At 38.5% G+C, this 71,822-nt stretch overlaps 4 protein-coding genes and 2 pseudogenes across 5 annotated transcripts; 2 read left to right on the top strand and 4 right to left on the bottom strand.

Moving 5' to 3' along the window:
* The first annotated feature begins 16,468 nt into the window (after window positions 1-16,468).
* On the top strand, window positions 16,469-22,666 carry LOC143574235 (TSL-kinase interacting protein 1-like). The gene is made up of 13 exons (XM_077058904.1): window positions 16,469-16,552; window positions 18,103-18,315; window positions 18,403-18,485; window positions 19,354-19,401; window positions 19,522-19,631; window positions 19,732-19,816; window positions 19,907-20,021; window positions 20,094-20,216; window positions 20,714-20,835; window positions 20,910-21,148; window positions 21,226-21,583; window positions 22,152-22,283; window positions 22,388-22,666. The coding sequence occupies exons 2-13, from the start codon at window positions 18,207-18,209 to the stop codon at window positions 22,619-22,621; spliced, it is 1,758 nt and encodes a 585-aa protein (XP_076915019.1). The 5' UTR covers window positions 16,469-16,552; window positions 18,103-18,206; the 3' UTR covers window positions 22,622-22,666.
* Window positions 22,667-26,388: 3,722 nt separating this feature from the next.
* LOC143574218 (cell division control protein 48 homolog D-like) lies at window positions 26,389-30,291 on the top strand (annotated as a pseudogene). The gene is made up of 7 exons (XR_013142552.1): window positions 26,389-26,445; window positions 26,526-26,691; window positions 27,558-27,786; window positions 27,890-28,950; window positions 29,033-29,313; window positions 29,397-29,756; window positions 29,838-30,291. The product of XR_013142552.1 is annotated as a cell division control protein 48 homolog D-like (transcript).
* A 1,841-nt stretch (window positions 30,292-32,132) lies between these two features.
* On the bottom strand, window positions 32,133-34,263 carry LOC143574234 (OVARIAN TUMOR DOMAIN-containing deubiquitinating enzyme 12-like). The gene is made up of 10 exons (XM_077058903.1): window positions 33,926-34,263; window positions 33,677-33,849; window positions 33,512-33,585; window positions 33,354-33,408; window positions 33,194-33,268; window positions 33,031-33,104; window positions 32,906-32,954; window positions 32,734-32,818; window positions 32,572-32,628; window positions 32,133-32,441 (listed from the first exon to the last, which is right to left on the bottom strand). Exons 1-10 carry the CDS (start codon window positions 34,260-34,262, stop codon window positions 32,365-32,367), a joined length of 1,056 nt encoding a protein of 351 aa, XP_076915018.1. The 5' UTR covers window position 34,263; the 3' UTR covers window positions 32,133-32,364.
* Window positions 34,264-54,879: 20,616 nt separating this feature from the next.
* Window positions 54,880-56,987, bottom strand: LOC143574227 (serine/threonine-protein kinase PCRK1-like). The gene is made up of 4 exons (XM_077058897.1): window positions 56,640-56,987; window positions 56,191-56,454; window positions 55,988-56,110; window positions 54,880-55,389 (listed from the first exon to the last, which is right to left on the bottom strand). The coding sequence occupies exons 1-4, from the start codon at window positions 56,985-56,987 to the stop codon at window positions 54,880-54,882; spliced, it is 1,245 nt and encodes a 414-aa protein (XP_076915012.1).
* Window positions 56,988-58,496: 1,509 nt separating this feature from the next.
* Window positions 58,497-60,966, bottom strand: LOC143574217 (serine/threonine-protein kinase PCRK1-like). Its single transcript, XM_077058890.1, has 4 exons — window positions 60,593-60,966; window positions 60,118-60,378; window positions 59,903-60,025; window positions 58,497-59,225 (listed from the first exon to the last, which is right to left on the bottom strand). The coding sequence occupies exons 1-4, from the start codon at window positions 60,959-60,961 to the stop codon at window positions 58,677-58,679; spliced, it is 1,302 nt and encodes a 433-aa protein (XP_076915005.1). The 5' UTR covers window positions 60,962-60,966; the 3' UTR covers window positions 58,497-58,676.
* Window positions 60,967-64,778: 3,812 nt separating this feature from the next.
* The window catches only part of LOC143574226 (serine/threonine-protein kinase PCRK2-like), an 8,468-nt pseudogene continuing 1,424 nt past the window's right edge, over window positions 64,779-71,822 (bottom strand).

The following is a 71,822-nucleotide window of genomic DNA, read 5'->3' as shown; positions in this document are numbered from 1 at the left end:
TTTATTTATGTTCGTTTATGTAATTAAATATTATCTAGACATGTCATATACTTAAAGGTTTTATATTTGCTAATTTATATTTATTTAAGTGTTTTCATTTAAGTTTGTGTATGCTTGTTTGTGTTCATTTACATTTGTTCATGTATGTTCGTTTATTTTTGTTCAGTTATGTTCGTTTAGATTTTAAACAAGCAAACATAAATGTCCCTTTTTAAATAAACTAACATAAATGTCCCTTTTTAAATAAACGAACATGAACATAAATAATTGTTCGATTAAGTGTCCGTGTTCTTTTAAAGTTAAATGAACGAACACGAACATGCCCTTGTTTGTGTTCATTCGATTCGTTTACAGGCTTTCATTATTCACATTGATGAATACATCGGTCTCAATCTCTAGGCTCGGCCTATTTTATTTGTGTTCGTGAACCGTTCATGAACACATTAATCTTCTTAATTAACGAACACGAACATAAAATCATGTTCACTAAGTGTTCATGAACCGTTCGTGAACACATTATTTTCTTAATGAACGAACATGAACAAGGCCTTGTTCGTGTTCGTTCGATTCGTTTACAGCCCTACCACCAAGTTTCATTATTATAAAAGAGAATCTGAAAAATGGTTAGTTATGAAAATCTTAATGAGCCCGTGTAGACATTAGATATTCATCACGTTAGAGGGTGTGTACGGATGTACGGTTCGTTTTAAAATGGTTTTGGGCTAAACCTGAGGCAAAAATCAAAACGCTGGTTTTTGAATTTTTTAAAACCGTTTGGCTCAATTTTTAATTTTGTTTGTTACACCACTCATTCTACATCTCTATCGGTATATTTTAACTAAAAACGTTATTTTTATCTAAACTTGGTTTATATTATAAAAGCATCTCACATCTCATACTCACAAACATTTATTTTATGTTTTTCTCTTTCCTATACACTCACAAAATTATATTAAATGGTAAATAATAATCCTTTATAAATTGAGAGTTACTCTATATTTTAGAGTATGCTGAATGGAATGTGGAAGCTAAATAAATGAAAATATATGTTTTTCTTTATATTTTGGAGATAAAGATTAATATAAAGTATGACATATGAATGCTTGTAGACATTTGGTATTTAGATCTTTATCATGCGTAAGTCAAACTCACTGAGAGGTCCGCTACACTGGTATATGGTGACTTGGTGAGGTCAGTCCCATGACCCATCTAGACCCGAACAAACTATTCATTTCATCATGAAAGATTCTAACTAGCCGAAAAACACTCGTTTTCGCGTTGTTTAACGCACCCGATAAGTTTTTCGCGCCAAAAACCGAACCCGAACTAAATTTGGACCGGGATTTTCGTATTTGGGCTTGAGAAATCAGAAACTTGGGCCAAAATGGGCCCAAGGTGGGCCCATGATGGTCCGATCGCAATCAGCAGCCCCCATGTTTTTCTTTCACATTTAAACTAGATTCAAGCCATTTTTAACATCATTTCTTGGAAAAATCTGGACACCACTTCTGTTTCAGCCAGAAAACTTCCAAAACCCTAAGGTAAGAGCTTAAATAAGTAGCTTTTACACTTGTTTAAACTTGTTTAATACCATAAAAACATGTCTTGGTTACTAAAAATCATTCCTAACCGTGTAAAAATCCTAAAAATGGTCCATAAACATTTTTTGATCACACACATGGTAAGGAACCTGTTTTGATAATTTTTTTGGCCATAAACACGGATTAAAGGGTTGAAATGATGTTTTTACGGTTCAAAAGTTTGTTTTTGTACACTAGCCGAAACCCTAACTTAAGGGCTGTTATGTTGATGAAATATTGCCTGGTTTGTGATATAGGACTTGTACCTAGATTTCTTAGAAGCACAAGAACCTGAAAACTTGATTAAAAGGTCGGAAACGAGCCAAACCCGCTAAGGTAATGCCGAAACACTCGCTTACGGGCTATTTAGGTTAAGGTTGTGATGTGCATATTTTTAGGACTTGAAATTTTGCAGGGACATCAGGGATCATGTCAGTGAGTCCCTATTCAAATTTGGTAATTTTTCGACCGTCCGAAAATATTTGGCGAATTTATTACCGAATTGGGACGTTTATTTGGGAAAAATAGCTAAAATACTTCAAAAATTATGAAATTTTTCTGGGAACTCAGATTTGATGTATTTTGATCACATATGAATTTTTGGATCATTTGGAGAAGTTTAAAGATGTTTTGTTTATTTACGTTCGTGTGAATTTTTACAGCCGAATTTGGGCCGAAAAGAATATTGCATGAGCTTTTTACATTCTGGAATTGATGCAGGTTGTTTTGGGACATGAATTGAGTATTCAGGAATTTTTTTGGATTTTTGGAAATTGTTTGGGGTAAATGGACGATTTTCTGGCGAAATATAGTTGATAAAATGAATTTTTATAAATTAATAAATCAGTAAATAAATTCCAGAAATATTTTTATAAAAATATACATATTATAATTGATAAGTGGTTAAATTTTCATAATTTAATGATTAACGGTTAATTAATTATGCTAATCTGAATATTAAACAAATTCAGTTTTTATAAAAACCGGCAAGTTCGCGACTAGTGAACCTGCGGGAAAATCAGAACACCAAGAGTGATCAAAAATCATATTTTTGGACTAATTAAGTAAAAACGAACTTTTCTATGAGAAACCTGGATAATCCGGGTGGATTGTGCACGTTTCTTCTCAAATCAGACTGAATAAACGAAAACGGGCCCCGTGACTAATCCGGGACCCCAGTATGTAATCCTTCTTTATAATTTAATCATTTTATTAACCAATACATTTACTCAAGCTTATTTTCCCATAACTGTTTTCTGAACGCGTAAACGAACAACTTGGCCCAGCTGAGAAATCGGGAGTCTGAGCCAAGTTCGATTTTAAGTATTAGGCATTGAACAACGTCACAACCTAAGCCTACTGCCACTTTCTGGGCATTCCAACTACACCCAGATTAGTTATACAGCCCAGATTAGTATTGAGATTATAATAATATTAATAATATTATAATATTGATTATAGGGATTACTGATAGCAGACCAAACGAACCACGAGCTGATACAGTACTGATTATCGACTAAACCGTGAGTTTCATGACCCCACTTTTAAACTGTTTTACGAACTTTTGGGGTGAAAAACATGTTTGCTTATATCTATATACTTATCTGAAACATGTGATGATGTGAATTATCTAAGTGCTAACACACGAAAGTCCCCACGATCACAGTGATTAACTTCGAGCCGGTGGCTTGTGAATAGTACTATTGGTTTGACAAACCCAAATGGAGCCGGCACGGTTTGCCGAGACACCAAAACCGTTTGCACCTAACCATAATTTTTACGAACCAGCTATGTAGTGTTAGACATAGCTACCGGGGCATGTTGTGGGCGGAAAGGGGCCACAGTGGTTGATTGAGCGTGGGAAATGGAGGCACGCAGCACGAACAGTCCAGACTTCACTGTAGCTTAGCATAATTACATCACATACATCAATTACATACATACATACTTATTTCATGATTACAAGTGCTGAATTGTGAATACTCATTACTGTTTTCTTGAAACTCGTGAAACTCACAAACTCTATTAGTTGACCCATTTTAAACTGCTTTTCAGGTGTACCTAAATCGGAATGATTGGGTGATATGTCACTTGCCTGAAGTGTGTGGTTGATGCTATGTGAATAGAAGCAAAGACGTTAGTAGTAAGAACGTTTAGTTAACGAACTAGTTTTGTTTGTATCACCTAGACTGGAAAACAACGATAGAACAAAGAAATATAATATATTGTAAATTAGTTTGTAATGTTTCTTTATAAACAATGTGTTGATATCAGAGGTGTCTGTTACATTCCCGTTTTACGCTCCCGCATTGTGCTAGTCGGGGTGTGACATAACCCTTTAAAAATGTAAGTTTGCTCGAAACCGGGTTAAAGTATCTAACCTTAATATTTACTCAACCTATGTTAAGTAATAAGGTGGGTAAAATGCAAGAATGCAAATCCCTTTGGAATAAAGATACTAAAACGGTTTTTTTTATCGAGTGTTCGGGTTGTCGGTTCGGGTCTTGATAATTGGTCAAACCCAAAGTCAACTTTCCAAAATATTGAATGTTATGAGATAACTCAATAAAATTTAATAAGACTTAACCAAGTATGTAGTTCCATTGTTTTAGAACTAAAAACACACGTTAAGCGAGTGTTCGGTTTTGTCGGTCCAAACTTTGTTATGAGATCAAGTTGGATCCAACATTTCCAAGTACTTAAGAAAATATTTAAAAATCAATTTGTAACTATTTTTAAAGAAATATACAAGTCTTGATGGCTAAAAAAAAACACACTTGTGTGTCTTAAGCGAGTAAGAATCGGTTTGGTTTCCACATGTCCAAACACTAAAGAACTTGTATAATAATGTACAAATAAAAAAATACTATAAGTTTTACAACCAAAAGTTAACAATAAAGTCTTTAAACAAAAGTTCGGTTTTCGGTTCGGATCGTGTTTCGGGTTAAGACCGAGGTGAGATTCTACAAACCCATAACCATAGAATTTGTAAAAATGATTTTAGAAACTTAGATCTAACAATAAGTATGTTTAAACAATTATTTAACAAAACTAGTAACAAAGTTCGGTTTACGGTTTAGAGCTATTTACGGTTAAACCGAAGCATAGACTCTTAAAAACCCATAACTATGGAACTTGTAAACATGACCAACAAACTAAAATAAGCAAGATTAATATGCATGAACAAGTTATATAGATGTATATATATCAAGGACACGAAGTCCTCCATGAAGCCTTGCCTTATGAGGTTCGAAACTCACCGACCGGAATCGGAGAAGTAACTATCAAAGGTAAACAAGGGGTGTATATTATATATATGTTGCACAACTATAAACAAGTATTAATAAGGCTACATAAACTAATTAAGATGAAAGACTAAAAACCTTCAAGAACACTTAAGAAGATAACCTTGAATCTTTGATGTTTGAGAGAGTTTTTTTTTGGAGTTGTAGCAAGGGAAAATGAAGAGGAAAGGTGGTGTATATAGGGTAATGTTGGTGGTCAAATATGGGTGTGAGACACAAGAGTTTTCATGCAAAATGGATCAAGACAAAAACACAAAACAACAAAAAAAAATAATAAAAGATAAATAAAAATAAAAATATAGGTAGGATGTTTTCAAGACCCAACAAGTGTGAAACAATATTGTAACATAAATCCATCATTTTGATTATAACATAAGCTTCGGTTTACAAATCGGGTCGGTTTACATAATAACCAAATATAAACAAGACCCAAAATTGACGAATGTCACACCAGCATATTCAATTCAACTTATAGATATATAATGAACCACTTTATTATCCAATTGTTTATTTATTGGCATGTTGTTTTGTCATAATTAATTAATTCCATAAGTTTCAACCACCTAACATGTACGAGATTCCATTTTTGTTTCCAACTAGTATTAACACCCACCGCGTTGCGGTGATGAAGAGGTAAGTCCCAGCAGAGCCCAGTTGGACCCGCAAGACTCACCTTGAAGAGGGACGTCTGCGCAGAAACCAACTGGATCCGCAGGACCCACCATGCTCAGAGACGTAACGTCCTTACGCGCAGTACGCAAGCTGTTCCCGCAGGAAATGCCTCCCAATGAAGTACTCTGCCTGTTCCCGCAGCTGCGGATACAAGCCATCAGGGAAGGCCACCCGCGCAGCAAGGCTACACGCACAAGGCACTTAGCTCTCAATCACTCAGTGTCACCTGAAGGAATGAGCAAAGCCGGGAACAATCCCGCACAAAGGCGGGAGGGGGAATACTCCCGCCCAAAAGCCAGTCCGTACGACATGGGAAGATCTTTTGTACTGTACCTGACGAGGTATGGGCAAAAGATCTGACTAAAGATACGACAGCTTATTGATAACAGTATGGCGAGCAGCATGCTCCTGTACTGTATGTCACTATTAGCCGCTGCCTACACACCAACCCCTGTCATACCACGTGCATAGCCGGCAGCTGGTGGAAAAGGAATAGTACACAGCAGGCCTGGTCACTGTCAGCCGCTGCCTACCCACCAACTACCAGCAGGGCACGTGCGTAGGCCACAGTTGGTAGAACAGGAATACTATTCAGCCGGCCACACCTCCTTGGAAACCTACATTCGGCTATAAATACCCCAAATGGTATGATCATCTCATCTAATCACATTATCATCATATTATACCTGATATCTGCTCTAGCAATCTCTTAATATACATTTATATTTAAAGAGCAATCTAGTCTGATTCTCACGCCAGAGGGTGGTCACAAGGAGGAACCCCCCCCCCCTTCTCAGTGACAAGCTCACGGTGTCTGTTTTGCAGGTTATCAAAAGAACCATCTTTGCCGGGTCTAACCCCTCGTGGGAAACATCTATCTAACCCCCAGGTTACCCGTAATCTCCCGGGGTCCGGTTAGTGTTTCTTCATTGGCGCCATCCGTGGGACCCAGCAGAGCACAAACCTCTACACCCAGAAAACAAGAGAAGACAACGTCCTTACCGCCCGATTAAACAAAAAGCGGAAGCTAGGCATTTGGCAGTCAAGGGTAAACTTTGACACCTCATCCGGCTTGCAACATCGGTTAGGCGGAAGGGATAACGTGCGGTCAAACCAGAACTCCAGATGGACGCCATTCACCAAAAGCGTCACCGAGATATTCGCCACTGAGGAGCTCCCATGGCCAAAGCCTCCAATAATCCGACACCGTCACAATGCTAATCGGAGCAAATACTGTGACTTTCACAGGACAAAAGGCCACAACACTGAAGAATGCATAGACGTAAAGGACATGGTCGAAGCGTTTGTCAGAGATGGGACGCTCGCGCACCTCGTGGCGCAATAAACGCTGAGCAGGCTGATGCGTGTAGAACCCCACTTGGGGAAAACACGAATAAAATTGCAGCTTCAATGTTGGAGACTACATACTGCGCAAACAACGAGATCCCGAACCAGGTGCATATCGGCTCGATGGCACTCCCATCCCAACAACATGGAAGGGAGCTCAATTACACAGTTTGCATGTGGATCAATTCCAAATTTGTAAAGAAAAGGCCCAGAGCCACTTCTAATGGAAATGATTCTCCTTAGAACATCGACGCTGATGATTTTACATTTATACTTTATGAACTATCAACACTGATGCTGGTCTTCACCGCATACATAAGTGTGAAAGTCGTTGCGTGGGGAAGGCGGCAAAACCCGCATAAACCCAAAAAACGGCAAACCTTCACGCAGGTTAGTTGAAGGGTAAAGTTCAGTCATCCCATTAAATGAAAGTGCCGGTCTATCCGCATGAATCATGATAGAGGAAACTGAACACTAACCAATTAACAACCGCGCGTCGAACGGTTAATTTATTCAACACAAATATGCCGGTTTTCACCGCATAATTACGTGGAAAGTCGTTGCGTGGGGAAGGCGGCAAAACCCGCATAAACCCAAAAAACGACAAACCTTCACGCAGGTCAGTTGAAGGGTAAAGTTCAGTCATCCCATTAAATGAAAGTGCCGGTCTATCCGCATGAATCATGATAGAGGAAACTGAACACTAACCTATTAACAACCGCGCGTCGAATGGTTAATTTATTCAACACTAATATGCCGGTTTTCACCGCATAATTACGTGGAAAGTCGTTGCGTGGGGAAGGCGGCAAAACCCGCATAAACCCAAAAAACGGCAAACCTTCACGCGGGTCAGTCATAGGTAAACTTTGGTCAACTAAATGAAAGTGCCGGTCCTAACCGCACAAATCATGAGAGGAAACCGAACCTATTGACAACCGCGCGTCGAACGGAAAACTTATTCAAAACAAAATTTCTAACAAAAGGATGAGGAAAACCTACACGCAGGTCAGATGTAGGTAAAGTTAAGCCATCCTACTAAGTGCAAGTGACGGTCCTACCCGCACAATCACGAAAGAGGAAGCAAAACTTCAACCTATTATCTACCACGTTCAAAGGTTAACTTATCCTAAACACTTAGAAATTTCAAAAAAGATGAGGAAAACCTCCACGCATGTCAGATGTAGGTAAAGTTTAGCCATCCTACTAAGTGCAAGTGACGGTCCTACCCGCACAATCACGAAAGAGGAAGCAAAACTTCAACCTATTATCTACCACGTTCAAAGGTTAACTTATTCTACACTTGGAAAATTGCTAATTTAAACTAAAGTATGCAAGTCATATAACTTTTATAAAGCAAGGAATCCAGAGAAAGTAGCGGTCTTACCCGCACAAAGATTTATATTTCATAATATTCATTACAAGAATGGCCGGGTAACTACCCGCCTACAAGAATATAAATCTATACAATCTAAATCTATCCTAGCAGTGGGAAGGGATATTCAGGATCAAGCTTCAGGGCCACTTCCACTTGGACCAGCACCATCAGTAGAGCGTGGCAGTTCAAGGAAAGCTTTAAGGATAGCTAGCCCATCATTAGCAGCAGCAACTTCGTTTACCTTCTTCACCACCGGATGCGGGAAGGCGGCATACTGATTCACTGCTTGGTCATAAACAGCTTCAGTATCAACATTACACAAAGGGAAGTTGGAAGGCGGGATGCCTTTCTCAACGAACCCTAGACCAAGCAGGAAGCCGGCCTTTTCCCCATCCTCGTGAGAAGCGTTGAGGGCTGCGCTCATAGCATCATCATAAGACGTCTCCGTGAAGACTCGATGCACAACCTACAAAAAAGAAAATATACAAGTATCAGAACCTTTTCTATTTACAAAGAAAAGCGTAAAGACATGAAAAGCATACCTGAGACAACGCTTCTCGAAGAAGCCATTCCTTGGCAACCAGAGCCTTCTGGAGGGCAGCTTGAGCTTCGTTACGGGCGCGTTCGGCTTCACTCTTGTTGAGGTTGGCAAGCAACACTTCTTTAGCCGCAGCCTCTTCGACGCCCTTTAGCTTCCGCTCAGTGTGGTCAAGCACCCCCCTCTGGTCCAAGATTTCTTGGAGCTTTTTGGCATCTTCCATCGCCAAGGCATCATGAGCCTGCTGGAGAGCCTCTAATTTGGCTTTAAGCTCTTCATTCTCCACGCGTAGAGGCTCAGCAACAGCTTCAGCCTTGGTGGCCCTTTCAGTTGCGTTCCTAACAGTTTCCTTAGCCAGCCGAAGCTGTTCATTAACAGCTTGGGCAGCCTTGGAACGGGCCTCGAGACGGGCCTGAACCTCAACTTCAAGGGCCTTGAAAGCCTTCTCCTTCTCCGCAGCAGCCGCGGAGAGCCTCCTATTCTCCTCCCGGACAGCCCGCGCCTGAGCTACTTCTTGAATGCGAGCTGCTTTTAACTTGTCGTTTTCACGACAAAGCAGCTCGACGCGCGGCTGCATCCGGGCCAGGAGAACCCGAAGCTCATTGCTTAGCCTACCCTCCTGGTAGCTAGCCATGGCTTCCCCCAACGCACCACTGGGAGCTGCGTGACGAGCCCACTCCACGCACTCCACAGGTGTGCGAAGGGTTGTTCCTCGGCGAATGTTCCATCGTGGAACATACACTTCATTGGAATCCGACACTGCAAAAAACAAAAAGCAGTTAGGAAAAGATGATAAAAAAATATATAAAATAGGCCAAAAGAACCCTACGCACCTGTAGGGTCAATAACAGGCCGATAGCCGCCAAACCCATCACCTGAACCCAAGGGAAATCCATCCAAGAGGTCAGGCAGATGGGAAGGAGGCAGAGGTTGGAGATAAGCCCCATGCATACCTGAAGGATCGGCCGTCGTTGCCGATGACGGAGGAGGCATGGTAAAGGCCGCCGCGGCCGCCGCGGTCGCCGCTGCGGAATCCGCAGCAAAAGTAACCGCCGGCTCGGTGAAAGATGCGGTAAAAATGGCACTCACAGCCAGCGGTGACGTCATCACAGCTGGAACAGTCGGCTCAAAGGAGTGAGCAACTGAACCAGCGGAAGCAGGCGCAGGCGCAGCCGCCTGGGTCGTCGCCTCAGGTAGGCTGACCAAGCCTACCGTCATGGGCGGAGGGGTACTCCTCTGCGCTCCACCCTGGAATGCGTCAACATCCACGCCTGCACAAAGAAGATAAAGTGTTAATGACGAAAAGCTATGAAGTTAAAAAGATAAAGTTTGTACTTACGGGTTTTCTTGAGCCTGAAAGTGCGGACAGGCGGGGACGAACCCGATGGAGCCGGCCTCTTTGCGCCGCTCACCATTGTCATCCTGGGCTCTGCGGAGGTGACAGTTGTCGCAGCCTCCGGAGCGGTGGTCTTATCACCACCGGGATTCCCCGCCACCTCTTCGCTCTCGGTCTCCGAATCAGACCGAGGCACCGGATCGGCAGTGGAGGCCACCTTCTCCTTCCCCTTCCCGCCGGCAGCCTTCTTCTTCCGCACCAACGGAGGACCATCTGCGGATTCCTCATCAGAACATAAGATTAGAGGAATTCCAGCAGAGGTTTCAACATTGAGGGGTCGAGGGTTGAATAGCGCCTTACCTGGCCGCCTGGCGCTAAGGATCTCGTGGCCTATCGGGTAGACCTCCACGAACCGATCCGCCGTTTGTTCTAGGATGGGCAACTCGTTCTCGTCTAGAGCGCGAGTACCCATCCGAGCGGGACCGTCAGCCTCCCGCGGGTACATGAGCGACTGCAAGTCGTTTCCCTCTGAAATAAACAGGAAAGAAGTTAGAAGAGATTCTAAATCAACAAAAAGAAACAAAGCATACCGTAAGGAACAGAGTTCGAACCGTATTCGAGGACGATTGGGATCTTTCGCGCATCCACATCCTTCCACACCCGGCTCATCCCGAGCATCACCATCCCGGACTCCGCAAACCGGTAAACCGGAGATTGGACTCGGGATATCTTCGAGAACCATTCCGCCTCCTGGTAGTTGGAGGCGTGAAGGCTGGGAAGTGCTTGCCCGTTCTTGAATTTCATGGCAAGGGGGATGGCGCGAGCGGAGATGTAGAAGAACTCCCGCTTCCACGACCGAAAACTGCGCTCGGTTGCGCAAATCTTCAAACCCTTGATCCGGGTTATCAGGGTATACCACCCCTGGATGCACCTCAAAGAGTAGAAGGTCATCAGGCGGTCGACATAGGGCTCAACGCCCAGAATCCGGCACACCCACTCGAAGTGACGAATCTTCGCAATCGCCATCGGGTGCACCTCGGTCAGGTGCACACCGTGCCTCTCCAGGACACGGTACACAAACTTTGTCAACAGGAACCTAAGCTTCCCATAGACAAAGAATGCAGCATAAACCCCGATCTTGCCTCTGGGGGCATCATACACCGTCTGATGTGGTTCAGGAAACTCAGGCTCGAGAGACTCGAGCATGAACTTCCTGACGACGTACTGATACAGATCGACAGGCAGAGCACACTGGCACTCGCCAGCAGTACTCTTGTCATCGGCAAACACCCCAGCCTCCTGGGCTGTAGATTCGAGATCACGAGAAGACATCTTGCAGATGAAAGAAGAAAACGATTTCAAGGGAATGACTCGACTGAAAAGATGAGTATTCGCCGGAAATCGTTTTAAAGATGAAGAGAAGTGAAAGTGTGAATTACAAAGGACCCTCTCCCCCTTTATATACTAATCGCAATTAATGCGATCAATTTAATGCGGAGGAGAGAGAAATCGAAGGTGCAATGAAACTATGACGCGTGGCAAAAAGCAAGCTGGCAACAGCTGTTGAAAGGACGTGTACCATTAATTTCGCGGCCACGCGCCCGAAAAATCGGGCCCACGCGCCTGAAAAAGCGTCTGGAATGACCATGTACTGTCACGTCACCATAACTTCCTGCACGTCCTGACACAGTCAGAAGAAACCGTCGCACGACGTTTCAGAAGTTTGGACTGTTCTTATCCTTTCACCAACTCTTCGAATTTCAAAATTCAAAAAGATTCAAAAGTAAGCGGGAAAATACCCCTTACCTTGGCAACCAAGTAACCATAAGACGGGTGCGGGTACAGTGTAAAGGCAAAACCCTTCACATACTTAGCACCTGCAGGGAATTGAAGCCAAGAATACCTCGGCAACCAAGTAACTATAAGACGGGTGCGGGTACAGTGTTAAGGCAAAACCCTTCACATACCTAGCACCCGCAGGGAATTGACGCCAGGAATACCTTGGAAGTAAAGTAACCGTAAGACGAGCGCGGGTACAGTGTCAAGGCAAAACCCTTCACATACCTAGCGCTCCGCAGGGAATTGAAACCAAGAAGGATCTTCTGGGCAATGCTTGCGGAAACGGAAATAACATCCCCGCATAGCGGGAACGTCGAGAACTACATTGTTTGAAGCTCCAGGATGGAATTGGTGGTTTTAACATAATTGATCACTATGTTCAAAACTACCAAAACCTCATGGAGAATCCACACAAGTGGGACTCAACGCTCCTGACTTGCGAGGAGGTTACAGACCTACCCGCATCATACCCAAAGATCAAGCAGGAAAGTCGGGAATTTCTGCAAGTGACAAGGACTTCCGCGGGAAGAATCCCCATAGAAAACCTTAAAACTAAACCCTTTTCAAAACCCTTTGCTTAAGTCCAAAAGTTCACCTCACTTTATTAAACATTCATGAGAAGAACATTGGACTGGGGGGACTTGAAGAGGTAAGTCCCAGCAGAGCCCAGTTGGACCCGCAAGACTCACCTTGAAGAGGGACGTCTGCGCAGAAACCAACTGGATCCGCAGGACCCACCATGCTCAGAGACGTAACGTCCTTACGCGCAGTACGCAAGCTGTTCCCGCAGGAAATGCCTCCCAATGAAGTACTCTGCCTGTTCCCGCAGCTGCGGATACAAGCCATCAGGGAAGGCCACCCGCGCAGCAAGGCTACACGCACAAGGCACTTAGCTCTCAATCACTCAGTGTCACCTGAAGGAATGAGCAAAGCCGGGAACAATCCCGCACAAAGGCGGGAGGGGGAATACTCCCGCCCAAAAGCCAGTCCGTACGATACGGGAAGATCTTTTGTACTGTACCTGACGAGGTATGGGCAAAAGATCTGACTAAAGATACGACAGCTTATTGACAACAGTATGGCGAGCAGCATGCTCCTGTACTGTATGTCACTATTAGCCGCTGCCTACACACCAACCCCTGTCATACCACGTGCATAGCCGGCAGCTGGTGGAAAAGGAATAGTACACAGCAGGCCTGGTCACTGTCAGCCGCTGCCTACCCACCAACTACCAGCAGGGCACGTGCGTAGGCCACAGTTGGTAGAACAGGAATACTATTCAGCCGGCCACACCTCCTTGGAAACCTACCTTCGGCTATAAATACCCCAAATGGTATGATCATCTCATCTAATCACATTATCATCATATTATACCTGATATCTGCTCTAGCAATCTCTTAATATACATTTATATTTAAAGAGCAATCTAGTCTGATTCTCACGCCGGAGGGTGGTCACAAGGAGGAACCCCCCCCCCCATTCTCAGTGACAAGCTCACGGTATCTGTTCTGCAGGTTATCAGAAGAACCATCTTTGCCGGGTCTAACCCCTCGTGGGAAACATATATCTAACCCCCAGGTTACCCGTAATCTCCCGGGGTCCGGTTAGTGTTTCTTCAGGTGAGAAGGTGTAAAACTGTGTATTTACACATTATTTCCACTCGAAAGCATGAACTTACCACCGCTGCCTCCTTTGGTCACCATACCATCTCTCGTGGCCAGTAACTATCGTTAATCATTAAGAAAACTGAACAAAAAGCATACGTAAAAACGTTGAACCACCCACGCTCGTTGCGTCGTGTTAACACACAAAAGTTAGACCGAAACGAAAATATAGAAAATAATAACTAAGTCAACTTAACATCTAAACGGTACAAAAGAGCCTATAAACGGGAAAAAATAGACATAAAAACGTTGAACCACACACACGCGTTGCAGCATGTTAACTCGCTAAATTTAGACCGAAACGTTAAATAAAATTGTAAAAGATGAAAAATATACGGGGCCAAAGTTGAAGTGGAAAAATATTGGGGGTTAAAACTAAAAAATATTTTGTGACATATTTGTAAACTATGAAAAGTACAAGGGCCAAAAGAAAAAAATAAGTCGATAAAAAAAATTACAAAAGCATAAAATACAAGTATATATGCACACAATCTTCCACAAATGTATATATATAAATTAATCAATTAAGGGTTTTGATGGATTACAGACTAATTAAGTTTTAGCTTAGTCAAACCAACCCTTTACTTGGCCAAAATTATTTTTTGGTTCAACATTTTAAAATTTACAATGGCAACAATATCTTAACTCTATAAATTTTCATATCAATACAATATTCATTGTATTTGAATACTTCAAATAGTGTTATAACAAATAATTTGTTGTGTTACACACCAACTCATCTAAATTCAATTTTTTTTTTCTGTTCTTGACCCTTTACCACATCAATTTCAAGAACATGCATATCAAAACCTTGTAAAATGTTTATATTGAACATATGCAACCCACTTTAAACATTATTTGTAGCACTTTTAAGCTATTATAAGTTATTAATAGGTCTAGCATTAGCATCATCAAATTAGAACCATAACTCCACTTCCATGACAAGAACTCCAAAGAATACTTGTGGATTGATGGGGACCCCGCAAGCCCTAGACACAACACAGAAGATCTAAGTCCTAACTGTGACTCGAAGGAAGACAAGAATTAGTTGCGAAACAGAGAGAAACAATCCATCCATGGAATGAAAGATGTGAGGGACATAAGTCCCAAATGGGCACGAAGGAATCCAAAGACTAAGTTGCAGCGCAAGTAGTAATTGATTCTAGATGCTCCTATACCTAGAAATAAACAAACTACCCAAGATAAAGCAAGAGCAGGCCATCACTGACTGTTGTCAAACCATAAGACGACAAGTATAAAGAAAAATCCTTAATACACAACAATGACTTAATAATAGTACATGCCAGGAAGCTATAATGTCAACTGATGGCGATGAATGGCATTAATACCACCCAGAAACTCATTGCACTTACATCAAAAGGGTAGGACTTTCTACACAAGTAATACCGCCCAGGCTCATATGTCTGACCACATGCTTCCTTAAATAAGTAATCACCTCTAGTATGAATAAAGCTCTCCACATTAAGTTACGTGACATCTTCAACCATAAACCTCTCATACTCGTCATCACGTTATTAGCTTATTATGATTAGTTTACAACTATACATTTATGCTTAATACATCTTATATACATATTGACTTGAGTGTTTGAATGTTCTTGGAGCCCAAGCTCCAGGGCCCTGCTAACGAGACTCTTGTGGTTGCAGCTTATGTGCTTAAGGAAAGGAGAAATGAGGTTACATCGCCAATTAGACGAATCTGAACCAAGTGAATCACTCTCTAGATGTGACTTTTGAAGCAACATGGATCATTGATAAATCCAAGACTTGTATCAACTTATAAAAGTGTTGGAAACACTTCATAATCTTCATTTTCCAATAATAAAATATTCTATAGCACCCAAGTCCCAATATTGGGAGAAAAAAGTAAGAAAAAATAGAACACTAAAAGAAAAACGAAAGGTTGATTAAGTCAACATTCCTTTCTTCTTTTAATTATCAAGAATATTAAGCTTATCAAGTTTAATTTAATCATCTCTTAAAACATATTGAATATCACATACCTATGTAGAAAGATTTCACATGCTTCAAAAAAGTGCTTATTTTGAATTCACATGACATATCACGACTATATATACATTAAACTAGATCTATAGGTTTATCTAACAACAAAATCACATATCTCTATCTTACATCATCTCTGTTTCCTCCTAAATTTGAACAATAAATATATTTACATATTGTCATACATATACATCTTTATATACATTCATTAAAATAACCTCTAAGTTACACACAACTTACTCATTCTTGTGACTTGGTTAAGAATGCCGTTAATCTTCTATCCATGCTGAAGTTTCTTCAATTCCTGATCATCATCGACTTCTCTCTCAAAACAGAATTCCGTACTTTTTTTCCTTGTCTTGATCTTGTGGAATCATATTAAATATTTGACGATACAATCGGATTTAGAGTTCTGATAGCGGTGATGAAACAGGAGTATTAATTAGGTTAAAACATGAAAGAATTGTACTATAATGCTTTGGGGTTGTACACTTGTAAAGTTTGATGTGTCCAGATAAATAACCCGAAATCTAGTTTTAAAAGAATTTTAAAGTAACACATCCATTTATTCTTGGCATGCTACATATAGTACAATACAAATCAATCATAATATCTAAAAAAATATACACAGTAAATATCCAATCCACATAAATGAAAAAAAAAACAATAAAATTAGAATATTAAAAAGCAAAAATAACCCAATAATATGTTACCCCCAAAATCAAATTTGAACTCTGAAAAATATTAAAAGGCATGCATCAAGTAAAAATTAAAAAATTAAAAAATTAAAAAAAAACTAATCTTTACAAAGCGGTTTAACCTTTTGTTTGCAGGATCTGGGTTTGGGTCATCGGTTCGAACATCTTTCGCTCGTAAGTTTAATCTCAATCTAATCAATTGATTACATATGTTCATTTATCTATTCAATTTCTATGCATTTGTGTTATCAATTTCTGCAATTAATTGATTTTTAAGTTGAATTTTGCAAATCAGTTTAGGGTTTAATTTGATCTGAATTGTGTTTATTACATTATGTTGAATTTGGGGGTTTTTTGTTAATGATTGTTATTTATAAATGTTAGCTTACATTTGAGTAATTTAAGTTCATATCTGTAATGGGCATCCAAAATCTTGCAAAATTTTAACCAATTTAAAAAAAAAATTATATAAATATTTTATCAAGTTAAAATTTGTATATCGAAATAGAAGGCAAACGGGCAGCAAGTTGCGCTGCTAGCCTTTTTTGGATTCAAGAATGATGTGTTTAACTGTTTATGTTTTAATGTTGTGTGCTGCATTGTCGGTTTTCGATAATCTTTTCGTGAGTACTCAACTTGCATCGTACTCCAGGAATATGATTTTGGGCTGATGACATTTTGGGCATATTTGCATTTCCGATCGTATGTTAAGGAGTTGATTACATATGTTCGTGTATATATCCAATTTTTATGCATTTGTGTTATCAGTTTATGAATTAGTTAGTTGAGTTTGTTGAATCAATTTAGGGTTTAATTTGATCTGAATTGTGTTTATTGTGTTGTTATTTATAGATGGTAGCTAATATTCGAACAATTTAAGTTCATATCTGAAACGAGTATCCAAAATCTTGCAAATTTTTTCTACCAAAATTTGATTCAAGAATGATGTGTTTAACTGTTTGTGGTTTTAATGTTGTACGCTGCATTGTCGGTTCTCGAAAAGAAATTTTCATGAATACTTAGGAATATGTTTTTGTGACTGATGACATTTAGGGCATATATGCATTTAGTGTAGCTGTGTAGGTGCCAGATATTATGATTATTTGGATTAAAGAGGTGTTTAGGATGGATTTATGAAATAACTTATCTACTTACTGCGTTTGTTTACAAGCATTCACACATTTTTGAGTGTTTGAATCTTGGTTATAAAATGCACGCATAATGTGTGATGCGCATGATGCGGTAATGAGATTGCATCAGGTGTAGTGATGAGCTGCGATTCCCGGATGTGAGGATGATGCCATCTAAATCGCATAATACGCGATGCGGTCTGATGTGCGCATTTGTGAGTTGAAGTTAATTCCTGCATAGAATACATGTATCATATGCTGTTATGCATAGACTCCTTGTACACATAGGGTTAAAGACTTGTTTTGGTTATGCATAAAACTTCTTTGGTGGTACTATAGCTTTTTTTTATAATTTATTTATTTTAATCTTTTATTTTTTAGTGTTTAAAAGTTACCAAATTAAAATATTATCTACAAATATTTTTTTTAGTATTTTTAAATAGCAAACGCCTCACATACGTCATACGTTATGTGCGCACATTGCACATTGCACATTGCACATCAGCTTGTTGGATCAAAACGCATTGCGCAGTTTAAAACCAAGGTTTGGATGAAGCTATTGTTTTATGGTGGCTTATTTTTTATTTGTATTAGTTGTTAAAACAAGATTGAAGCTGAATCTGAGACTGCAAGAAGTATTACACAACAACTTTAAAGGTCATGAAAATGTAAAATTATGCTGACGACAATACACGGAAATGGAGTCAGAAGTTTCCTTTGATCATGAAGCGTCCAGTCAACCTGATGATGTTTTTATTAAAGATGTAATTACATCTGAAACAAATCTTGTTACATCTAATCAGCCAGGTAATGATTAGTTTGTTTTATCAAGGTTCTTTCATTTTGCTACATTTGTTCATAATATTGGTTGTTTATGTAATATATCTAATTCAGCAAAGAAAAAAACACGGCAATGGGCAGCATGGACATGTCAAGAAGAAGAAAGCTTCTTTACCGCATTACGCCAAGTTGGCAAGGCAAGTTATACTGTGATATTATATCCTACATATATGGATGAAGTTCATTACAAAACACTAATTTATCTCGAAAACAAAAGGAACAAACCTAAATCGTTTAATTTATTTTATCAAGCGTTTATATTTTTAATTTTATTTTTACTTGTTAAATGGAAATGCATTTGTTATGTACATAACTAACCATTAAGATAGCATGTGTTTTTTTTTCTAAACGTTTAATGGCACATGTTTAGGTAATGTGTAGGTAATATAAACTACAGCTGACATGCAAATGTTTAGGGTCAATGAATAAACGAATTTGGTTCAATTCTTTTTATGAATTTTAAGAGAGATGAATATACATTGCATTTCAACCATTTGCTTATATATCAAATTTTTTTTAGACTAAAATGAATAATTATATTGTTCTTCCTGTTCTCCCAAAAAACTGGCTCCTCCTAGAACCCTCTCATTTCACACACACATATACATACATACACACGGAGATGATTATTTCAGAACACCAAATTTTTACGAGTATACACAGAACAAATCTAAACCATTTAACTTTTGGATCAATTGTTCATATTTTTAAAATTTTGTACTTTTTACATGCACTTGTGTATGTTATGTACATAAAAACCATCAAACTAAATGATCATACATTTTTTAGTTTTGTACCGTTTATCTACGCATGTGTAGGTCATGTCTAAACCAACAATCAAACTAAATTGTTCACACACACACACAAGACTGCAAAAATGTATACTTTTTTTTTCTCCTTGTTCTTGCAATATAGCGTTCTGGATTGATCCTTCCCCTATACACGTGTGCATATTTAAATGGGAAAATAAATACATGGTGCTAATATCTTATGTGCCGGTTGCAGAATTTTGAGAAGATTACTTCTCGTGTGCCAAGTAAAAATAAGGATCAGGTTATTCTTTGTTTATACGAATTTATGTTTAATTCTTGTGTAATATAATGTTTTCTCTGTTTTTTTTTTGTTTTTACTTTTAGTTTCTCAATCTGAAGCTCAAGTTACCGCTCTTTTCAGGTTAGGCATTATTACTATCGTCTTGTAAGACGTATGAACAAATTGCTGGGCCCTGAACTTTCTCTTGATGCCAAAAACTCTAAAGACACAAATGCTGCTATGCTTCGATGGTATATTATTCATCTCTATTTTTACTATAATAACCTTTTAACATATGGTCATATTTTATATCAGATATATGATATAAAACATATTTGTTTTCTTTTTCAGGTGGTCATTACTTGAAAAACATAGCTGTAAAGCCTCTAAACTTCACTTGAAGCCTCGCAGATTCAAGATTTTCATGGAGTCTTTGGTTAGTTAATTCTCAAAAAAATATGGTTTTTATTATCTTATAAAGGCATTTTATGAATTATTATTGTTATTTTTTATTTTTGTCATGAAGGAGCACCAGCTATTGAAAGATCGAAAGAAGAATATAAGAAAAAGACCGAATCCGGGAGGAAATTGTTCTACCGCACCAACTAATAATAAACCAGCAAGACAACCTCGCAAATCAGGTAATTATATTTCATAAATTTCTTATTAATTGTAATTGTTTATATATCTATAAAGTTTAGTTTTTTCTAAAGGTAATGCATATAAAAAATGGGAGAAAGCTGCAATTGCTGGTGTTTCTTTGGTTGCTGATGCTGCTGAACATTTGGAACGAACATCATTGGATAATGTGACTAATAGTGTAAAAAATGTAAATGGTGAGTTGCATGTTTAACAGAACAAACGATCGAACACGATCAATTAAACAAACGTGGCTTTCTTGTTCGCGTTCGGCCATTAAGAAAAACTAGTGTGTTTGTGTTTGTTTATGTTCGTTCATTAACAGTATAAACGAACGTAAACAAACATCACTGAATATAGATGAAAGAACGTAACTGAGTTAAAACCAACTAGAAGTAAATCTGAACAGCAATGCCTTGGGCCAAAAAAAAAATATAGACTAAGTTGTAACTGGCCTAAAAGTTTTAAATGAATAAATTAGTGAATGTAAACGAACAATCTTAAACAAACAAGCACAAGCGAATTTAATTGAACTAACGTAAACAAACTTTCATGAGCATAAATGAATACAAAACTTTGTTTGCTCTTTCGTTTAATGGTTCACTGAACGTTTGGTTCGTTGACGGACCATCATAAACATAGCCTCTTTTTTTTCTTTTTTTTTTTCTAATGTGAATGTATGATTTGCTATCAGGAGTCACGGGTTTGGACCTGATTTCAGAAAGCATCCCCCGAGTGCCAAATTTTCATCAAAATATGAAACTTAAACTTCAACTCTTCCCCATTGATGAAAGTACACGCAGAGCATTGGAAATGGTAGGAACTAATAAATTAAATGAACATTGATTATTAAGTATTTATGTTGATTAAATTTTGTAATTTTTTTTCAGGATAATCACAACCCGCATCTGGAGCTAACGTTAAGTACACGAAAAAAAATATCATCTGTTTTGGAACATATGAATCGAAAATGGGGTGGCTGTAGCATAGCTTCTGGAGAATTAACACTTGTGCCTTATTATGTTCAGACATTAAATATATCAAATTGTCAAAAATGGACTCAGGATTCGGTTTTAAGTGCTGGAGATGTATATGCAGCGACTGGAAGTCCTTCAATTTTCCGCTTAAGGTTTTTATATTTTCGTTAAAGAATTTATTTCTACATGTTACGTCTAATAAATGTTTTTTTTTTTTTATTATTTTAAGGTATGGTTGGTTTGCTAAGACGTGGTCAACACTGGAATGGGCTGACAGTTTGACTAACATAAGTGTTGGTGATTTACTCTCTGAGTTATCTCACAATCAAGATGCCAACTGTGTTGATTCACCACTGCCACCTGGCTTGCCATGTCAGCGACAGATTTCATTCAGTTGTGACTCATTTGATGCTGCAATTGCTGCACATATAAATGGCAAAAACACCTTCCAGCCTACTGTTGTATCTTCAATTTGGGATGCAGATGAAGCGTGTGATGCCTTTTCGTTCCCAAAAAAAGTACAAGTTTTAGAAAGTAATTGTGGAGATGCTGCTACGAGCCAAATTCCATCTGCTGCTCTTGTTGAGGTTTAAATTTTAAAATAGTTTCAAATTTTTTTCTTTTAGGGACAATTTCACACACACAATATATAGCTGAGAATGCATTATGCGGTATTCGCAGTTGTCAGCATATTTCAAGTACTGAAACAAACACCTCTCTATATACATATGCATGTATATATTCAAAATCCCATATGCCCAAAGTTTCTTAATAGCATATATACTTTTTAAAATCACTAAAAATATCATATGTATCCGTTTTAAAGTAAATAAAATAAATCAGTTAGTTATAATAGTCTGTTTCACTAAATATAAACTAATGGGAAAATAACATTATTGCTGTGAATCGTCAAACTGAGTAACACTCTTCGTTTATGCAGTGAAACACAACATTATAAGTAATTGGTTTTCATTTTATTTACCATGAATGTGTAAATATGATATTTTCAGTTTGTTGAAGAGTAAATATAATGCTATCAAATTTAGAAGGATACATAAATATTTATATGATTTTGTTATTAATTCCTGAAATGACAGTGTGAATAACATATCTTGAATCATACTAATATGATTCCGTTTTATCTTTTGTTCATAGAATTCACCTGAACAAAAGGAGCAAAATGATGATTATCCTGCAAAAGTGCATTCAATGGACTCGTGTCACTTTAATGAAAATCCTGAGGATGTTTCAGCAAAGGTTGTCAACTCGTTAACTGATGTATACTGGGTATGTCCTTAAACATGATTAATTTCATATATATCTTCTAAACTTCATAATATCATATTTGAAATGATTTTGTAAACTAATATTTTGTGTTTCTTGTATTGCAGCCTGATTCGTTAGGACCGTTAGATTTGGATGCAGCATCATGTAGATATACTGGCGATGTTATTTTAAGCGACAGCATTGGTGGATTGAATTGCCTTTTAAACAACAGCCTTGATGCTTTTCATAATTGTTCATTGTTTGGATTGGAGAAAAGAGAAACACCATTAACAAAACTTGGAGCTCAAGAAACCGTTTCTTCTTTCGATCAAAAACCAAAGAGTGAAACTTCAGGTTGATTTGACACAATTAAAACCGCTTGCATTTGCTGAGATGATAACCTTTTCTTTTCATGTTAATATGATATCAAATATCGCGATCTGACTTTAGCATCTTCTGAAGGGCTCATTTTTTTTTATTATAGGAGACTTTTTTGCTAATGTTGTACAAAAGTTTAACTGTTGATTTGAGGTTTGTGAGACATTTGCTTATCATATTAATCATCTTTGATGATTCCTTAGATTGTATTTACATATAAAATTGTTTTGGGATCATAGAATGTGTTCTCTCTTGACAAATGATGTTTATTAGTCTCTAGATATGAAGTAAGCACTGTTATGTGTAGTAACTTGGAAGTGTTTGTGATTGCTTCTTAAAAATATCCATCGGTTTGTTGCGTCGTTTCGAATGTATTATACATAGGTGACAATTCCTAACCTGACCTGAAATACGACAAATATATAATCAGTTTATTTTAAGTAAAAGTGAACTAGTGTTGCTATAACTTGATGTATGAAACAAAAATATAAGCAATTTTTGTAAGTAAAAGCAAAACTGTTGTTACTGCAAGTAACATGATATATAAAACACAAAGTGAGGAGTTTATGTGCATTACTTTAAAAAATATTTGTATTTCAGAGCCTCGACTAATTTAAAAAAGAATAGGAATTCAAATATAAAAGAGTCAGGTTGTACGCACTTCTCTGATATACTATTCATACACCACTAACATATTACACAGATCGTGCAACATTTTTCACATATCATACGGGTCGTGTAAGGTTATACGACCTGTATGATATGATGAAACAGTTTATACGGGCTCATAATATGATAGTGATGTGTTGTGTCATAAGTTATACAACAAATATAACCATATACGGCGCATATGACAAGTGTTTGTGATTGCTTCTTGAAAGTGCTCTTCTGTTTACTACCTTTTGACTGACAATAAGTTGTTTTGAAGTGTATTATTTAGAGGTGGCAATTCCTGATCAAACCCGAAATATGTCAAAAACATAATCATTTTTTTTCCTAATAGAAGTAAAATTATGTGTAACATGATATACAAAGCTAACAAACGAGTGAGGAGTTAACATGCAAGAATCATTAACATGCAAGAATCATTTAATAAAAAGGAAAGAAACATTGATTCTGAGCTTCAACTAATTTAAAAGAATATATAAATAATTAACATTAGTGCTATAGGATTTGTACAACGAGAGAAAAATTTGAGGACTATAGGATTTGTACAATTGTACCAAAATTGTTTCAATGGAAGGACAACGTGGCTACAAATCCAACCATATGTCTTTCTATGTTCGTGCAAATGACTTAATGTGTTTACGAGGAATCTACCGATCATCTTTTCACTTCATTTCTGTTTTACACGTTATTTTTGCAATTTATCATTAATTAGTGTCACCTATAGTCTATTTTCACTTTCTCGGTTCAGGACCTACTATTAATTTAAGATTCTAACAACTCAAGTTGTAAGAAAAGCAAGGTGTTACACGGGATAATTCTTTCGTCGTGTTTGTGTATTTAGAAGTCAAGGAACGAAGTCATCTTTCAAGATAGATCGGCTAGCATTACGAAAACGGTGGAGAACATAAAAGCATTAGGGTGTTTTTTTGGATAAAAAATCAGTTTACTTAAAAATTTGTCTATGAAATGATTGGGGTAACTTTTCTTTGTAATTCTTTCATGTTGTTAGTTGCTAGCTCCTTGCTTATTGTTTTAATGAAATTCGTTGTTGAAAAAAAAAAACAAACTTAGTGTGTTCATAGGCCAAAAATTTACATGGCCACCAGCTTGACTTCCGATATTATAATTAAAAGGTAGGGAGGTTACTTGAGCTTAGTGCCACGGGCCTGGTTTTGTCTTTATTCACGTCTAACCTGCTTAATAAACATATCATGTTTTGGTTGATATATTTAGTTTGTTTAATTAAATATGTCGTGTTTCATTTTGTGTAAATGAGTTAAGTCAAACTTGAAATTGACTCATTTGTGACTTATTAATTACATTATATATTAATTACAATGTGCACATGTATATTTAGTAATTATATTTTTATATGTAATTTTATAATTATAAATTTATATGTAACATAATAGATTATGTAGTTGTAGATGTATGTATATATTATTATTATCTTAATAATTATATATAAACGAAATATTTAAAAGCTCTCGGTCTGCTTTATACATCATCTCAAGCTACCATATTGTTTTATTCTTAAATGGAGGTTTCTCATGCATTTGACTCCAATTCACGGATATGGGTCTTACCAAACCCAGATAACCCTTAAGCGGGTTATAACTTATAAACATATCATTATATTAAAAATTAATCTCACCGAATATTTAATATGAAAATCCCATAAAATATGGATATACTAAAAATTAATATCCAATTTTTTTAAAAAAAATATTATTTATAATTAAGAAACAATTTTATAATAAAAAAATATGTGGGTCATGAGTTTCACAAACCCATATAGCTTTTAAACGAGTTATAACATATTATTTATGAAACCCTTTAATTATCAAACCCTCAGTATAGTATTAACTTTCTTACAATAAATAAAATCAAAATTCAGAAAAATATATAAATATTATAAACAATAAATAAATAAAATCAAAATCTTAAAAAATATATAATTATTATAAACGAAAAATGAAAACTGCTCCCGTAATCCTGGTGATAAAACATAGTTTTCTTAATGTATTCTATTTATGTAAATATAATATGTTTATTTAAAATCGTGAAATCCGTGGATAATTTTGTGAAGATTCAACTTTAAAGGACCACATAATAATATGTTAAAAGGCAAGTGGTTGAAAGATTTTTAATCAGAGGAACATTCGAGATTAACTAACATTCTAGAAACTACTTATAGTACTTTGACATCTTGCTACCGTCAAAATATCTAGATTACCATATCAAATTACGGTAACTTCAAATACTACTTTCATTTTTTAATATTCATTTAACTTTAACTAATTTTATAATAATAAAATTGAGAGAACCAAAACCAATCCATCAAATATTAACGTGAATCGTCTTATACGGGTCGTGTTCACTACCTCACGGGTTAAATCCGATACAAATCTGAAAACTTATCATGAACAATATTAAGTTGAAACTATGTTTTACATCATCAAAAACATATAAATACAAATACATATATCATAATTAACATTAAATTATATAGATTTACACTTATTTGTGTAACCTTTTAAATATTATCTTAAAATACTTACTCAAATTAGCCTATAACATAAAAATACATTTGAAAAAATAAACAAAAATCACACCAATTAAATGCGTCACCTCACAAACACATCTCTCTCTACCTAATACACAGTCACCCTCATATTAGATTTATTATGCCATCAAAATTTAAAAGTGTGATTAAGTTAATTTATTATTATTATTATTATTATGTGTAAGCGTAATTAATCATTTTATTTCACAATTTATTTAAAGAATAAGCAATTAAATATAATGATATTGGAATTCAAATTCTAAAGTGTGATTGATTTTTGTTATTATTATTAACAACTAATTATTTTATTTTAAAACCAAATTAAGTTCAAATAAATAAACATTCTAAGATAAATGTAAATAAATAATAATAATAATAATAATGTTAAAATTAAAATTAAAAAAAGAAATAGATTTCTTTCCTAACAAGAAAGGATTCTAATCTCTATATATCACTCATCCTCTTTACCCAAACCCTCACATTCTCATCTAACGAAACAAATCCACAAATTCGTCGATCTGCAATCAAGAACAATTCAATCATGAGTAATCAAGCCGAATCATCCGACTCGTAAGCAACCCTAATTCCATCTCTTTCGATTTCGATTTAAAGATTTGATTTTTGACATAAAGTTTTGATTTTGAATGCAGTAAGGGCACAAAGCGAGACTACAGTACGGCGATATTGGAACGGAAGAAGGCGGCGAACAGGCTGGTGGTGGATGAAGCCATCAATGATGATAACTCTGTCGTGGCCTTGCATCCTGACACCATGGAGAAGCTCCAGTTGTTTAGAGGAGACACTATTCTCATTAAGGTAGTCTTTTTGATTTGGTATTCTTGATTAATTTGATATTTGGTGGTTTAGATTGTGTGTTGATTTGGTGTTATAGGGTAATTAGGGTTATGGATCTGATAACTTGTTTGTGCTATGATCTGGTTATAGCCTAGGTAGGGGATGCTTGGGTCGGGTTCAGGGTCGGCTCGTTTATTTATTTATCAAGTAGTTAGTTGTTTTGTTTATATGGTTTTATAATTAGTTACATAGCTATTTAGGATTATGGTTTTTATATGGTTTATGAATTTTTTTTGTATGTAATACTAATTGTTATATAAATATGTTCCTTACTAAAAGCGCAAGCTTTTGTTTCATAGATTCATAGGTTCATTGTTTAAACTTACATTGTTATTCTGAAGTTAGATGTAGTCTTTGGATTGGTATTTTTGGTAAATTTGGATTGTGTTATTAGTTTAAAGATCAATTGTTTTTTGCTGATAGTATATTGAAAATAGAATGTTGTTATGATGTCAAATGGGTAGAATAACTATGAGCTGCTATAATATGATGAGGTTTTTTTTAGTCGAGGTGGCAAAAGAAATCATATTTTTATGTAGTTTTATATTGAAGGGCTATCTTGAAACCTGTACTTGGTAGTTTTGAGTTTTGTATATATAAACATAAGTATATTGTTAATCAGGACTCACTGCTAATTTTTGAAAACAACTAGAGTTTCTGAATGTGGTAAAGATGGGGATAAATTGCAATTTTTTTTAATTCAAATATGTGTAACCTGTGGTTTGATTTTTTATTCACCTAAAGGTGTAAGTCATAGGATCCTCTATTTTGCTCACAAAACTTTATTTACAGAGATTTTTAATGTATATTTTGCTTTCTATCTATAGGGAAAGAAGCGAAAAGATACTGTTTGTATAGCTCTTGCTGATGATACCTGTGAGGAGCCCAAAATTAGAATGAACAAGGTTGTCAGGGCTAACCTACGAGTCAGGCTCGGTGATGTGATCTCTGTTCATCAATGCCCTGATGTCAAGTATGGCAAGCGGGTGCATATCCTTCCGGTTGATGATACCATTGAAGGCGTTACTGGCAATCTGTTTGATGCTTATTTGAAACGTAAGTTCTGTTTTAAAAAAAATGTTATTTTGCAGATTAGCTTATCATGCTTATGTCATTATGTGCTAATATAATAATAACGATCGATATTTTTGGTTTTCAGCATACTTTTTGGAAGCATACAGACCTGTGAGAAAGGGTGACTTTTTCCTTGTGAGGGGAGGAATGCGGTCTGTTGAATTTAAGGTTATTGAAACCGATCCTGCTGAGTATTGTGTTGTTGCACCTGATACCGAGATCTTCTGTGAAGGTGAGCCGATTAGAAGGGAGGACGAAGATCGTTTAGATGAAATCGGTTATGATGATGTGGGTGGGGTCCGCAAACAGATGGCACAAATCCGTGAGTTGGTGGAGTTGCCTTTAAGACATCCACTGCTTTTCAAGTCAATTGGTGTCAAACCACCAAAGGGAATTCTTCTTTATGGACCTCCCGGGTCAGGTAAGACTTTAATAGCCCGGGCTGTTGCAAATGAAACTGGTGCGTTCTTTTTCTGTATAAATGGGCCGGAAATCATGTCCAAGATGGCTGGTGAAAGTGAAAGTAATCTTAGGAAAGCTTTTGAGGAAGCCGAGAAAAACGCACCCGCGATTATTTTCATTGATGAAATTGATTCGATTGCTCCCAAACGTGATAAAACAAACGGAGAAGTTGAAAGAAGAATTGTTTCACAGCTTTTGACTTTAATGGACGGGCTGAAATCACGGGCCCATGTTATTGTGATGGGTGCAACCAACAGGCCCAACAGCATTGACCCGGCTTTGAGGAGGTTCGGTCGGTTTGACAGGGAAATCGACATTGGTGTTCCTGATGAAGTGGGCCGGCTCGAGGTGCTCCGTATTCATACCAAGAACATGAAGCTGGCTGAGGACGTGGACCTGGAAAAGATTTCTAAGGAGACACATGGGTATGTGGGTGCTGATTTGGCCGCTTTGTGTACTGAGTCAGCACTTCAGTGTATTCGTGAGAAGATGGACGTGATCGATTTGGAAGACGAATCGATCGATGCTGAGATTCTTAACTCGATGGCGGTTACAAATGAGCATTTTAGAACCGCCCTCGGTACTAGTAACCCATCTGCTCTTCGTGAAACGGTTGTTGAAGTTCCTAATGTTAGTTGGGAAGATATTGGTGGGCTTGAAAATGTTAAAAGAGAGCTTCAGGAGGTATTATCACATCTTAATCTTAATTTGTCTTTTATGATATTATTTACGAGTTCATTTCATTATGGTGTCCTCTGTTATGCAGACTGTACAATATCCAGTTGAGCACCCTGAGAAGTTCGAGAAATTTGGGATGTCACCATCCAAGGGAGTTTTGTTTTACGGGCCACCCGGGTGTGGTAAAACACTTCTAGCCAAGGCTATAGCCAACGAATGCCAAGCTAACTTCATCAGCATCAAGGGTCCAGAATTGCTAACCATGTGGTTTGGTGAAAGTGAAGCCAACGTTCGTGAAATCTTTGACAAGGCCCGTGGTTCCGCCCTTGTGTCTTGTTTTTTGATGAGCTGGACTCTATTGCTACCCAGGTTTGTTATGTTCTGTTATATAATATGTATTATAATAATATAAATGTAAAGATTATATATTAATTTAATTGCTTTTGTCGCAGAGGGGAAGTAGCCAAGGAGATGCAGGAGGTGCTGCTGACAGGGTTTTGAACCAGCTTTTGACAGAAATGGACGGGATGTCGGCTAAAAAGACGGTTTTCATCATTGGTGCAACTAACCGACCCGATATCATTGACCCAGCTCTTTTGAGGCCTGGTCGTCTCGACCAGTTAATTTACATTCCTCTTCCGGATGAAGAGTCTCGTTACTCGATTTTCAAGTCAGCTTTAAGGAAATCACCTGTTGCAAAAGACGTTGACCTTCACGCGCTTGCTAAATACACTCAAGGATTCAGTGGTGCTGATATCACCGAAATCTGCCAGCGCGCGTGTAAACACGCCATTCGTGAGAATATTGAGAAGGTAAGTTTAGATATTAGAGGGTATTTTAGTAATTTGATCGTAACATAGTAACTTAATCTACTGTTTTTAAATTTTTTACAGGATATTGAGAGGGAGAAGAGGAGGAGCGAGGACCCGGAGGCTATGGAGGAGGATGTGGCGGATGAGGTGGCGGAGATTAAGGCGGCACATTTTGAGGAATCTATGAAGTTTGCGCGAAGGAGTGTTAGTGATGCTGACATACGCAAGTATCAGGCGTTTGCTCAGACACTGCAGCAGTCTAGAGGGTTCGGGTCTGAGTTTAGGTTTGAGACGAGCGGTGCCGCTGCTGGTGGTGGTGCTTCGGACCCGTTTGCTGCATCTGCTGCTGCAGCTGATGATGATGATTTGTATAACTGAAGTTGAAGTGCACTCTTTTATCTTGAACTTTTGTTATCTATGTAAACTTTATGCTTTTGTTTTACATGACTTATTCCTCTTCCTTGAATTTATGTTTATGAAATGTTTCTTGAATTTGTGGATGATCTTTGTAAGTTTGTTTTTTACCTTCAGTTCTCTTTGATTGCGACTAGGCGTAGTAGAGGTGCAAATCCTAACCGGTTAACCTAACATAACCAAAACTGGTTATTAACTGGTACAGTACAAGCTGGTTAGTAACCGATGGCTAGGTACTGATTTGTAACCAGTTAACTGAAAGTGCTAATTATGTTTCTTTGATAAGGTTAGTGTTAATTAATAGGATTATTGGTTAACCGGATACAAATTTATTTTACAAATTAGATGCAATAATTTCAACTTGTTTACTTTATAAAGTAATTTTGTTTTATTTATTTAGGTAGATACTTATTTGGATTTGTTTAATCTCCAAGAGAAAAGTCATTGACTCATTCCAAGTTGAGATCATTTATTTTGACCTTGGACAACTATTGCAAATATTAATAATTAACCTTTTGTTTTATTATCATTTGGTAATGAAAATACCGATTAAATTAATTTTCCACTTTAGAAACCAGTTGAGTACCGTAACCAGTTATCGGCAATAATTGGGTTTGACTAATAACTGGCTACGGTTTTTAACCACTATTTCAAAAACCGATTAACCAATATTTATCGGCAGTTATTGGGTGACTATTTGACCAATAACCGGTTACCTAATTTCAATAACCGATTAACCAATATTTGTACCTCTAGTTGTTAGCATGAAAAGACGGTCAGGTCAACCAATGGGTCAAAACAGGTTTGGATTAGGCCATGTTGGGTCAGGTCAACCAGAGGTTAAACTGATTTGTGCCAAAACATGATAGGCAAATGGATTTTGGTTAAACTTACTATTGGTGTGAAAACATGATAGGTGGTAAATTGAGAGAGTTTGTGAGGTAAGAGAATTATTGAAATCATTAGCTGTTTTATTATTGATTCAAGTTGCTGTTATCTGTATTGACACTTCAATAGCAAACCAGGTATACACCCTTCAGCAGCATTACGACTGTAGTAGTGGTGTGGCGGTGACGGTTGTGATAGTGGTGGAATGACCGATAAGTTAGTTGTATACTTTTATAGGAGTGACCCCTTTAACCAATTGTATAGTTCTATAGGTCTTTGATAGAGGTTAGTGCTTGTGCATATCTATTTGCTCTTCTATGTGTAGATAGATACTTCTTATCATCGTATGTTAGTACTGTTTGATTACTATCAGCTCTGATTCTCTTTAGCTATTTGTAGTTGTATCTGTTATTTACCATTTTGCTATTCTAGAATAGGGTTATACATATTATATTTTAGAGTAAAATAGAAAAAGAAAAAAGAAAAAGAAAGAGAAAAGAAAGAAATTGGGGTTGAGGGTCTCTACGGTGACGGTATCTCTATTACTTTGCTGGGATAGGTGTAAAGTTCGTCACTATCACACGCTTCCCAGATCCTACGAATAGCTTTGCTCACATCAATCCATTTACGCATTTAGCTATAGGATAGCCCTAAGTAAGAGGAAGTCATGATTTACACACTTTTGAATAAGAAAAGGTAAAAAGTATAAAACCCTTTTAACCAGTAATACAATTTGGGAGACATATCTATCCATTTAGCTAAAAAGATTGCCTAAAGAATTATGAGTCATGATTTACAGGTGTATCATGTATGATTTGAAAAGAAAGGGCCAAAAAAATTAGGCGAAACCACAAAAACTTTCGCTCCGAGTTGGTACCGGTACCCAAAAAGGTACGGTGTACCGGTACCGGTATTGAAGTTAAAAATTCGGGAAATACCGGTACCGATCCCGAACTCAAAATGTTGGTACCGATTCAAACCGACAGTACCAAATCGGTACCGAATTTGCGCATCCCTTAGTCCGACCATTCCACCCACTTGGTTTATCGTTTCCCAAAACTGTAGTTAGCAGTTAAATCCAGAATATCCATCGAAACAAAGCAAGGAATATCCATTCTACTTTCATAATTCCATACCCATGCTGATTTAAACAAAACATTATAAAACCCATCATAATGATAAATAAATAAATAAATAAATAAACCTTTAAAGAACCAAGAAACAGTTCTGTACATGATAATTTCTTTGCTATAAATTCAAGAATAGAAAGTAAATAATTTATTCAAAGACCTGCTAATTTTATTGATCAGTCGAGATACGCCTGATGCCTATGTTTAAAATTCCACCATCGTTTCTTTTTTCTGTATTCGGGTGGCGGCAACTCTGTTGAAATAAACACAAAACATATCAGTCAAATCTGGTTCATAATAATAGCATTATTAAACACATTAAATACGTAATATATATACATAAAACCCAAATCTGGTCCATAATAAAAGAGTGTAAAACATACCTCCTTCAGGATAAATCGAGTTGTAGTGCACCTCGGCCCAAAAGCTCAAGAAAATAACTGCTAAAGATGCAAATTATCAGCACATATAATAAAAATGCTAGTTATACTAGTAATAAAATATAAATTGATGAGTAATAATATAGATAAAGATCTGAACATTACTTCGCTTTGATTTCTGCACTTTTGGAAGAATCTCGATCGAACACGTATCTTTAAACGAGGTTAGAACAAAAATTTTAACCCCATACTGCAAGAAAAAATCGAACAAATAATGTAGATAAAGTTTTGACCTTTCTAATTTAATTAATAATAAAGTCAAAGATGGACAATTTACAGAATCTGCAGCTGCCTGCAAGGTGACATGATCTCCCCACTCTCCACTCCTATAATAAAATATATATCTCAAAACCAAAAAAGAATTGATATGTAAAATGCAGAAAAAGAAGTTAAACGACATACTTGGAAATACTTTTTAAGTAGTCACCATAAGCCATCGGGACATATCCTTCATACATTTCTGGATGTGATTTAAGCTGACATGTTGCAAATAAATAATATTATTACATACTACAACACACATATAATATAAGAAATATAAGATACAACGCAGAGTAAATATTACCTGATTAACAACTTGTCGTCTCACAAATTTATGATGCTCTGGTGATCGGTAAAACTGGTCCGATAGAGCACGAAACTGAAGAAAGAAAAACAGCTCATTAACTATAATCTAAAAAGCGGTTATATTATTATAACAAGCTTTTTTTGATATTATAACTGACCTGACAGTTACCATCTCCTTGAACTTTTGATTCAATCAAGTTATACATCTGCAACCTGAAAGTAAACAAATCTTACATAATAAATACACAATTATGCATGAATATGATGATATAATAAATAATAATAAACAATCATACGAGCTTAAAAAATGTAAAACCTGTCCAACAGCCTTTGATGATCGGAAGTAGCCTCGTCGACTGAAGGGATATCTCCATTAACTTTGGGGATATGCTACATAAAGATAATATAAGCCATTATTAAAGTAAACTGCAAATATTAAATAAAAATATTTCATTTTTATTTTATTTTATTTTGCACTTACAGGAACAGGGACAATTTCAAGTAATCTCTTGCCTACTTCTCCATCAAGCTCAGATTCATCAGTTATTTCAAGATTATAAGAATATTCATCACCATCAAAAGATCGGTTTTCGGGGCTCGAACACGAACTTGACGGGCCCATTTCATCTGTTTCCTGTAACCTAGAATCATCACCTGCTAATCAACTAATACTATAAGTAAAGTTGTAAATGATACGTGTTTTGATGTTTAGAGAATGAAAGAAACCTACCATAATAATAATTATTATTATTTGATGATGGGCCGCCATACCACTCATGAGTCTCATTAGATGTTTGCAAATGACCCACTTGATTGGATACAACAGATTCCTCATTATCATCAGAAATCGAGAGATCCAATAGTTCTTGTTGGAGAGAGTGAGCTAGCATTTCATCATTTTTCACATTGTTAAATTCCACTTCTTGATAACTATTTCCATAATACTGGTCATGATGTATGTTCATGTTATGTTGATTGCTATCACCATAATATTCAGAACTAAAGATTTGATCCACGTTTAGGATATCAAGACCCCATTTAAGAACATCTGCATCCGGTTCACACATATTCTCACACTTGGTGAGGTAAAATCACAATTTCTACTCCAGATAAAGCACTCTCCCTGTATTTCAAAACTGGTTTTAGAATTTAAAAAAAAAAGAAAAAAAAGATACTTAAAATATAAAATGGCGATTTTAATACATAAATCTGAGTTTTCCCCAACTTTCAAACAGAATTCAAAAGGACATGAATGATGATACAAATGAGCATATCCTTACTTCAAACTTATTTAACAAATACTAAAAATGATCAACTGCATATCATCAACTTCATGAATCAAGTTTGCAAATTTAACACCTCATAACACTAACCCAACACTTAAAACCATAGTTGTCAAAGGCGCGAGATGCACTCATAAATAGCACATTAATTTATCATATCACATATTCACTAAAATTCTAGAATCGGTGAATCGCAAAACATACACAAACAGATAAACGCACCAATCAATTGGATACGCATACCTAAAAGGCTAAAACCGATTACCTGCAAATCCTTAACTTCAAAAATCAATCGTGCAAGTTTAACACCTAATCCAACACGCAAAACAAATTATCAGCTAAAAGGATCATCCTGATCTATATCAATACATTCATCTCCTTTTCACTAATTTCACCGTTAATTAATGATATCACATCTTCAACAAATATCCTACTTCAAACTTATTGAAGAAACACTAACCGGACCCCGGGCAGATTACTGGTAACCTGGGGGTTAGATAGATGTTTCCCACGAGGGGTTAGACCCTGAGAAGATGGTTCTTCTGATAACCTGCAAAACAGACACCGTGAGCTTGTCACTGAGAAGGGGGGGGGGTTCCTCCTTGTGACCACCCTCCGGCGTGAGAATCAGACTAGATTGCTCTTTAAATATAAGCGTATATTAAGAGATTGCTAGTGCAGATATCAGGTATAATATGATGATATAAGACAAGATGAGATGATCATACCATTTGTGGTATTTATAGCCGAAGGTAGGTTTCCAAGGAGGTGTGGCCGGCTGCAACAGTGTTCCTGTTCCACCAACAGTGGCCTACGCACGTGCCCTGCTGGTAGTTGGTGGGTAGGCAGCGGCTGATAGTGACCAGGCCTGCTGTGTACTATTCCTTTTCCACCAACTGCCGGCTACGCACGTGGTATGGCAGTAGTTGGTGAGTAGGCAGCGGCTAATAGTGACATACAGTACAGGAGCATGCTGCTCGCCATACTGTTGTCAATAAGCTGTCGTATCTTTAGTCAGATCTTTTTCCCATACCTCGTCAGGTACAGTACAGAAGATCTTCCCGTATCGTACGGACTGGCTTATTTGGGCGGGAGTATTCCCCCTCCCGCCCTTGTGCGGGATTGTTCCCGGCTTTGCTCATTCCTTCAGGTGACACTGAGTGATTGAGAGCTAAGTGCCTTGTGCGTGTAGCCTTGCTGCGCGGGTGGCCTTCCCTGCTGGCTTGTATCCGAGGCTGCGGGGACAGGCGGAGTCCTTCACCATTGGGAGGCATTTCCTGCGGGAACAGCTTGCGTACTGCGCGTAAGGACGTCACGTCTCTGAGCATGGTTGGTCCTGCGGATCCAGTTGGTTTCTGCGCAGACGTTCATCTTCAAGGTGAGTCTTGCGGGTCCAATTGGGCTCTGCTGGGACCTACCTCTTCAAGTCCCCCCAGTCCAATGTTCTTCTCATGAGTGTTTAATAAAGTGAGGTGAACTTTTGGACTTAAGCAAAGGGTTTTGAAAAGGGTTTTTTTTAAGGTTTTCCATGGGGATTTCTCCCGCGGAAGTCCTTGTCACTTGCAGAAATTCCCGAGTTTCCTGCTTGGTCTTTGGGTATGATGCGGGTAGGCTGTAACCTCCTCGCAAGTCAGGAGCGTTGAGTCCCACTTGTGTGGATTCTCCATGAGGTTTTGGTAGTTTTGAACATAGTGATCAATTATGTTAAAACCACCAATTCCATCCTGGAGCTTCAAACAACGTAGTTCTCGACGTTCCCGCTATGCGGGGATGTTATTTCCGTTTCCGCAAGCATTACCCAGAAGATCCTTCTTGGTTTCAATTCCCAGCGGAGCGCTGGGTATGTGAAGGGTTTTGCCTTAACACTGTACCCGCGCTCGTCTTACGGTTACTTTACTTCCAAGGTATTCCTGGCGTCAATTCCCTGCGGGTGCTAGGTATGTGAAGGGTTTTGCCTTTACACTGTACCCGCACCCGTCTTATAGTTACTTGGTTGCCGAGGTATACTTGGCTTCAATTCCCTGCGGGTGCTAGGTATGTGAAGGGTTTTGCCTTAACACTGTACCCGCATCCGTCTTACGGTTACTTGTTTGCCAAGGTTTACTTGGCTTCAATTCCCTGCGGGTGCTAGGTATGTGAAGGGTTTTGCCTTAACACTGTACCCGCATCCGTCTTACGGTTACTTGTTTGCCAAGGTAAGGGGTATTTTCCCGCTTACTTTTTGATATTTTTGAATTTTGAATTTTGAAATTCGAAGAGTTGGTGGAAAGATAAGAACAGTCCAAACCTCTGAAACGTCGTGCGTCGGTTTCTTCTGACTGTGTCAGGACGTGCAGGAAGTTATGGTGACGTGACAGTACATGGTCATTCCAGACGCTTTTTCAGGCGCGTGGGCGCGATTTTTCGGGCGCGTGGCCGCGAAATTAATGGTATGCGTCCTGTCAACAGCTTGCTTTTTGCCACGTGTCATAGTTTCATTGCACCTTCGTTTTCTCTCTCTTCCGCATTAATTTCATCGCATTAATTGCGATTAGTATATAAAGGGGGAGAGGGCTCTTTGTAATCCACACTTTCACTCTTCTCTTCATCTTCTTTGCGATTTCCGGCGAATACTCACCTTTTCAGGCAAGCATTCTCCCGAAATCGTTTTCTTCTTCTTTTACAAGATGTCTCGTGATCTCGAATCTACAGTCGATGACAAGAGTACTGCTGGCGAGTGCCAGTGTGCTCTGCCTGGCGATCTGTATCGGTACGTCGTCTGGAAGTTCATGCTCGAGTCTCTCGAGCCTGAGTTTCCTGAATCCCATCAGACGGTGTACGATGCCCCCAGAGGCAAGATCGGGGTTTATGCTGCATTCTTTGTTTATGGGAATCTTAGGTTCCCATTGACAAAGTTTGTTTACCGTGTCCTTGAGAGGCACGGTGTTCATTTGACCGAGTTGCACCCCATGGCGATCGCCAAGATTCGCCACTTCGAGTGGGTGTGCCGGATTTTGGGCATCGAGCCCTATGTCGACCGCCTGATGACCTTCTATACTTGGAGGTGCATCCAGGGGTGGTACACGTTGACAACCCGGATTAAGGGTTTAAAGATCTGCGCGACCGAGCGCAGTCTTCGCTCGTGGAAGCGGGAGTTCTTCTTCATATCCGCTCGCGCCATCCCCATTGCCATGAAATTCAAGAACGGGCAAGCACTTCCCAGCCTTCACGCCTCCAACTACCAGGAGGCGGAATGGTTTGCGAAGATATCTCGGGTCCAATCTCCGGTTTACCGGTTTGCGGAGTCCGGGATGGTGATGCTGGGGATGAGCCGGGTGTGGAAGGCTGCCGACGCGCATAAGATCCCAATCGTCCTCGAATACGGTTCGAACTCTGTTCCTTACGGTATGCTTTGTTTCTTTTTGTTGATTTTGAATTTCTTCTAACTTCTTTCCTGTTTATTTCAGAGGGGAACGACTTGCAGTCGCTCCTGAACCCGCGGGAGACTGACGGTCCCGCTCGGATGGGTACTCGTGCTCTAGACGAGAACGAGTTGCCCATCCTAGAACAAACGGCGGATCGGTTCGTGGAGGTCTATCCGCTAGGCCATGAGATCCTTAGCGCCCGTCGGCCAGGTAAGGCGCTATTCGACCCTCGACCCCTCAATGTTGAAACCTCTGCTGGAATTCCTTTAATCGTATGTTCTGATGAGGAATCCGCAGATGGTCCTCCGTTGGTGCGGAAGAAGAAGGCTGCCGGCGGGAAGGGGAAGGAGAAGGTGGCCTCCACTGCCGATCCAGCGCCTCGGTCTGACTCGGAGACCGAGAGCGAAGAGGTGGCGGGGAATCCCGGTGGTGATAAAATCACCATTCCGGAGGCTGTGACAACTGTCACCGAAGAGCCCAGGATGACGACGGTGACCGGCGTGAAGAGGCCGGCTCCATCGGGTTCATCCCCGCCCGTCCGTACTTTCAGGCTCAAGAAAACCCGTAAGTACAACTTCCTTTAGCTTTTATCTTCATAGTTTGATATCGTTAAACACTTATCTTCTTTACGCAGGTGTGGATGTTGACGCATTCCAGGGTGGAGCGCAGAGGAGTACCTCTCCGCCAATGACGGTAGGCTTGGTCAGCCTACCTGAGGCGTCGACCCAGGCGCCTGCGCCTGTTTCCGCTGGTTCAGTTGCTCACTCCTTTGAGCCGACTGTTCCAGCTGAGATGACGTCACCGCCGGCTGTGAGTGCTATTTTTACAGCATCTTTCACCGAGCCGGCGGTTACTTTTGCTGCGGAATCCGCGGCGGCGACCGCGGCGGCTGCTACCATGCCCCCGTCATCGGCCAAGACGGCCGATCCATCAGGTACGCATGGGGCTTCTCGCCAATCTCTGCCACCTTCCCATCTGCCTGACCTCTTGGATGGATTTCCCTTGGGTTCAGGTGATGGGTTCGGCGGCTATTGGCCTGTTATTGACCCTACAGGTGCGTAGGGTTCTTTTGGCCCATTTTATATATATTTTTTCTTATCATCTTTTCCTAACTGCTTTATGTTTTTTGCAGTGTCGGATTCCAATGAAGTGTATGTTCCACGATGGAACAATCGCCGAGGAACAACCCTTCGCACCCCTGTGGAGTGCGTGGAGTGGGCTCGTCACGCTGCTCCTAGTGGTGCGTTGGGGGAAGCCATGGCTAGCTACCAGGAGGGTAGGCTTAGCAATGAGCTTCGGGTTCTCCTGGCCCGGATGCAGCCGCGCGTCGAGCTGCTTTGTCGTGAAAACGACAAGTTAAAAGCAGCTCGCGTTAAGGAAGTAGCTCAGGCGCGGGCTGTCCGGGAGGAGAACCAAAAACTTACCGCAGTGGCTGCGGAGAAGGAGAAGGCCTTCAAGGCCCTCGAGGTTGAAGTTCAGGCTCGACTTGAGGCCCGTTCCAAGGCTGCCCAAGCTGTTAATGAACAGCTTCGGCTGGCTAAGGAAACTGCAAGGAACGCAACCGAGAGGGCCACCAAGACTGAAGCTGTTGCTGAGCCTCTACGCGTGGAGAATGAGGAGCTTAAAGCCAAATTAGAGGCTCTCCAGCAGGCTCATGATGCCTTGGCGATGGAAGACGCCAAAAAGCTCCAAGAAATCCTGGACCAGAGGGGGGTGCTTGACCATGCTGAGCGTAAGCTAAAGGGCGTCGAAGAGGCTGCGGCTAAAGAAGTGTTGCTTGCCAACCTCAACAAGAGTGAAGCCGATCGCGCCCGTAACGAAGCTCAAGCTGCCCTCCAAGAAGCCCTGGTTGTCAATGAATGGCTTCTTCGAGAAGTGTTGTCTCAGGTAAGCTTTTCTTGTCTTTACGCTTTTCTTTGTAAATAGAAAAGGTTCTGATACTTGTATATTTTCTTGTAGGTTGTGCATCGGGTCTTTGCTGAGACCTCTTACGATGATGCTATGAGCGCAGCCCTCAACGCTTCTCACGAGGATGGGGAAAAGGTCGGCTTCCTGCTTGGTCTAGGGTTCGTTGAGAAAGGCATCCCGCCTTCCAACTTCCCTTTGTACAATGTTGATACAGAAGCTGTTTACGACCAAGCAGTGAATCAGTACGCCGCCTTCCCGCATCCGGTGGTGGAGAAGGTGAATGAAGTTGCTGCTGCTGATGATGGGCTAGCTATCCTTAAGGCTTTCCTTGAACTGCCACGCTCTACTGACGGTGCTGGTCCAAGTGGAAGTGGCCCTGAAGCCTGATCCTGAAGATCCCTTCCCACTGCTAGGATAGATTTAGCTTGTATAGATTTATTTTCCTGTAGGCGGGTAGTTACCCGGCCATTCTTGTAATGAATATTTATGAAATATAAATCTTTTTGCGGGTAAGACCGCTACTTTCGTTGGGTTCCTTGCTTTGTAAACGTTGTATGACTTGCATACTTTAGTTTAAATTAGCAATTTTCCAAGTGTAGAATAAGTTAACATTTGAACGTGGTAGATAATAGGTTGAAGTTTTGCTTCCTCTTTCGTGATTGTGCGGGTAGGACCGTCACTTGCACTTAGTAGGATGGCTAAACTTTACCTGCGTCTAACCTGCGTGTAGGTTTTCCTCATCTTTTTTGAGGATAAGTTAACCTTTGAACGTGGTAGATAATAGGTGTGAAGTTTTGTTTCCTCTTTCGTGATTGTGCGGGTAGGACCGTCACTTGCACTTAGTAGGATGGCTAAACTTTACCCATATCTGACCTACATGTAGGTTTTCCTCATCTTTTTTGAGGATAAGTTAACATTTGAACGTGGTAGATGATAGGTGTGAAGTTTTGCTTCCTCTTTCGTGATTGTGCGGGTAGGACCGTCACTTGCACTTAGTAGGATGGCTAAACTTTACCTGCGTCTAACCTGCGTGTAGGTTTTCCTCATCTTTTTTGAGGATAAGTTAACCTTTGAACGTGGTAGATAATAGGTGTGAAGTTTTGCTTCCTCTTTCGTGATTGTGCGGGTAGGACCGTCACTTGCACTTAGTAGGATGGCTAAACTTTACCCATATCTGACCTGCGTGTAGGTTTTCCTCATCCTTTAGAAATTCTCTGTTTTGAATAATTTAACCGTTCGACGCGCGGTTGTCAATAGGTTAGTGTTCAGTTCCCTTTTTCATGATTCATGCGGATAGACCGGCACTTTCATTTAATGGGATAACTGAACTTTTCCCCTTCAACTGACCTGCGTGAAGGTTTGTCGTTTTTTGGGTTTATGCGGGTTTTGCCGCCTTCCCCACGCAACGACTTCGCGTAATTATGTGGTGAAAACCGGCATATCCGTGTTGAATAAATAACCGTTCGACGCGCGGTTGTTAATAGGTTAGTGTTCAGTTTCCTCTTATCATGATTCATGCGGATAGACCGGCACTTTCATTTAGTGGGATAACTGAACTTTTCCCCTTCAACTGACCTGCGTGAAGGTTTGTCGTTTTTTGGGTTTATGCGGGTTTTGCCGCCTTCCCCATGCAACGACTCTCCACGTAATTATGCGGTGAAAACCGGCATATTCGTGTTGATAGTTCATAAAAGTATAAATATAAAATCATCAGTGTCGATGTTTTAAGGAGAATCATTTCCATTAGAAGTGGCTCTTGGCCTTTTCTTTACAAATTTGGAATTGATTTACATGTAAACTGTGTAAATGAGCTCCCTTCCATGTTGTTGGGATGGGAGTGCCATCGAGCCGATACGCACCTGGTTCGGGATCTCGTTCTTTACGCAGCATGTAGTCTCCATATTGAAGCTGGAATTTTATTCGTGTTTTCCCCAGCTGGGGTTCTACACGCATTAGCCTGCTCAGCGTTCATTGCGCCACGAGGTGCGCGAGCGTCCCATCTCTGACAAATGCTTCGACCATGTCTTTTACGTCTATGCATTCTTCGGTGTTGTGGCCTTTTGTCCTGTGAAAGTCACAGTATTTGCTCCGATCAGCATTGTGACGATGTCGGATTATTTGAGGCTTTGGCCATGGGAGCTCCTCGGTGGCGAATATCTCGGTGACGCTTTTGGTGAGCGGCGTCCATCTGGAGTTCTTATTTGACTGTACGTTATCCCTTCCGCCTAACCGATTTTGCAAGCCGGATGAGGTGTCAAAGTTTACCCTTGACTGCCAAATGCCTAACTTTCGCTTTTTGTTTAATCGGGCGGTAAGGACGTTGTCTTCCCTTGTTTTCTGGGTGTAGAGGTTTGTGCTCTGTGGGAGATCTCTACCCAGTTGCTTCTCCGTTTCCGCAAAGCGTTTAGCTGCTGTCATGATGGCATCCCATGTGGATGGCATGCCATCTTTACCCGTTAAGGTGCGGATGAGCTCTGGGTCGTTCGCGCCCTGAATAAAGGCAGCGCGAACAAGATCTTCGCTAATGTTACCCAGACTTAGCTTCTTCGAATTGAAGCGAGTGATGAAGTCTAGCAAAGATTCGTCTTTTTCTCGAATGCACTTGAGGATTGTCCATTGCTCCTCGGTATACTTTCTTTGCTGGCTGAAGTGTTGGCTAAACTTCTGTTGGAAGTCTGCCCAGTCGTAGATGTGGTTGACCGGTAGACGATCGAACCACGCTCTAGCAGCCCCGACAAGCGTCATTTGGAACATGTAACACCACGTGGGTTCCGTCCAACTACTGACGGTTGCCCCCGCTATGAATCTGTTCAAATGATCATCTGGGTCGGATATACCATCATATGTGCCTATGCTGGACATTTGCTTGGCACTTTTTGGGGCAATTGCTTCTGCAATGTCCATTGCAAATTTGGACGTTCCCGCATTTGCAACGTTTGGTCTGAATGTTTTGGAGAAGTCTCGTGGACTTCCACCTGTGCTTTTTGGTTTGAAGGCTTGTCCAAAATGCCTTCTCGGTTGGGAGTCCGTTTCCTTACGCTTCCCTTTTGCCCTATGGCGAGGGTTCGCGTCGGAGTCGGACTCCTCCGAGTCATCGTCCCAGTATCCTTCGAATTCGTCGGCCTGTTGGACGGAACGCAAGCGTTCGTCCAACTCAGCTTGGAATTCCTTTTGACGTGCCTCCGCCCATGCCTTAACCTCATCGAGTGTTTGGCGGGGGAGTCTTGTTCGTTTCTCTAACTGGGTATCGGTGAATCCCAGTGAGCGATTATTTACTGCACTTGCCCCAGCTTGAGTAACTGGGGTAGTGTTCGTAAAATTTACTTCACTTGCCCCGGCTTGGGTAGCCGGGGTAGTGTTTGTAAAAACTGTGTTGCCGGTATTCCCCCCAGTAGCTGGGGTTGTGGTTACCGGAGTTTCTTTAACCATCTTAGAAGTTTGAAAAAACTGAAGAAAAATGTTCTAGCTTTATGCACGGATGGCGCCAATGAAGAAACACTAACCGGACCCCGGGCAGATTACTGGTAACCTGGGGGTTAGATAGATGTTTCCCACGAGGGGTTAGACCCTGAGAAGATGGTTCTTCTGATAACCTGCAAAACAGACACCTTGAGCTTGTCACTGAGAAGGGGGGGGGTTCCTCCTTGTGACCACCCTCCGGCGTGAGAATCAGACTAGATTGCTCTTTAAATATAAGCGTATATTAAGAGATTGCTAGAGCAGATATCAGGTATAATATGATGATATAAGACAAGATGAGATGATCATACCATTTGTGGTATTTATAGCCGAAGGTAGGTTTCCAAGGAGGTGTGGCCGGCTGCAACAGTGTTTCTGTTCCACCAACAGTGGCCTACGCACGTGCCCTGCTGGTAGTTGGTGGGTAGGCAGCGGCTGATAGTGACCAGGCCTGCTGTGTACTATTCCTTTTCCACCAACTGCCGGCTACGTACGTGGTATGGCAGTAGTTGGTGAGTAGGCAGCGGCTAATAGTGACACAGTACAGGAGCATGCTGCTCGCTATACTGTTGTCAATAAGCTGTCGTATCTTTAGTCAGATCTTTTTCCCATACCTCGTCAGGTACAGTACAGAAGATCTTCCCGTATCGTACGGATTGGCTTATTTGGGCGGGAGTATTCCCCCTCCCGCCCTTGTGCGGGATTGTTCCCGGCTTTGCTCATTCCTTCAGGTGACACTGAGTGATTGAGAGCTAAGTGCCTTGTGCGTGTAGCCTTGCTGCGCGGGTGGCCTTCCCTGATGGCTTGTATCCGAGGCTGCGGGGACAGGCGGAGTCCTTCACCATTGGGAGGCATTTCCTGCTGGAACAGCTTGCGTACTGCGCGTAAGGACGTCACGTCTCTGAGCATGGTTGGTCCTGCGGATCCAGTTGGTTTCTGCGCAGACGTTCATCTTCAAGGTGAGTCTTGCGGGTCCAACTGGGCTCTGCTGGGACCTACCTCTTCACTTATTTAGCATCAACTTCGTAAACCTATTACGCAATTCTAACACTTAGCTATAACTATCAATCAGCCTGATCTATCCATATCAATAATGATCATATCACATCTTAAATCAAATTCAAATGAACACATAAACGCATCAATTAACAATCAATAGAACAGAAATACCTAAAACTGAGATAAACTAAAAGTTATTCAAAACTTAAGCATTAAGTTATCCAAAAAACGAACGAATTCAATTCAATTTCATAAGCAAAAAACTTACCAGAAATGAAAACGAATCGAAATAATTCATTCACAAATTGATGATTCAGTACAATTAAATAATCATTCAATAATAATAATAAATAAATAATAAGTACAGCTTTAATTTATTTACCGCGGAAGTCAGGCAGTCTGTGTGTCAGTTAGTCAACCAATCAATCAATCTGATTGAACTTGAATCTAAATGCTATTCACCTAACAATTTATTTAAATACACGCGTATGTATATGTATGTATATGTATAACTGTATATATACGTATATAAGAGATTGGAGGAGATAACGATGAAAGAAGGAAGATGATGAAGAAAACGTTTTTCTTTTTTGGGGAAGAATGGTGGTGGTATATATATACATATATACAGTTGACGGCGTTAAAGTTAAACGACACGGTTTGCGTTTGTCCATAGACCATCGCTGGAACGCCGTCTATTTTTGATTTTTTCTTACATAAAAATTATATTGCAGGAAAATGCCCTAACATGAATAAAATTTAGCATATCTTATTTTAATTATGATATATTTTTTTTAACCGCAGAGACTAGGATAGCGGAAGGAAATGACAAGAAACGGGTAAAAAAAATCATGTTTAAGATATTTTTAAAAAAATAAAGGAAGGAAAATGCTAAAAAAAATTTAAGTCAATATTTCATCCTTTCAAATTAGAGGGTCGAGAAAAGAAAATAATTGTGTATAATATTAACCCCAATTCTTAAATTCCTTTTTTTTTCTTTTCTTTTTATTAAACTCAGGGGAATAATTTCTTTTTTCCTCTCATTCTTTTCTCCTAATTTCTCATCATTTCTTTTCTCTTTTTAAATGAAACTCAGGAACACAGTATAAACCAAAGATCATCAAGCATTACGTGTATATAGTGTTAAGATCAATACAAACATGAGTAATAATGCTATTTGTATGTTTAATAGACTATTTGTATATAGTGTTAAGATCATTACAAACAGAGTATATGTGGTGAGTTGCTATAAACGTATCCATTTTTCAACTACTTTTACTTATTATACTCCTTAACTTTTCATTTTAATTGCCACTTTCGCTTAACAATTGTTACTTACGTATCAGTCCACAAAACTTTATTTGAAATATCAAATAAAAAACTATTAAGTTTTTAATACATACTTTTTTTATCCTTTATTATTAGATTATTATTGCTAACTTACGTCAATATAGAAGAAGACATTGAAAATGAATAATAACACAAAAAGACAAAAAAAAAAATTACAACTCAATAATTTTTTATTTGAAAGTTTAAAAAGACTATAAAAGGAGTAAAAAATGTTAAAGAAACTAATGGGTCAATTAAAAAAGTTAAAAGAAATAAAACTTTAAAGGGAGAGGTCTACGGATATGTTTAGCCCAACCCATACATGTATTATACATATATACATCTTACGAGAATATTGCATTTTAACATCTTATTTGTAATATAGGTTGTGACTTTTCTCATTTTAAATACTTTGTTAATAATACAACAAATAATACAAATAATAATGAAATAAAAGAAATGAAAGTTTTTAAAACCAAATAGCAAACTCTATAAGATTATAATAACTTATAGATAAAAGTGAGGCGAGGCCACCTCATCTTTGTCATCAAAATTTGTTCATGATTGATGAATAGACGTTTAAAAAGGCATCTAGACAAGTATTTTGGACTCAATCGTTATCATTCAATGGAAAATGGAAAATGATGGTTGCGGGTGATGGTTATGGACGTGGTGATCGTGTTTGGATGGAGGAAAGTCGGAAACTAATTTTCACACTAGTGCGTGTCTTTTGTTAGTTTTTTTTAGTATAACCAACATATATTTTAATACATTTGGATTTGCAAATCAAGAACAAATAAATCATGTTGTGTTAAGTTATTAATATATTATTATGCATATGATTAAGCATCAATATTGAAGTTTTAACTTGGTAAAATGTCATTTTTAAATATTTAGATATAAATGAGGGTATTTATTTCACATTACAAGTAACTAGAAAGTAGCCCGCGCGATACGGCAGGATACAAAAAACCTAGTAATCATGTAACAGTTATGGATGCTCGATGTTTGTTTGAAACGTTGAAAACGTTTAAAACAATCATCACTTTTGGTCAGCCGGTTTTCGAATGTTCAAACCATAGCAAACAGTTTGGTTTACGGTTTATATCGAAAATCGGCCATATAAAACCGGACAGGACTGCAAACTTATTATTGAAGCTTAATGCGTGAAACCAAACCGTTAGTAACGATTCAGTTTAATTTTTCAATGGTTCAGTATCGGTTTTCAATGATAAAAAAATCGAACCAACGGTTTGGCTTATAGTTTAACTTGGAAACCGTTAAAACCGAATTGTAAACATCCATACGCAACGTGTTAATTTTTTTTAAATGAAAAAAAAAACTATAGCAATACTATACTCAAATTAAAGACAATAAAATGCTCATTTTTATGGTGCAATTTAAAAAAATATATATTAACGTATGAAAAAGTTACTGCTGTTAGAAAATCATTGGTGGGAAGTTGGTTACAATTAAAATGAAAATGAATAAATTTGTAACTATTTATTAAATTTAAAAAATTTGAGTAGAGTTGAGAGGGTAATGTTGTAACTATTTCTATACATATATTTTTTAATGGATAAGTTTGCCCCTACCTTTAATGCTATAAAAGGTGTACATTTTTCTTTACTACTTGTGAATTATTTAAAAATTAGATGTCTTAATTTGATCATGTCTCATATATTATATATAGTATAGATATATATAAGACAGAACAATAAGTTATGATTTTTAAATGTATAAGACTAATTGACAACAATAAAGGCGTAGTTAATGTTGCATGCGTTACACCTACCTAGAGTTGATTATATTCGGGTGTATTTAAAGTTAATTTGTAAGATTATTTTTAATTTTTATTTATATTTTATTAGTATTATTGTTGTTCCTTAATCAATGAACACCTAAATATATTACATAATATTGATTTAAACATTACTATCACCAATTTATATAGAAGATATGAGAAATGACTCTGGCTTGCTAATTCGAGTCCTGATCTCACCCGGTTTTACCGGCTCCTCGCTGTTGTGCCGTTTGGCGGGCGTGGGGGTCGGGTTTTATCCAGGGAATCCCTCAATATATGGACCGCTAGGGTCTCCGTCCATTCAGACTCGTGTCTGGCTCGGGCTACCTTTAGTCATTAGGGGCCGCATACAGAGTACCTGGCGTTACTTAGTTGGTCGTTCCAAAAAAATATTACATAATATTGATACAATCACCCTTATAACGGTTTTTGTAATACTAAAAATGGTATTTTTAAGATATATTTAAAAGCCAGCTCTTCTAGTAATTTGTGAAACATAAATTTTAATAATAACGTAATGACCTAACATTTTAATCATATACACGTCCTTAAATCAAGTACAAAATAAATAACATTTATTAGAGGTGGGGAAATCAATTTACCACCTCCCTCTGCCACTACCCCACTCCCAAAAAAAAAAAGCAAAAAAAAAAAGAAAATTGGAAATTTGTTTTTTAAAAATACTTTTTTATATGTAAATACCAATTAGTATTTTAACAAACGTTCGAGTCCTTCCAATAGATGTTTAAAGTTTGAATCTAGCTTCCACCCACTTGTTTTGATCCATTAAACGTCTAACTCTTTATGTAAACTACGTTTTATTTGACCTTATCATTAGTTACTATGAGTGATGTAAAACTCGCTCAACTGCTTAGCGATTACTCGCTACTTGGTATCTTTTTCGAGACAATTTCCTCCAACTTGGACTGCATTACTTTGACTGAGATTTAGGCGGTCAGCTCGGAGCTATTCAACAATTGGTGGGATCTAGTCGGCTATTACCCGGAGCTACTCGGTGATTACCCTGATCTAGTCAACGACTACTTGGATCTAGTCGGTGGTCACCTCGGCGGTTACTTGAATCTTCTTGACGATTACTCGAATCTAGGTCAATTTGGAGCTAGTTAACCAAAAATCAATAAATAATGAGAATCAAATTTTTAAGTACTTAGGTATTTGAAAATGTATCCTTTTGTTTTATTTATACTAAATTTCACGTATTTATTATAATATTAGTAAACAAATGATATTCGACACATATATAATTTTCTAATAATTGATTTCTCATTCGACCAACTTCTAGCGCCTAACGGTTTGTACATGCGTGGTTAGGCTGAGGGGTGTGGAGCGCTAGAAAGGGCGCAAGAGGCCAGCCGATCGCGCCCCGGGGCGCGAGCACCACACCACCGAGGCGCGAGAGGGGCGCGAAAGGGGCGCTGAGCGCGGAAAAAGAGGCAGGCGCAAGGGGGTTCGCGGGACCTGTGTGGCGTTTAGGGCTTGGGGAATGGTGAAAAGAGCCGTTGGAGACCTTAAATGAGCCGTTGGCTCTTTAATTTTTTAAAAATTTTTTTTTCTACTTCTACATATTACCCATTTTATACAACACTTAACACAACTTCAAAAAAAACCAAACTTACCCATTTCTTTATACAACACTTCCTATATATTACCCATTTCTTTCAAACTTTTTTAAAAAAACCTTTACAAAATCCTATATAATACCCCTAAATTAACCCATTTTTACCATATCAAACACAACTTCAATCTCCAAACAACCCATCGTCCCATTTTTTTTTAAAAAATAATGTCGTCGTACTCGTCTGATTCCGACTCCTCCGAAGAGGATGATTTGCTTCTTCATGTAGGGGGAGTTTTGACCGCAACCGTGGTCAATCTCTTGCAAAATCAAGCCCATCAACCCCGACACCCGAGGGTTAGAGCACCACCTCGTGATCGTGATCGATCGGGTGCTAACGATACTTTGATGAGGCATTATTTTAGCCCTCAACCGGTATACGCGGAGTCGGATTTTCGAACTCGTTTTCGAATGAGCAGGCAATTGTTCACGCGTATAGCGAGTGATTTAGAGGCACGGTATCCCTTTTTCCAACAAAGGGAGGATGCTAGGGGTCTTCCCGGTTTTACCCCTCTTCAAAAATGCACGGCTGCTATCCGTCAATTAGCGTACGGCATCTCGTCGGACGCTTTGGATGAGTATTTACAGATGTCGAAAAGGGTTGCACGTGAATCCCTTCATTTTTCTGCCAAGGTAAAAAACATTAATTTTACTTTTTATTAAATATTTATTACATTTTGTAATATATATTGTACGTAGGAGTCATATCGACTTACGCTCGGAGATATCTGCGTAAACCTACAACGTATGACATCCAACGCATATATGAGGTGCACGCAGAAAAACATGGTTTTCCTGGGATGCTAGGTAGCATCGATTGTACGCATGTTGGATGGGCTATGTGTCCAACGGCCTGGTGAGGTCAGTTCCACCGTGGTGATCATGAAGGGCCGACCCTCATACTTGAGGCGGCGGTGTCACAGGATCTTTGGTTTTGGCATGCTTTTTTTGGTGTTGCTGGGTCAAATAACGACCTTAATGTTATCGATCAGTCACATTTGATCAACGACCTTATCGACGGGGTTGAACCACCTCAATCTTTTATTGCAAATGAAGAACTCTTCAAGTACGGGTACTATCTGGTCGATGGTATTTACAACGAATGGGCTGTGTTAGTTCAAGCTTTTACAGATCCAGTCGCCGACAAACGGAAGTATTTTACGAAGAAGCAAGAGTCTGCTAGAAAAGATATTGAAAGAGCTTTTGGAGCTATAAAAAAACAATATTATGTTCTGGCGAACCCGATACGTTATTGGACTCGGGAGAGGATAATGGACGTCGTCTACACGTGTCTTATCCTACACAACATGACGTTAGAAGACGAGGGCAAAGCTATATGCCAAAACTACCAAGGTGACATTCCGCCACAACCGTCCACAATCAGTGATCAACAAAAACTTCATAACATAGCAAATATCAAGAGCCGTGAGATACACGGGGATCTTCGACATGAGTTGGTTGAACATTTGTGGGCGAGGCGACCAGATGATCTTGTATTAGATTAGTTTTATTATTAAATATTATTGTTTGTTTAATTTTTAGTATGTTTTTTTTATTATGAATTTTCAAAAAAATGTGTGTTTTTTTAAATAATTTTTGAGTTTTTTTAATAATACGTTTTTTTAATACATTTATAAAAAAATAAAAAAAAAACCGCTCGCGCCCCTCCACACCATGTCCCGGGGCGCGAGCACCACTACCAACACCCATCTTATCAAGTTTCTCTCTCTGCCACACGTCACAATATTATTGGCTGGCGCCCCCACTCGCGCCCCCTCTCGCGCCCCCCACACCCCTCAGCCTTAGTATTACTTTGTTTAAGAAAAATGATATTATAATTTAAAAATACTATATAAACATTTCTTTTGTTCATCTTGAAATATAGGCAATGATACTATAACCCTATAAAACTTAAATAAAAAAATGTTTGAGATTCTCTGTATCTTTAAAAGAAACCTATTTTAACTTATTGGGCAGTTTGATCATTGTCCTTTGGGTGTCCTTTTTGTCACCGTCCCAGCATATACCCCTCGTGATTTCCGCGTGATGACGCTCTTTATCTGACTCAAAATCTAAATTCCCGATTTGAGTGCTTCTTGGCAGGAAAGGGAAATTTATAAAACTAGTCCTTTTAAAAAGGGAGAATATGAAAATAGGCTTTGAAATTTTCAAGTTCTTAAAATAATCCACCCAAAATCATCTGATCCATGACAATGGAAATCCTAACAATGGATTTGGCCGGCTAATGAGATTATGACAAGTGTATATTACCTTACCTACCACGTGACTTTTGTGTTCAAATCAATCAGCTCAGATAGTTTTTGTTTGAAAATCATTTAATCTAAAACCATCTCACACGTGAATTTTGATATTGTTTTCATCTCTTACGTAAGATTTCAAAAAAAAAGTTGAATTTTGTGTTTTTTGAAATTCATCTTCTCAGATGAATTTCAAGTGAATTTAGTCTTTTGATATAAAACCCATAATATTCTTCATCTTCATCTTATGGCCATGAACATAAAACCCACTTTCCGGCCACCGGCACCACCACCGTCACTCCACCTCCGGCAAAAACCCACCACCACCACTTCACCCGCCGGCAAAAAAAATCCGGTGAAGCATCCATGCTTCCTGGCTCGGCTCGGTTTTTTAGCTCGTTAAAGAAAACGAGCATAGCTCAAGCTAGCTCGATTAAGTTCGAACTCGAGATCGAGCACACATTGACTCGACTCGCTTTGATTACAGCCCTAACTAGAATATACCGGGACAATTTGTCCAAATAAAATACTCATTTGCCCGAAAATAATTGATTTTTATTTGTTTTTTCTTGCGATAATAATTTATTACTATGAGTAATAAATTAATAGGCTATCCCCCACTTGTGGCCTAGTGGTAGGAGGCTTGGGTTATCCGATGGAGACTCAAGTTCGAATCCCACTTATGTCATATTTTAGTGGATATTGACAATTAAGGATTTGAGATAGGCCTTGTGCAAAGGTTGTCAGTTCGAATCCTGAGCCCACCCGGGTTTTTGTCCCACCATGTGTTACGCCAGAGAGTTCTGCTCTTGTGGTGGCACAATGGTTGTCAAGTGGCAGTCGGTGGTATGGTTTCCCGGGGGAACGCCCAAGCCAAACTCTGAAGTCAGCATGGGCCCGGTTAAGACAACATGTTTGGCCAGAGTGGGGCATCGGGGCTTAGCAAATTTAGAGGGTGCGGTAGCTTAAATACAAGAAAAGTCGCCATTCTTAATTAAAAAAAAAAACAAAAAAAAACTAATAGCCTAGTTATTTGTGTCCTTTACCGTTACACCCAAAAGTTTTATACTCGCGGAATGCAATTTTAGATTTTTCCGTGTTAAACTAGTAAACATGTCAATATCATGACACTTAAATATGCATATAATTTTTACTAAATTAGTCCATATAAAAGTAGGGCTGACATATCGTGTATATTCGTACACGATAAGACACGAACACGAAATATGTATACCTCTATATGACATGAAAAATTATCGTGTACCTGTATCCCAAACCCGAACACGAACATGTTAATACCAGGAATACATGATAAAACACGAACCTGTTAATATCGGTGGCGCCACTGCAACTGCGAGGAGGCCGAACTGCATGAGAATCGAAGATTTGGAGAGGTAGATTTGAGAATCGAAGGGTTGTGACTACCAGAGATGTGGAGGGAAACCACCGGACTACCGAAGATCCAGAGAAGGAGAATCGGAGAAGGGTTTCTACGACGTCTACTTATGTGGGAATGGAATGACGTGCGTAATGTTCAATTGTTTGGTATAAAATTTAGGGTATATAACATAATATATTCATATTGTTATGTATTTTTATATATAAAAAAATATAATCAGGTAATAATGGGTACTTAACAGGTAAACAAGTATTTTACCCGTTTAGACATGAAAATTAACAGGTAGATTCGTCTCTACCCGTTTAGCACACGAAACCTGTTAAAACCATACCTGTTATCTGTTAAAGTCATGTAGGTTCGTGCCGTGCATTCGTGTATCGTGTCTAAATTGCTAGCCCTACATAAAAGATAATTATTTTAGGGGTGTAGTGGTGTTGTCGCCCCTTTATAGCCTCCTCCTTATTATTATTTTTTTAATTATTAGGCTATACACAATGGGGCGATAAGTAGTGGTTCTTTGGGCGATTTCGGCACCAACACCGCCCTCCTATGTGACGATAAGCGTGTGTGTGTGTGTTTAGGGGGGGAGGGGACCTTTGTCGCCTGTGTATGCTTGAAAATAATATAAAAACTAAAATGGGGGCGACAAAGAGCTTGAACATCACTACACCCCTAAAATAAAAATCGTCCATCTGTTGACGTGCCGAAAATCCCCTATTTTGTAGCCCTCCACTGCACATAGTATCAACATACGAACATGCGACAAATCTATGTCGCTCCCCCTGTCGCCCCACATATTGCCGGGGGAGGGGGGGGGGGTGTTATAGCCCCATTTCGCCTAAAAATTTCCCATTTATCGCCTCATTACTCATACTCTGAGGTATTAGTGGATATACAAAAGTTTAGATTATATTGTTGTTCTTCGCAAGTGATATACAAAACATTTATTTGATCTATATATATTAAAACAAATTAATAATAGTGTGTAGATTAACTAGGTTAGTAAAATTTTCTTTTGTTAGCATCCCCCCATCCACCCACCCCACCCCACCCCACCTCTCTCTCAGTCTCTCTGATAATGGTGGTTGTAAACACATTAACTAATAATAACTACAACGCAAAAGGAAATTTTGATTTTTGACCAACCTTTTAATCTATCGTTATCTCCAAAACGTATTGTAGAAGTTGTGTTTTGAAGAGAATTATTGTTGAGAAATGTTTCTTTCACGAAAATGTTGAGAACCCAAAACTCGTAGATGTTGGGAAATGTTTCTTCCACGGAGATTTTGGGACCTAAAACTCGTAATACACGCTTTAGAAGTAGTGTTTTGATTAGAATTATGAAGTATTAGTCTGGTAGTAACAAATATTAACTTTGGAAAGAAATGAAAAGATCATAACAAATAATTTGTAGAACCAAATGGCCGTTCAAACAAATAATAATAAATTGTAGAAGACAGTAAATCAAAAAGTTAGCGTATACTTTAAAATAAGATTATGCTATATATTAAAAAAAACCCGATTTATGAAATCAGCGTATTATACAGAGCCTTGGTTTTTGTTTTAGTCATATGTGGATTGTTTACAGATATACTTGTCTTTTTCAGGATTGGTTTTTGTTTTAATCATGTAAATGTTTTGACTACGAATTTGACTGTTACATCATCATGCACAAAAAAAACGCATAAACTCGCTATAAACACACCGAAAACGCATATATCATGTTAGATACATATATAAGCATATGTTCCTTCAACTATCAACTCCTTGAGAGGTTTTTAAAATCTCATTTATTTGTTTTATCACCCAGTGATATTCATAACCTCCGTCGGTACCTTCATCCCTTATGAATTGAGACTCATTATTCACATAAATGCTACCAATCATAACATTCACAAATCAATATATTTATATTGGAATGAAGTCAATGAACTAAGCAGCATGAATACACTTATTTAACTTCCTATAATGCGCACAAGCCAACAAATCCGCCTTTTCTAACCGATCGGCAGGGGCAATAACGCCATTTGCTGCCATACACTACAAAACCGATTCCCGACTATTAAAACAAACAAAATGTCGATAACTTTCTACCACAGATTGAAGAAAAAAAAATAGATTATGTATGTTTAATATTGGAACATATAGTATTTACAGTTTAGTATCGAGCCAACAGGGCCAGTTTATTCCTATACGTTGTAACCCTTAATCAATAGGGGCAATAGCGTCATTTCGAGCTCTAGTTTCCGTGTCCTCAACGAACTTTTTACCATGTGTGGGCCCCACGAAAACTTGATGTGGCTCAATAGCAACCACTGGCCCAAGGGCCAGACTCCTGTGGGGAGCTCGGCTGGTCGCTTGTAATGGGCCCGCAATAAGTTGGTCAAGCATTTCTAGAACCTCACTCATATTGGGCCTCATTTTCGGGTTTCCAGATAAACATCTATTGGCTATCATTGACAACTTTTGTGCTGATTTCAATGAGTATTTACCCTCGAGTCTTGTATCAATGATTACCCGGAACCTTTTGGAATCTAGGTACGGTTTCACCCATTCTAGAAGCTTCTGCTCGTTCTTGGGTCGGTTAGTATCCAGTGGGCGCCTGCCCGTGATAAGTTCATACAGAAACACCCCGTAGCTCCATACATCACTCTTGGCATTAAGATGACCCGTTTGCATGTATTCTGGAGCCGCGTATCCCATGGTTCCTACCACCTGATAATATCATATCAATGCAAACTTAAAAATTTCATGAATCGAGATTTATAGTGAAATGACTAAAATGCCCTTTGCTACAGAAATAAAGGAATCTTGTGAGATACTCAAGATTGGCTCGCTAAAACTCAAACCGAGCCAAGCTTAACCGAGCTTGAGCTTCACTTATCAAGCTTGAGCGCCTTGCAAGCCTAAACAAGCATATTAAATATATAACTTTTATGTAAAATATTTAATTTATATTTGTATAATAGTTATTATACATAAAATTATGATGAAACTAAATAATACATGTATATTATGTCATATGTATTGTTTTTGTTAATTATAAATATATAAAAAAATAATTTAAAAAATGTATTTAAGTTAATTAATCTGAAAACAAGCCGAGCACAAGCTCGAGCTTGAAAAAAATACTCATGAGCCAAGCTCGAAATTCATAAGTAAAACTAGAAACGAGCTGAGCTTGGGCTTTTTACACCCCTGGTTGCAATTTTGAGGGCCAGTTCAACTCAATCTGACCCGACCCATTGCCCGACCGACCTGCCCATTTTGCTACATGTACTAAATAGTCTAAATTCAATAAAAAGGAACATACTGCTGTAGAGACGTGGGTGAGTCCTTCTTGCGGACCTATCCGAGCCATTCCAAAATCTGAAAGCTTAGCATTCCAATGCTCGTCTAGTAAAATGTTTGATGATTTGAAATCTCGAAAAATAATCTACAAAAAGAAAAAAAATTATTATTAGTCTTGTTTTGTAATTAAACGAATTTTGTAAGTGTATTCGATTGTTAAAATACCTGAAAATCCATATCTTCGTGTAAATAAGTCAACCCACGAGCAGCATCTTGAGCCACTTTGAGTCTCATGGTCCACGAGAGAGGTGCAACAGACCTTGAACATAAATGGTCCTCCACACTTCCATTAGGCATATATTCATACACTAAAAGCCGTTGCATTCCTCTTTCACCGTCATCTTCTGCACAATAACCAACTAATTTCACAAGGTTTGGGTGCTCGACCACTCCAAGAACGTTCACTTCAGTTATCCACTCCTTTTGCCCCTATTACAATATAATAAAGAATCTCAACAAAACTCGTAGACAAAGGGCGTTTTCGGTATTACAACGTTTAGTTACAAAACATGTCGATTACAGCGTCTCTGTATAACTCAACGTGATTAGTACAACTTTTTCCCAACAACCGAAAACAAATGACCAAAAGTCAAACATAAAATAACAAAGCTTACCTGTAATCCTGTGCTGCCTAACTGTTTAACTGCCACTTCTAACCGCTTATTTGGATCTCTAGGATTCTTAATAAAACCCATGTAGACGCAACCGAAGCCACCCTCACCAATCTTTGATGTCAGGCTAAAGTTCTTGGTAGCCGTCTTGAGTTCAGAAAATGCGAAAACTCTAAGATTACTGCAAGTTGACGCTACACTACGATTTGAGACATTTTGCGTGTTCAGTTCTGATCCTGACCGTCGATTATCAAGATCTGTGGATCTTGAACTCGATGAATGAACAGTTTTTGTTATAGTTTTTGGGTGTTCACCATGTTTTGCACTACAAGATGACCCAAAACACTTCATAGCTTCTTTATCTGATCTTCCCAACTATCAAACTGGAATTAGAATTGAAATCAGCATAATATTTTTGTACAACAAAACAGATAAACAAAATGCATACAAATTAGAGTTTTTTTTTTTGTTTTTTTAGCTTCTTTAAAAGATGAAGTGTGTCGGGTTATAAACCGGGCCGACGGGCTCATGTTTGGGCCGTGAGCTGTAACATTGGTATCAAAGTGAAACTTGGAGTGGAGTGGTGGCATGGAGAAAGCCAGCCGTGACCAATGACGACGTTGGCCTTAAGGGAGAGTCGACTTTTACGGACGGAAACCATCGCGAGGAACATAATAACATGTCTCATATCGGTTGTATGGGCAACGCATGCGTGATTATAGTCCAAATGGGATCCCTCACGCACCAAATTGATTGTGATCAAGACAGAAACAGAAACATAATATATGCTTATAAAGGTTTATCACAATATATCATAATCAAGATTAATTCTTACACAATTCTTCATGTTAAAGACTAAGAAACTGATGAAAACTTGAAAAGTGCTCACCTTTATGCAAAAACTCACTTCCAAAAGATGCTGATCTTATTAAACTGTGAAATGAGTTTGTAAGTTTGAAACTTAAATACAAAGATCAAAGTGACAGTTGCTGAAAGATTTGGGTGGCATTAAAAATGGTTATTGTTCTTTGAATTTATTTAAAGCAACATGCTTAATTAAAATGGTCAAAGAGACCGCCTTATTTGATAGATACTTATTTAAAACATTCAAACTTATTTGATAGGTTAGTCAAAGTAACCGGCTTATTTGATTGGATAATGTTCTAGACCATGATATTTTTTGAACAACTAATCAAAATCAAATTAAATGTAATAATGTAACAAACAAAAGTCAACCTAGCAAGTTGCTAACTCAGCCAAAAAAAAAATACATATCAAAACAAAAGTCTAATTCCGGTGAAATCTTAACAATGCGTTTCCACGGACCTGGTAACCCTAGCGGGGATGCAGAACCACGACCATCGCCTGTCCGAATGATGGAAGACTCCTATTTTCCTCCACCGCCCGTTTTTCTCACTTTTAAACCTCCACCACACCACTTGGCAAGCATGACAAGTTTAGCATCACGTAACGAGCCGATTCCAAGTCTCCCATTTTTAGTCGGAGCGATCACTTCTGACCATGCAATCCAATTTATTCTAGCTTCTTCCTTCGACCCACCCCAAATTAATACACGCCAGATTCTATCCAATTATAATGAAAAATGGTATGTTGGTAGTGATTTTAACACCGCTTTAATGACTGTTAACACCCCCCCCCCCCCACCCAACTTTTAGCAAGGTTAATCTTTAATCTGGAAGCCATAAAAAACACCATAATATACACCGTAAAATCAGACGAACGATTTGCACGTCAGTATCGCTGCGATTTGCACCTAACAACGGAACCCCCAAAACCGCATCTTAACCCTTTGAATAGCCCATCATTACTAGCCCGTTTCATAGTTCCGATTAACGATGCACACACCAGGATCAATGTACAACACACAATGCAGCATGGAATAGACTCATATAACTTCCTATAATGCACACAGGCTAAGAAATCCGCCTTTTCTAACCGATAGATAGGGGCAATAACGCCATTTACTACCATACACTGCAAAGCGATTCCCGACTATTTCAACCAATAAAATGTCGATAACTACTGACTGCATATTGAAAAAAAACACCCACATGTTGTATGCTGATTACCGACAGGGGCAATAACGTCATTTTCAGCTCTAGTTTCCGTGTCCTCAACCGTCTTTTTACCATGTACAGGCCCCACGAAAACCTGTTGCGGCTCGATAGCAACCACTGGGCCCAGACTCTTGTGGGGTGTCGGGCTGGTTGTTTGTGATGGCCCCCCGATAAGTTGGTTAAGCATTTCTAGAACCTCGCTCATCTTGGGCCGTGATTTCGGGTTTCTAGATAAACACCTATTGGCCATAACTGACAACTTTTGTGCTGATTTTAGTGAGTATTTACCCTCGAGCCTTGTATCAATGATTATCCGGAACTTTTTGGAATCTAGGTACGGTTTCACCCATTCTAGAAGCTTCTGCTCATTCTTGGGCCTGTTTTTATCCAGTGGACGCCTACCCGTGATAATTTCATACATAAATACCCCGTAACTCCATACATCACTCTTGGCATTGAGATGACCCGTTTGGACGTATTCTGGAGCCGCGTATCCCATAGTTCCTACCACCTGATAACAATGCATCAACGGAAATTTAGAAACTTTGAAGCAGGGCATGGAATAAAATGACTAAAATGCCCTTTGCTATAGAAATAAAGAGATCTTGTGAATAAGTGTCAAGAATTTACAATGAGCAAATTGGTAACTCAAGAAAGTTGTCAGCTACATGAGATCGGTTTGCTAAAAGATCGAACCAAGCCGAGCTTAAACGAGCTCAAGCCACAAATTAGCTTGTTTAATAAACGAGCTCGAGCTTCATTTATCGAGCTTGAGTTGGCTCGCGAGCCTAAACGAACTTACTGTTTATATGTTATTTATGTAATATATTTAATTTATATTTATATAATAATTATTATATATAAAATTATGAAAAAAATAACTAAAATACATATTACTTTATATAATGTTTTTAGTTATAAATATATAGCAAATACTAAAAAGCGTATATAAATAAATTAAATATGAATGAGCTGAGCCCGAGACGAGCTCGAACTTGAAACAACTACTCACGAACCAAGCTTGAGCTCTTCTATATTAAATAAAGTAGACCTCGAGCTTAGGCGAGCTTGGGCTCGGCTCGAGTTGCAATTTTGAGGGCCACTTCAACCCAATCTGGCCTGAGCCGACCCACCAGTCAATTTCGCTACTTCTACTAAATAATCTAAGCTCAGTAAAAAGTAACATACTGCAGTAGAGACATGTGTGAGTCCTTCTTGCGGACCTACCCGAGCCATTCCAAAATCTGAAAGCTTAGCATTCCATTGCTCATCTAGTAGGATGTTGGATGATTTAAAATCTCTAAAAATAATCTACGATAAAAACCAAAGTTACTATTAGTTGTAATTGTAAAGCAAGTTCGTTTCTAAACAAACTTTGTAAGTGCATTCGATTGTTAAAATACCTGAAAATCCATATCTTCATGCAAATATGCCAACCCACGAGCAGCATCTTGAGCCACTTTAAGTCTCATGGTCCACGACAGAGTTGCACCGGACCTTGAACATAAATGGTCCTCCACACTTCCATTAGGCATATATTCATACACTAAAAGCCGTTGCATTCCTCTTTCATCATCTTCTGCACAATAACCAGCTAACTTCACAAGGTTCGGGTGCTCAACCACCCCTAGAACGTTCACTTCTGTGATCCACTCTTTGTGCCCCTATTACAAAATAATAAAGAATATCAACAAAACTCGTACACAAAGGGCATTTTCGGTATTATAACATTTAGTTCCAAAACATGTTGACTACAACGTTTCTTTATAATTCAACGCGTTAGTACAAAAATCACAAAATTGAAACACTTTACGGAATTAAAGTTGACAATCGAAAAGTAAAATCATCAAATTTCAAACATAGGAAAAGAAAGGTTACCTGTAATCCTGTTAGGCTTAACTTCTTAACAGCCACTTCTAACCGTTTATTAGGCTCTCTAGGATTCTTAATAAAACCCGTGTAGACACTCCCGAACCCACCCTCACCAATCTTTGATGTCAGGCTAAAGTTCTTGGTAGCTGCCTTGAGTTCAGAAAATGTGAAAACTCTAAGATTACTCGGCTTTTGTGAAAAACTAGGAAAATTTGTGCTGCCACTTGACTCTGCACTATGACCCGAGACATTTTGCGAGTTCAGTTCTGAACCAGACCGTCTATTATCAAGATCGGTGAATAGTGAACTCGATGACTGAACCGATTTTGCTGGAGTCTTTGTGTTTTCACTGCAAGAGGATCCAAAACACTTCATAGCTTCTTGATTTGATCCTCCAAACTATCAAACTGGAATTAAAAGTCAAATCAGCATAACATTAATGTGAAAAAAATGTGGAACAAAATTAACAAACAAAATGCATACAAATTAATGCTTTTTTTTTCTAAAAGTCCAAAATTCACATTTACCTGATGCAATTCAAGATTTTTTTAAAAAAAATGAATACAATTTAGGGTTCTTCCTAAAAGCCTAAAAAATGAATAAAGATTAGGGCTTTTAGTTTCTTTTTACAACTGCAAATAACATATCATCTACAAGATTAATTGTGATCAAGACAGAAACATTATATAACCCTAGGTTTATCACAATTACACTATATATCATAATCAAGATTCTAACAAATATGTTAAAGACTCAAACTTTGCAAGAAATTTGATGAATCCAGATAAAATAAAGCACAAATCTATCATACCCAAGTGAAAAAAAATCCAAGAAACTGATGAAAGATTGTAAAGTACTCACCTTTAATCCTTTATGCAGTTCAAGATTGAAGACTGATCAATCTGTCTGCAAAAGATTAGTGGCCCACAATTGAAAAGACAAGGAGGGGCATAATGATGAGAGAGATGAAGTGTGTTTTGACTTTTGACCAAAAGAATGAAGAAATAGTGGAACACTCACAACCGAAAAGACCAAATGCTTTTAATGTTTTGCATAGGAGAATGATCTGGTTTACAAGGTGTGAAATGGGGTTTGAACGTTTGAATACAAGGTGCAAGTTGATGAGGGTGGATTAAGATTTGGATGGTTAAAGTCAATGGAGAAGAATTAAAGTGCACAAGTACAAATAAAATGATGCATGATGCAACGAACGTGTGAAAAATAATAAAATAGTATATGGAATTTTAATACTAACTAAAAATAAATAAATTTGGTTGTACTTTGTTTTTTTTTTTTCTATCTCTCCTGTTGTCGGGTTTGCTCCTTAGAAACTGTGTACCACATGATGACGAATCCAGAAATTTTATTCAGTGGGGGTAAAAAAAATCGTTAAAAGTTCTTATGCTTTTCATCACTATTTATGGTCTAGGTATTAAAAATGACATCTCAACTCCACTTTGTTTTAATAAGTATGGTAATTAATTATTGAAAGTCATGACCACCAAGGAAAATTATCTAAATTGATAATACTATTAGTTTTGAAAGATTGGTTTTTATTTTTCATGAACCTTTTCATAGCACTTAATATAAAAATAAATGATATGTGTTGAATAAACAAGAATAATCAATGAGTTTGATAATTAAACACAAAAAATGCATTATAAATATAGACAAAAACTACCTTTTGTTGACATTGAAATGAATTTTTGGATAATGAATTGGGCTTTGGAAGAAAAGAATGAAGAACTTAGGGGGTCTTGTGAAATAAATTAAATGATGCACATTGAGTTTGACTATGATTTTATAACATAAAAATTTAGTAGTTGAGTGGGTGACTTACCCCCCCCCGATATATAAGGCTGAGGGGTGTGGAGCGCTAGGAAGGGCGCAAGAGGCCAGACGATCGCGCCCCTGGGCGCGAGCACCACACCACCGAGGCGCGATAGGGGCGCGAGAGCGGAAAACGATGCAGGCGCCAGGGGGCTCGCGGGAGCTGTTGCGCGTGAGGGTGCTTGGGGAATGGTGAAAGAGCCGTTGGAGGCTTAAATGTGAATAAAAAAAAAAAAAAAAATTTCCCTCTATATATATCACAATATATATCACATATATCCACACCCAAAACCATTCTCATATACCACACCCAAAACCAATATCACATACAATCCGGCACCCAAAACCCGAAATCACCCCATATTCCAAACCTTTTTTTAAAAACATGGCTGGAAATTGGTACCCAAACCTAGAATCAGATTACAGTTACGACGATTTATGGTCGGCACCGGACCAACCGATGTTTTATTCGGGGTCGCAACAACCATCCGGCTTTCAACCATCCAACATACAACCGTCTCCTAACTTTGTAGTTCCGGAGACACAAGAACCAGAACCAGAAGGTGAAGCTGCGGGACAAAGAAGACGCGTCCACCGGAAAAAACAAGTTGCAACGGACGGGTCGGGTTCGGCTTCGACCGGAAGGGCGAAACGGAAAATCACTCCGTGGTCATCGGATGAGAAAGAAGCCCTGTGTCGGGCTTGGATAGTCACTTCTGAGGATCGGCGTTGCGGTAATTGTTTTAACGTTTTTAAAAATGATTTTTAAAACTAGTTCGTCTGGAGCGTACAGCACTTCCGCCGGGTCGGATTGCCGGGTTGGATTCGACCTAAACGTTGCGGGGGAGGAAACGTCTTCACCGCCGAGGAGGCGGCCATTGGGAAGGGACGCCAGGGGGAAAAACCGGCTGAGGGGGAAGCCGTAAACATCAACGATCTTGTTGAATCCCTCAATAAATTCAACAAAACCATGGAGGTGGTCTCTATTGACAAAAAGGAAAAAAAAAGAATGAGAGATTTGGACTTCCTTGCAAGAGACTTCAGCCACCTAAATCCGGTCGACCAAATGCTGATGGAAAAACAAAAGGAACGTATCCGGAAGAGGTTGATCGAAGAAGACGAAGCCGAATAATAAGAATAATGTTTTTCTTTAGTACTTTAATTTTTTTTTATATATTAATGTGTTTTTTTAATTAATGTGTGTTTTTTTAAATAATTTCTTGTTTTTTTAATAATACGTTTTTTTAATACATTTATAAAAAAATAAAAAAATAAACCCCTCGCGCCCCCTCTCGCGCCCCTCCACACCATGGCCCGGGGCGCTATCACCACTACCAACACCCATCTTATCAAGTTTCTCTCTCTGCCACACGTCACAATATTATTGGCTGGCGCCCCCACTCACGCCCCCCTCTCGCGCCCCCCACACCCCTCAGCCTAAGTGAATCCGTCACTGGTGCCCTAGACTTTCACCATAAGTAATAATTGGCCAAAGCCAAAGTTTGTGGCTGCAAACTAAGATACGAGCGTCACATCATCACCCATCTCAAATCACTATATACATACATATTATATAGTTTAACAACTTTTAATAGGTTTATGGAGGTTTGCTGTTATGAAATATAGCAAGGTTTTTGGGAAAATTTTGAAATATGATGTGAGAACCGTGAGTGTAATTCTTAAGAATACGAGAACAAAGACATAGCATATGTACTATTACAATGTAGATCATCTATGCAACTAGATCAATCGTAATTTTAAAAAGTATATAAGTTTTATTTATAAAATTTAGTGTATTTCTCTTACCGGTTAAATAAACTTTGTCACTTACGAATCAATGAGTGTTGTTTCATTGACTCATCGTCGCTCATATACCCTTGCAAGTTCGTAAAAAAAATCACCAAAATCCAAAATTCAAAAAAAAATATTTATTTTTTTTCAGCTTTCTTTTCTATTTACAAATATATATATATATAATCACTTAAGTATCTATAAATATATATGTGAAACTTCATCAAAAGTATAGAAATCTTCCAACAACTATCCTTTTTTAAATTTCTTAATGATGACATGGCAAGGGACATGAATGTGGACATTACATTCAAACCTTTGATTGAATAAAAATACTTTTTATTTCCTACAATGTTTATTATCCGACATATTATGTTCATTGGATACAAATTCTAAATATAGAAGTATTCAAACGAACAGATTATCTCTGAGATCAATGGAGCCTTTTGTTCTGTCGTAACTCGTATCACAATCGCTACGATACACAACAACCGCAAGCCTTTTTGAAACACGAAAACTGTTTGTGATTTTAACAGGATTAACCGCTTGTGATTGATCCGCAATATGCTGGTTAACCATTTCTAGCACCTCGCTCATCTTCAATATGCTGGTTAACCATTTCTAGCACCTCGCTCATCTTCGGTCTTGACTTCGGGTCTCTACGCAGACAATTACTGGCAATATAGGACAATTTTTGTGCTGACTTCAGAGAGTAATCACCTTCAAGTTTTGGATCAATAATTTTCTGAAATCTTTTTGATCCAAGGTAAGGTTTAATCCATTCTAGAAGCTTCTGCTCGTTCCAAGGCCGACTTCTATCCAATGCGCGCCTACCCGTGATAAGTTCATATAGGAACACGCCATAACTCCAAACATCACTCTTGGATGTGAGGTGTCCATCTGAAATGTACTCCGGAGTAGCATATCCCATGGTTCCTACAAACTGATGATATCATCACACTAAATTAAGAAATTTTATGTTGAAAACTGGAATTCTAAAACCAATCTATATGTCTATACAATGCAAATTACAAGACTTTGTTTTCCACAAATTCCATACACCACATTTGCTCCACCTGTTGATAGATATACTGTACCCACGAAGGCATTTACATAAACAAATAGGGTGCACATGATGACTTATATATATATATATATATATATATATATATATATATATAACACTAGGTTTTATCTCCCGTACGGGGGTTGTTTACATTTTTCGTTTTATAATATTTATTTTTTGGATTTAAATTTTCTTTATTGTAAAAAATTTAATAATATACTTTGGGTTTGATGATGAAAGAGTTTCACAAATAAATAATATATTATAACTCGTTTAAAAGGTATCTGGATTTAATGACCTATGGTTCGCTTATTTTTTTTACTATAAAAATTTCTTAATTATAAATAATATCTTTTTTAAAAAACTGGATATTAATTTTTAGTATATCCCTATTTTATATGATTTTCATATCAAATATTTGGTAAGTTTAATTTTTAGTTTAATGAGATGTTATAACCCGTTTAAGAGCTATCTGGGTTTGGTGAAACCCATACCCGTGAATTCAGGTCAAATGCATGAGAAGCCTCCATTTACAAATAAAACAATCTGATGGCTTGAGAGAATTTAGGGAGCAACCAGGGAGTTTCGTTTATATATATTATAGATATATAAGGAGAGGTTTATCAGGGTCACAAACTTTTCATAGGCCCAAAACGTATAATAAAATTAGGGCCCTTTTCATAAGAAAATTTGTTTTTGATCCTATAACTCCTATGTAAAATATACGCATTAAATTAAAACAACTACGTTATAAAAAAACAAATCATTACAAAATATAAAATAGCAAGACAATTATAAACAAAAAACTAAATTAAATCCTGTAACACCTTGGGGGTTGGGGGGGGGGGGGGAGTCAAACTAGTTTCCTATATATAATTCATTACTTTTTAGAATTTGAGGGCTCTAAGAGAAACTGGGGCCTAAAACGTTATATTATTTCATTTCCCCTTGAGCCACCCCTCTAGTTCATTATAGAAGACTAAGTGATTGTGAAAAGAAAATTAACATACTTAAATTGCTTTTTTTTTAATCGATGGTTAATTTTTCTGAATTTTGTACTCCTAACATACAAATGAGTATGTTTCTGTATATTAAAACCCATCAATTATCTTCATATGTTTTTAAGTTTCCATTCATTTACCTACATGTGTAAGTAATATAATATACAACCTACCTATGTTATTCTTTTTAATTTCATGAGAGGCGAATAAACATTACAATTCTATCATTTTCTTTTATTTTGAATTTTTGTAAGATTGAAAAAATGAATGATTCATTTTGTTCCGCATGTTCTCACATATTTATTTATTATGCTTCCCTGTGTGTGAGCGTGCGTGTAAAGTAACATGCACTAGTTGAGACATGACTGAGTCCTTTTTCACGACCTGGTCGAGCCACCCCGAAATCCGAAAGCTTAGCATTCCATTGATCATCAAGAAAAATGTTGGAAGCTTTGAAACCTCTTAAAATGACTACAAAATCAAAGTTAATGCTCTTGTTAGCATATAAATCAATAAACGTTTTCTTTTCTATTCTTTTCTTTTTGGGGTTCTTAACCTGAAAATCCATTTGTTCATGTAAATATGTCAAGCCACGCGCGGCATCTTCAGCTACTTTCAGCCTCATGTTCCATGAGAGATGTGTTTCTGATTTTGTTGATAATATGTCCCTCAGGCTTCCATTAACCATATATTCATACACTAAAAACAGTTGTACACCCTCTTCATCGTCTTCGGCACAATAACCGATTAGTTTGACAAGATTTGGATGCTCAATCGCCCCAAGAAGATTAATCTCAGTCATCCACTCTTTGTGCCCCTAATGTAGTATAAATGTATAATCAACTAATGGATATTCAAAATCGTCCACAAAACTTGCAAGCTATAAAGAGATTCACATATAATTTTTATGTGTGTTTTGACTTTGAACAAGTATAGCTAAGTTATTAAGGTTGGCAATCTCCAACACAACATGAAAACAATCAGGTTTTTGGTTGCTCTGTCTAACCTGTTTAAAAAAACAGGTCGTGTTCTGGCTGTCCAGATTAATTAAACAGGTCGTGTTCAGATTGACATGTGTAGCCCGTTTAATTATACAGGTCAACCTGCCAAACTGTTCAGTTAAGCAAGTCGACCCATTAGCCCGTTTATGACCCTTTTTTTACGACCAAACTTACTAACTCGTTTGATAATGCTAGATAATTGGGTTAAACAAGTTGTTTTAGGTTACATAATTTTAAGTTTGTACTGTATCACTTATGGTTGATGTCTTTAACATGAATAAAAACTAGGACTAGCATATGGGTCAGGCCAGGCGGGTTTGGTTCGGGTAGGAACTGGAACCGGTTTTGACCAGACCAAGATAACCGTTTTTTGAATCGACCTGTTTATTTGACCCAAACCAATCCCATCCGACGTGAGCTTGTTTGTCAGTCCTATTATTGACAGTATTCAAACTTCAATCAATTACAATTTAATGAAAATTTATCGAAATAACATGATGATTTGAGTTCAGAAACCTGCAATAATCTTTTGCTGCAAGTCACACCCCGCCTTCGGGCCTAGGCGTGTGACTCACAGTTGGTACCACTTTTGTCAATTTATCAAAGTTTGCAGCGGAAAATGTTAATTTAAAATATTTAATTTCATAATAAAGGGATTTAAATACCCTTGATCGTTTTACAAAATTTCTTGTTTAAGAACAAGTTTAATATATATATGCTTCATTACAAAAGTTGCCGAGCCACCAGCTGTAAACTATGCCTAGTTGTTCTTCTATCTCCACTGGCATATCCATCACTATTCTTTACTCCTAGTTACTTGAAAACATTTTCAAAATACGTCAGCTATATGCTGGTGAATACGCTGACTCAATAAAACATTTTCACAATTCGTAATGACACAACACCAATAGTGTTCAACAACTCAGTGAGTCTCAATCCCATTTCATCGGAACTAAACATACGCACAAACCACATAATCGGACTTTACTCGCCCTAGAGACAGTCACTTGCCTCATGGTGAGCATGTCTGTAGTGTGCCCACTACAGTACTGAAGAGGTAGGTCCCAGCAGAGGTGGTTAGGACCCGCAAGACTTCCTTAAAAGGAGACGTCTGCGCAGTTGAACACGCAAGACTCCTTAAACGGACGTCTGCGCAGTTGAACCCGCAGACTTCACCATAGGGACGTCTGCGCCGCGACCTACCAAACCCGTAGGACCCACCACGCTCAGAGTTGTGACGACCTCACATGCAGTACGCAAGCTGGTCCCGCAGGAAATGCCTCCCTATGGTTTCCAAGTAACCCGCCTGTTCCCGCAGGCGTGGGTACCCGCCATTAGGGACTGGCCACCCGCGCAGCATGGCTACACGCATAAGGCTCAAACTCGTAATAATTCAGTAGTCACCTGAAGAAGGAATGAGCAAAGCCGGGAACATTCCCGCATAAAGGCGAGAGGGGGAAAACTCCCGCCTAAATGAGCCAGTCCGTATAATAATGGAGGATCTTTTGTGTGATACCTGACGAGGTATGGACAAAAGATCTGACCAACGATACGACAGCTCACTGACAGCAGCATGGCAGACAACACGCCACAGCACTGTGACCAATAGCCGCCGCCTGCTCACCAACTCCTGCCATACCACGTGCCTAGCCTGTAGTTGGTGGAAAAGGAAAAGTGAACAGCACGCCTGGTCACTGTCAGCCGCTACCTATCCACCAATTACCAGCAGAGCACGTGTGTAGGCCACAGTTGGCAGAGTAGTAGGCCGGCTAAACCTCCTTGGAAACCCACCTTCGGCTATAAAAGACATCAAATGGTAATATCATTTCATCATCTAATATCTTGTATAATTTACCTGATAACTGCTCTAGTATTAATAACATACTTTTATATTCAAAGAGTAATATAGACTGATTCTCACGCCGGAGGGTGGTCACAAGGAGGAACCCCCCCTTTCTTAGTGACGAGCTCACGGTGTCTGTTTTGCAGGTTATCGGAAGAACCATCTTGCCGGAATTAACCCCTCGTGGGAAACGTCTCTTGGACCCTCAGGTTACTCGTAATCTGTCGGGGTTCGACTGGTGTTTCTTCAAGTACATATATGTAAGGATCCAGACACATGTGTATTTTAGCCTGAGTGTTTAGTACTACCTTGTATCAAAACGTTTTAGAGGATTTGAACCAACCCTCATGCAAATATTTCTATAACTCTTTTACATATGGATAACAGTCCATAGTTTCAAAGAGTAAATATCTTTTCAAAATATACAGTACATAGACATATTCACGTCATAAAACATTTCACACTATAAAAAGGTTTGGACGTATTCACCTTTTGTTGATTTCAAGATTTCTCACCAATAGATGTCTGATCTTTATCTCGGACCTATAGTACGAGAATAACATTCTATAAATAACTAGATCTACAATCTAGCTATAGACCTTAAGTCTATTTGTATAACCTTTACCTTGATATTCATTTCATTTTGTAAAACATTTATATGTTACCTTTCTTCATCATGAAGAAACGTATATATCAAGTTTCTTCTTTCATAAGTAATATCTTTATAAAAATAAAGGGCAACATTTCATTAATAATCTTATCTTATGAAAGCTTATATTTCACTTACTTACTTGAACAAGGTATAGACTATACCCTTGACTAGGGTCTAAGCTATATAAAATAATAATAACTTAAGCAGAATCCCTACCTTACGCGGGTATTTTGATTTGCCTAAGCCTTGTACAAGTAGCACTTCTACTTAAACCGTCAGAACCTTGTTTCAAACTCGCTTAACCACTTGACAGAGCATTAGAACTTCAATTCATGCACGAATTACGAGAAATCGGAACCACGAAACCTCACACGAGTCGGCACGTCTCCCAAGGTTGTGTGTGTGAAAGTGAGTGTGAAAATGAGATGAAAATGCTTCAAACCCGTAGCCCCCTTTTATAGGCAAAGTTTTGACCACCATCACGTAGCGCGATGGGGTTTTCTCCCTGGACATCGCGCAGCACGACGCCGCAATCCACCAGAGATTGCCACGTGTTGACACGTGGTTAATCCGGTTACTTAACCGGGTCATCGCGTAGCGCGATACCCCCTTCCTTCTGGACCATCGCGTAGCGCGACGCCCATTTTTCTAAACTCATGGGAAACTGCATCGCGTAGCGCGATGATCTAATCAGTATACCCGTCACGTAGCGCGATGGGTCTGGAAATCAGAATTTTTATTTTTAGTCCTTGAACTTTAGTATTTTAGCCAAGTGCGCCATCAAAACGCCACATTACGCCCATCGCCCGAGCCCGTGCCCGAGTCCGTGCGCGTGCGCGTGCGCGTCGGGTGCTTCGCACCCTCCGCTAGGACTAGTGAGAGTGGTTAGCTCCATAAGAACATTACCATGGAAAACTTCTTCATTATAAAGTGCTTTTATTTCTTTCCCACCTTCCATGTGGGATGGAGTTTTCTTACTTATTCCCTTAACATAATATGCTTCCTTTTCTTTATCATACCTTTTCCTATTACCTTTCTCATGATTATTTTTAGTCCTTTATATTTTATAAACTTGTCAAAGTTGGACCTAAACTTTGTGGGTGTTACATCCTCCCCACCTTGGAATGAATCTCGTCCTCGAGATTCGATAGAACAGATGTGGATACTTCTTTCTCATTTCCGATTCTAACTCCCAAGTAAATTCTGGTCCTCTTCGGGAGTTCCATCTTATCTTGACTAATTTTAGTTTTCGTCGTTTAAGTCTCTTTACTTGGAAATCTTCAACTTGTAGAGGTTGTTCTACAAATTTTAGATTCTCATTGATTTCAACATCCTTTAAAGGCATAGCTAAAGTTTCGTCAGCTAGACATTTTCGTAAGTTAGAAACATGAAATACATCATGTATTCCTTTCATCTCTTCTGGCAGTCGCAAGCGATAAGCAACAGTACCGATTCGTTCTAACACTTCAAATGGTCCAACATAACGCGGACTTAGTTTTCCTTTCTTGCCGAATCGTACAACACCTTTCCAGGGTGAAACTTTTAATAAAACTTTATCGCCTGCTTGAAATTCTAACGGCTTACGGCGTACATCAGCATAATTCTTTTGTCGGTCTCTTGCCGTTTTAAGTCGTTTACGAATTTGTAATATCTTATCTATTGTTTCTAGGACTATCTCAGGTCCAGACATTTGATTATCTCAAGTTTCAGACCAACACACCGGAGTTCTACATTTCCGCCCATATAATGCTTCAAAAGGTGCGGCTTGAATACTCGTGTGATAACTATTATTGTACGAGAATTCCATCAAAGGAAGATGATCATCCCAACTTCCTCCTAGATCAATCACACAAGCTTGGAGCATATCTTCAAGCGTTTGAATTGTTCTCTCACTCTGCCCATCAGTTTGAGGATGATAAGCAGTGCTAAGATTCAGTTGAGTTCCTAACGCTTGTTGGAAACTTTTCCAAAAATGTGAAGTAAATCTACTATCCCGATCAGATATGATAGATAACGGCACACCATGTAATGATACTATGTTGTTCACGTATA

This window comes from Bidens hawaiensis, unplaced genomic scaffold (assembly GCF_021521415.1).
Source record: "Bidens hawaiensis isolate Kalapana, Puna unplaced genomic scaffold, B.hawaiensis_p1.1 tig00026862_1, whole genome shotgun sequence".
In the NCBI taxonomy this organism is placed as follows: Eukaryota; Viridiplantae; Streptophyta; class Magnoliopsida; order Asterales; family Asteraceae; genus Bidens; species Bidens hawaiensis.
This window is presented reverse-complemented; position numbering and strand designations above follow the sequence as displayed.

What these genes read in the sequence shown, in the direction of transcription:
- LOC143574235 (XM_077058904.1), top strand. Translation starts at nt 18,207, where the DNA reads ATGGAGTCAGAAGTTTCCTTTGATCATGAAGCGTCCAGTCAACCTGAT. An exon ending in TGTTACATCTAATCAGCCAG is followed by an intron (nt 18,316 to 18,402) that starts GTAATGATTAGT and finishes TATCTAATTCAG; the next exon opens with CAAAGAAAAAAACACGGCAA. An exon ending in AATGCTGCTATGCTTCGATG is followed by an intron (nt 19,632 to 19,731) that starts GTATATTATTCA and finishes TTTCTTTTTCAG; the next exon opens with GTGGTCATTACTTGAAAAAC.
- LOC143574234 (XM_077058903.1), bottom strand. Translation starts at nt 34,262, where the DNA reads ATGTGTGAACCGGATGCAGATGTTCTTAAATGGGGTCTTGATATCCTA. An exon ending in TAATAATAATTATTATTATG is followed by an intron (nt 33,850 to 33,925) that starts GTAGGTTTCTTT and finishes GTTGATTAGCAG; the next exon opens with GTGATGATTCTAGGTTACAG. An exon ending in TTGAAATTGTCCCTGTTCCT is followed by an intron (nt 33,586 to 33,676) that starts GTAAGTGCAAAA and finishes ATCTTTATGTAG; the next exon opens with CATATCCCCAAAGTTAATGG.
- LOC143574227 (XM_077058897.1), bottom strand. Translation starts at nt 56,987, where the DNA reads ATGAAGTGTTTTGGGTCATCTTGTAGTGCAAAACATGGTGAACACCCA. An exon ending in TAGGCAGCACAGGATTACAG is followed by an intron (nt 56,455 to 56,639) that starts GTAAGCTTTGTT and finishes ATATTGTAATAG; the next exon opens with GGGCAAAAGGAGTGGATAAC. An exon ending in ACGAAGATATGGATTTTCAG is followed by an intron (nt 56,111 to 56,190) that starts GTATTTTAACAA and finishes TTCTTTTTGTAG; the next exon opens with ATTATTTTTCGAGATTTCAA.
- LOC143574217 (XM_077058890.1), bottom strand. Translation starts at nt 60,961, where the DNA reads ATGAAGTGTTTTGGATCCTCTTGCAGTGAAAACACAAAGACTCCAGCA. An exon ending in ATGAAGATATGGATTTTCAG is followed by an intron (nt 60,026 to 60,117) that starts GTATTTTAACAA and finishes TTTTTATCGTAG; the next exon opens with ATTATTTTTAGAGATTTTAA. An exon ending in TCACACATGTCTCTACTGCA is followed by an intron (nt 59,226 to 59,902) that starts GTATGTTACTTT and finishes CATTGTTATCAG; the next exon opens with GTGGTAGGAACTATGGGATA.